General features: G+C 37.6%; 1 protein-coding gene across 2 annotated transcripts; it reads right to left on the bottom strand.

Annotated features, from left to right (window-relative positions):
- Positions 1–42,007: 42,007 nt before the first annotated feature.
- On the bottom strand, positions 42,008–53,425 carry BET1 (Bet1 golgi vesicular membrane trafficking protein). Of its 2 annotated transcripts, XM_036429405.2 has the most exons (4): positions 53,240–53,418; positions 45,575–45,699; positions 43,307–43,363; positions 42,008–42,168 (listed from the first exon to the last, which is right to left on the bottom strand). In XM_036429405.2, exons 1-4 carry the CDS (start codon positions 53,256–53,258, stop codon positions 42,013–42,015), a joined length of 357 nt encoding a protein of 118 aa, XP_036285298.1. In that variant the 5' UTR covers positions 53,259–53,418; the 3' UTR covers positions 42,008–42,012. The 2 variants fall into 2 exon arrangements, with proteins under 2 accessions (XP_036285298.1, XP_036285299.1); XM_036429406.2 differs by lacking the exon at positions 43,307–43,363 and having other exon boundaries at positions 53,240–53,425.
- Between the last annotated feature and the right edge of the window lie 18,664 nt (positions 53,426–72,089).

Genomic DNA, 72,089 nt, shown 5'->3' with positions numbered 1-72,089 from the left:
GGCCAGCCCAGATTCAAATGGAGGGAAACTATGCTCCCTCTTGAGTGAGGGAACTGTCAAGTCACATGGCAACAGGCGTAGATACAAAGAAGGGTGGAAAGGTCGGGACATTTTACAATCTTTCCATACCATTGGATGAGGATTTTGGTTTCAACCTTAGGCAGTGGAAGCCAATAGGAATAAGCTAGGGATAGGTGAGAAAAGAAGCTTCCTTAGGATGAACCAGAAGACTCTAATGCTACCCACAAACTGCGGGGATGGTCAGGACACATACAATAGTTCACAAAGGTGGGAGGGGCGCATTAGAATCTGTTGTGGGAAGAAAAGCATCAAGATGAATGTGAGAGTTCCATGACTGAAAAACTGCTCACAATTAATATGGCAAAGCTGAGTTGCACCTGAGAGAGAAGGCGCAGCCCCTTGAAATTAACTTGACTAACTCAAGTTTATTGACACCTCAAGTTCTGGAAAGCAGAAGACCGCAGGTGCGAACCACACCCTTTTCACATGTTGTAGAGTAGAACAGATTCCTGCAGCAGGATCACCTCTTCACGTAGAATTCGTTTTCAAGAGAGCCAGGCTCTGTGAAATCACAAGCTTTTATTTCTGTCCCCAACACTGATCAGCCAGTCTGGTGAGGGTAAAGGCTACAATAAGCCAATCCTGCCAATATTTCAGAAACTGATCCTATTGTACCACTCTTAGCTCACTTCCTGGGGAAGTCTGCATTATTTTTTTTTTTCTAGTCTTTTTCTAGCATTCTACCTTCGATGGCTGAGATGAGGGAGATGTCCAGAGAATTTGGGTTTGCTATTTAATTTATTCCTCACCTCCCAAACTTGCTTGTGTTTTGATTGCTTTGAACATTCTGCCTGAACATGGTCTTTAGAGAGAGTCCTATTGATATTTCTTTGGGTGTATGTCTGTGTTGGAACTTCTATTCTTGGTGCATTACTCTTTGAGAGTAATCCTAACCAGTATTTCTGAGGTTTCTGATTTATTTTACAATGCCAAAAGTTTCTCACATAATTCCTCATCCTTTGCTGTAGCTGAGGGGGGTGTAGGTTATCTAGAAAGGAAGGAGTTAGAGAATACTCTATGATTAATGAGTAACACAATCCCAAATCTTCGGGCACACATAGCATGAGCTTCAAGTGTGACACAGCCTCGGTGCATCCATTGACTTGGTAGCTGACCCTGGAAATATGATTCTTTTATCCATTTTAGAAGGACATTTCCCAAGTCATTAGCATGTATTTGTATAAACTGGGGGGGAAAAGATGGGTGTGTAAGGTTATGCATTTGTCATAAATTGGAAGGAATATAGGTGATTTTATAAATTTATTTTCTTTGGGGTCATAAATCACAATGATACACTAGATCAGGGGTTGTCGAATTTTTTCTGTAAAGAACCAAATAGTAAGTATTTGAGCCTCTGCAGGCCTGTGCTATCTCTGGAACAACTACTCCAATATGAAAGCAGCCAAAGACTATAAAATACATAAATGAATGGCTCCAGTTGTGTCCCAGTAAAACCATTTTTATAAAAAAACAAGCAGCAGGCTAGATTTGGCTCACAGGGCCCTGCTCAACACCAATGCTTTCAAACTGAGTGTTAATACCCATTAATGGCCAATTTCATGGAATGTTACCAATATTTTAAATACAATATCAGCATATATTCCATATAGTATAGAGTATTTGTCTTATAAATATGTGTTCAAGTCAACATATAGAATTAATGTTTTGTTGGTTGCAGTCAGTAACAGCTGATGTAGAGTGTTAGATCTGGAAGTTCAACAGGTGATAGCATATAGTAAAGACATTAACCTCGTCCAAAGAGCAGTCTGGTCTTCCCCTGCCTCCTCTGGAAGGTCCTCTCTAGGCCCTGTGTCCTGTTTGAGTGTCTTTTTGCCTGAGGACTTGGGCCAGGATCAATAGTAGTACCCTGTGATTTACGGTGAGCCTTTGAGGCATGTGGTGATCGGCTTGACCTGTGCAGAAGCTGAAGACTGAAGCCAGCCACCATGGAGTCCCAGTAAAGAGTTTGGACACCAAGGCTTGAGTGAATTTCCCTGTTTGGCAGTACTCCATGCATATTGTAACACATTGTTTCCCAGAGAGCGGTGTTGTCCATGACACCCCTGGGGGAAGGCAACTGATAACTCTGTCCTTGGAACTTTCCTGGACTCTGCCCTGTGCATCCCTTCCCGTGGCTGATTTTCATGTCTTAGCTATAGTGAACTGTCATGCAATCAAAATGGCTTTCAGGGAGCTCTGCGCAATTAGTGACTCTCAGGGTGGTCCTGAGGACCCCTGGGCTTATTGCCGGTAGCAGAGGTGAAGGGGATTTGGGGAACTGTGTCCTTCTAACCTCTACAATGAGGAAACTGCGGGCCTGTGGCATTTATAAAGGTTGTGCTGCAAATTCGTGGCCAAGTCACAAGGAGAGTAGCCGGTGTGCAGTCTCCTTACTTAGAAACTTCTTCTTACTCCTGTACCTATTCCTGCTTCTGGCTAACATGTGTTGAGTTTATCTGACTTTGTACATAATGATTCTTTGATTTTTCACAAGGACCCTATAAAAGTTAGACTAGAATCACCACCATTTTACTGCAACAAAACAGATGTGGATAGTTAGGTATATTTCCCAGGTTCATGCTGGCTTTAAATGATAAAACCAGGATTTGAAGGTGAGAGTCTGATTCCACTTGAACCTCATTTTCTTTTTGCTTAATATCGTTTTTCTTAGATGTTATACGTTCCATTCTCTAGTGAAGCTAATTTTAATTCCTTTCATGCAAATCCATCAGGTTATCTGGCATATACGTGTATACTAAAATTCACTGTATAGATCTTTTGCATTCCCTTCAGTAACATGGCATAGTTAACCTTTAGTAAGTAGAGGTTGATAATGGATGAGAATAAAAGAAATAGGACACTGGGTTAGAATCCCATGCACCTTCTTGACTTCCCTCGTTGTTGACATATTTGTTTTCTTCTGCATCTTTTTCTCCTCTTTTTCCTCTCCCTTCTTTTTTCTCCTTTTCTTCCCTCTTCTTCCTCTTTTTCTTCTCCCCTCCTCCTCTTTTACCTCCTCCTCTTCCTTCTTCTTCTCAAAACCTGAATAGACTAATCTCAATTCCTTTAACTCTTAAAAACTGAGTAAAGCCAAAATTGCAGTTGATGTAGTATTTGGTTGGACTTTGTTTGAATAGATTTTTGCTACAATCCTTCCCTAACAGGGTTTTACTGCTGTTTACTGCATGATGGAATCCACATTTATCTTTTTTATCCCGACACTTAAGAGTCAGCATATCTAGAAAATGAAGTCTGAGATTAAAAAGCAATGAAAAATCAGGCTCTGTATAATTCCTATCAGTATCATTTATCATGTGCCTACAACTGAAATCAAAAGACTCTTCTAAGTATGTATTTCATAATTCAGGCCACTTAAAGTTTTTAAATAAAAATATCCCTTTTGAATTGTATTTTCTCCTTTTCAAAATGCTTTTATTTTTTTTCAAACCCTGATTTCAGATTACTGATGAGGAGACTGACCAGTGAGAGTAAGAAAGATGTTTTCCTATTCCTCATGTGTTCAATATTCTAGGAAAAGCTGGATTCGGGGGAGGAGTGTGTGTGTCAATAAACCATAATTGATAAGCATAACACTTTTGGGGTGGTAAACACACAGTACAATATACAGATGATGTACTGTAGAAATTGTATACCTGAAACATATATAATTTCATTGATCAATGTCACCACAATAAGTTCTACTAAAAAACACTGATAGTGACTTCTAATTGTGTGGTTCTTTGATGTTTTCTGTGCCCCATCACATTACTTCATTGGATCCTGAGAGGTAGGCAATATGAGTATTCAACTTCATGTGATGTTGTGATTTATATTAAGGAATATCTATGTGGTCTTTGTGCCTGCCCATTGTTGGCCTAGGGCTCTTCAAACCTTTGGAAATTTCCTGAGCGAGGAGAGCCTCAAAGTGGAGGCAGTCACCTGCTAACTTTGCTTCCTCCTTGATGATATCAGAGACCTGGGCTCCACCCCTCCCTTTACTCTCCTGCCAACTTCTAAAATAATGAGATGATTCTGCACACGTCAACCTCAGGGTTCTCAAACTCTTAACGCAGGTCATTACAATAGCAGTTGTGCTCATCCAGCCATTGCACTGTGCCGTGCTACTTTACGCTGTGCCATTTAAAGTGTTAAAATACCAGTGTTTTTGTTACTATGTGGGCAATTTGGGGTATTAATAATTTCTATTTTGAGCTATTCCCAAAGAGTATTAAAATCTGTGTACAAAATGATAGTAAACTTTTTTAATGCAAAAGGAATCTATGGTGTTAGAGGTCAAGACTGTGGTTGCTCTGGGGTGTGTGTGTGTGACAAAAGGGAATAGGAAAGGGTTTCTGGGATGCTGGTAAGGTTTTGGTGTTGTGTGAGGTCCTTAAATATACAATGGTGCCTGCTTTGTGAAAATTCTTTGTGCTGTCTAATCTTATGATAGATACACTTTTACTACCACATGGAAGATATTCTGATTCCCCACCCCCACCCCCACTCCATGAAGCTGCCTATGATATTTTTCTGTTTTAATTCTAATCCCCCAGGTTACTGATGAGCTGAGCCTATTATATTTTAGTCACTTGTAGTTCCCCCCCCCCCCCCCCCGCCCCCAATCCTCCAAGGCCAGTTTGTCTTGCACTTTCTGAGGTTCATGATAGAATCTTAAAAAGTGTGTGTATGTGTGTATGGGGGTTGGGGAGACAATGGAGAATAGGGAGTGTGTGGTAGGGGGCTGTGGGAGTAGAAGACAGTAATGAAAGGTTGGAGGTCAGTACCTCTTCCAATTCCCAGATCATCTCTGCAGGCTGATTACTGATGCACTTCACTTTCCTTCGTTTCTTATGCTAAGCCTGACAAATTGTCAGGGACCTGACCCCTGCTGCTCTTAGATGATTTATTTAAACAAGGACTCTCTTTCTGGATCATCTGAGCCACAAGGTCAAAAGCACTTCAGGCCTGGACCCTGACCCTTTTTCAGGGGGCAGCACCCTGGGGCAGACTGTAGAATATAATGACACCCACGTCTTGCTTTGTGATAAATTACCAACTTCAATATCAAACGATCAGTGTTGTCCATTTGCTTTGATATTGCAGTTCCGATGGTGTTTCATTATCTTCTCTTTCTCTTAACGTCTGTCAGTGCTGTTTTATCTTAAAATTCTTTCATCTTCAATCACAAACTTGTGAATTGACTAAGCCTCCATCTCTCCCCCTCCCTTGTATAAATCCTGAGGTTTGTCCACATCTGCCTTCATAATCCCTCCACTTTACCGAAACCCCACCCCCCACCCCCATCCCATTCTGGTTTTCTTTGCCTCTATCCAGCCTGGATCAGGTATTCAGCATTTTAACATCATACTAGGATCACTTCGATGTCAGATCATTTCACACTATCCTTGAAGAGTTTGACAAAAATCACTCCACTCTCCGGTTACATCCTGTGGGAAGCAGAGGCCTGTGTGTGAATTCCTGAGACTTACTTTCTCCAAAAAGTCACCTCTGGTTTTGAATCTACCCAGCTCATCCCTCCAGCGGCTAGCCCACTCACATTTCACCTCCTGCCACTGTTCTCTGCTCTGAGCCTTCATTTCCCCAGAGTTCTTCTCATAGGGCACTTCTGTATGTAGTTGATATTACTCACTCAGTGAACTGGAGTTTACAAGTAAAAGAGGAAAGGACCTCGAGTTGGGCATGTTGTCTCTGGTACTGTCATTCCAGCATCCTTCTGTCCAAGCCTTGCTCTCCAATCCTCCTTCAACATTTCTCCATGCCCTTCCTCTATTTTCTTTCTATTTCACCTCCAAATTCTAGTTAATTTTTAGTGAAAATTAGCCATGGGAGTCTGGAGTTTATTTGCTCCCAGGATGTTGAGTAGGTATGGAGAAAACCTCCCTAACCTTGTCTAGGCCCTTTGCTGCATGGGGATTGTTTTCCTGGTCACTGTTACCTATCTTTTCTCTCTCGAGCTCTCCACTGCATCAGTTAACCATGTTTCTCTTTTCTATTCAGCAGTTCAGTGTTCTTTAGCCTGCCCTTTTGCTGATAAATGTCCTACCCTTTTACTCAGTGCAAACGTTTGAAATATCAGATGTGTACTCTCTCCCTTTTTCTCCTTCCACATGAGAAAGAGTCCAATGCTTAGTACCTTTTCTTTCTTGGTCTCTTTTTTTATTTTATTATTTTTTAATAATTACTTGATTAAGGTATCACATATTTGTCCTCATCCCGTCCATTCCCATCCCAAACCCCTCCTCACGCATGCCCCCGCCCTCTTGGTCTCTTTTCTGATGAAGAAACAAATATTTTCTTTTTTTTTTCTTTCTTAAAATTCTTTTTGTTTTTATTATTTTGCTAAGCCTCCCTTGCTCTTGTACTCGTGGATCTCCTGGGATATAAGTCTACACGTTATGCTATATTCCTTAGGTTTTCTAATTTCCACCCTTGATTGGTTTCCTCTTTTCTGTCTAAAAATGTGACTTGCACTTTCCACCCAAATCAATAACAACAACAACAATTATAACAATAAAGCCAAAGGAGAAAGTTCCCCTTGTTCCTGCCCCCTGCGGGAGCAAGGCTGCCCATGCTTTCATTCACGTCTGTTTCCACTTCATAGAGCGCTGCCTGCATCCTTTGCCTGACTCCATTCCTCGCTAATTACTCATTCTTTGAAATCTCTCAATCTCACTCCCTTCCCTTCTCACTAACTTTCTCCACATGGCTTTCCAACTGTCAAATCTAGTGCATTTAAAGTCTCCTTCACTTGTGACCTTCTCTCTCATTGGAAGCTGCTTTCCACTCAAAGCGCCTTAGTCCCTTGACTTTGAAACCTCGCCCACCACGTTCCTCTGCCTGCCTCACTCCCTTGGAGCTTTTCCAATGTGTTTGGCAGCAACTCCTTCCAAGCTCTTGTACACAGACGTGCCATGATCCCGCCCTTCAGACCCTTCCCACGAGGAATCTCACTATTGATCTAATCATACATGTCCTCTTTCAGAAAACTTCAATGGCCTTATTTTGCCTGTTTACAGATAAAAGTATAGACTACTCAGGATGGCTTCAAGGTTCTACACTACACATTTTTAATCTACCATGTTAGATTTGTCTCCCATTATTCTTCTGTATATGCCCGCCCACGCGATTGCTGGCTGATAGCCAAGTAAGCCTTAAGTTTTTTAGTCGCCCATCATGGTATTGTATATGCCATTTACTCTGTCTGAAACTCTGTCTTCCCTCCCCACATTCTTGTCCAGATGGCCCCAAGGTAAGAGTACACATTGAACAAGGGCTTTCCAACTACTTCTGGGTTATTCAAATAAGAAACTTACTTAACAATGAGGCTTTCTTAAAATGTTATGCTTTTATACGTATCCTTGGTGAGAAAGGTAGTTCTAAGTGTGAACACCAATGCAAAGATTGGTAAGAAAGATGAATAAGTTGGCTAAAGAAAATAACTATTTGTAACAATAAAACCATTAACATCAATATATTCCTTAAGTTTATTTTCCCTCTAATCTCTTAAATTCTCCATTTTCAAAAGAGAAGACATGCTGTTCTATTTATGGAAGTGTCACATACTATTAGAAAGCAAGTCTGTTCAAATTAAGAGTTTGAACATGACTATTACATATTTTTTAGTAAGAAAGGTAAAATGTTAGAATATTGTTCCTCGATTTTGGTTTTATTTTGTATGTTTTTTTTCTAATTACTTAAATAGCACATGTTTCTGTGTGCTAAAGCCTAGGGTTCTGTCTTAGTGGGAGGCTTAGAAGGTAGACTCTTCATGACTGTCAGTGAAAGCATGAGCAGAAGGTTGCCTGGTTTGGCTTAGACAGTAGGAAACATCTGGCAGTTTCCTGATAGTTATCAAGACAGAACTGTGTTTCCTTTAAAAACAGCTTCACATGAACAATGAACTACATAATAGCAGAGGAATTTTATAGTATAGGAAATAACAATGCAACTATGAAACTCAGAAATTAGTTTCAAGAGTGTCGATCAAAAAGTTAGACTCAAGAAATAGATTAATCCCTAACTGGTTTAGCTCAGTGGAGATAGTGTCAGCCCCAGGTTTGATTCCGGTCAAGGGCATGTACCTTGGTTGGGGGCACATACCCAATAGGGAGTGTGCAGGAGGCAGTTGATCGATATTTCTCTCTCTTGGATGTTTCTAGTTCTCTCTCCCTTTCCCTTCCTCTCTGTAAAAAAATCAATAAAAATATATATTTGAAAAAAGAAATAGATTAATATTTCTATTCTTTATCAAGTATCTTAATAAAATGATGGACTGCCTGACCAGTTTGGCTCAGTGGATAGAGCGTCGGCCTATGGACTGAAAGGTCCCGGGTTCAATTCCGGGCAAGGGCATGCACCAGTAGGGGGTGTGCAGGAGGCAGCTGATCAATGATTCTCTCTCATCGATGTTTCTAACTCTCTATCCCTCTCTCTTCATCTCTGTGAAAAATCAATAAAATATATATTTTTAAAAATAAAATGATGGACTTTTGCTTTGCTTTTCTATAGCTAATGTCTATCTCCAGTTTATATTGAGGCATTGAAGCAAATGAAGAGGACTGCTGCTCCAACCACACCTGCCTTCTTCTCACTGACCAACATTTGCATCATTGATAGGGGCCCACCATGCAGCAAGTGTATTGCCACCACAATCCCACCTCTCCTGCCACATCTGCAGAGACTTCTCTACAGATGGAGATATCATTACTCTCCTATCTTCCTACCATCTTCGATCACTTTATCCACTTGAAAGAGTACATTTTGAAAACTTTTTCGTCCAGAAAAGTTTTTCTTTCCTCTGGGGGGAAAAAAACAAAAACCTTTGATATGTAGATTTAAAGCCTCAGTATTCACCTTAAAATAGAGGTTTAAAATAGTCACTGCTAAGTAATGTGTCTATTGCCTAATATGAAAAATAATAATATTAGAATGCCAAAAAAGAATAGAAGTAAGGTGGATTTATTTTCAAGACCAAAGAGTTCAAAATATTGGGATATAGATACATTTAGAATGTGACCAAGGGTATTATTGAAGTACTGGATAATAGAATAGATCCATTCCAATTAAGAGAAAAGTGGAGGGAAACAGAAGCCTTGTGTATTTTTTAAAATTTTGTTTTTATTTCAGAGAGAGGGATGGAGAGGGAGAGAGAGAAAGGAACATTAGTGATGAGAGAGAATCATTAATCGGCTGTCTCCTACACAACCCAATCTGGGGATCGAGCCCACAACCTGGACATGTGCCCTGACTGGAAATCAAACCATGACTCAATGCTCAGCCAGTCAGAAAGGTCTTTGATGACTTACCTGATGACCCTAGCCAGAAATTCTCTTCATCTCACTTCACTTATCACAATGATTTGAACTCAGCTTATCATTCTTTTTAATATTATCCACCATATTTCAATGTAGTGTCCTAGCCTTCTAAAGTGGGCTGGTAACATTGCCACATGCTTCTCCTTGTTCATGCTCAAAAAATATTTGTTGAATGAATGAATAGGTGAAGCGAGGGAGGAAAAAAGGAGTAAAATTAAGGATGTTCTACTTTCCTTTGTTGTCAACACATGTCTTCCTGATACCACTTCCTTCTTTTGCTCCTTGAAGAGTTAGTAGTAGAAATCTTTTATTGATCAAAAGATTGAAGCATTAGGCCTCTCAAACCAGCAAAACAAATGTCTTATTTGTTCATTAAACATACAGTTTCACTTTTTTTTTATTATTATTGACAACATGAGGCAGAAATTGCGAAATTTTCCAGGAATTACAATTTTATCCAGAGGGCAAGTCTGGGAATGAGTCACTGGCTTGTCTGGACAGCAGCAGACAATTATTTACATGGACATACCCTGTGGCCAGGCCTGTCGCTGCTCCTGAGTCATAGCAATGGCTGCTTTCCCAATTCCTTTTTAGTTTTCTGTACAGCAGGATAGAACTACACAGAGCATCACTGTTAAGGTAATGGCTTTCTGACTTTGATGCTGGTGACCTGAATGCTGTCCCTATTAGACTAATAACTAGCCACCTGCCAAACTATTTCCATTTTTACTTTTGAATCTGTGAAGAATATCAGTAAATCTATCCTTTATTAGTATTGTATTGATATCTTTGAGTCTAAGTTACATTTATTGTACCCTTTTCCTATTTAAGGATATTTCATAGTGTAAAGGATATAGTTAAAAAGTGAAAAGATTTTAAATAAACAAGTAGCTTTTGTAGTGTTGTTTAAATGACAGTACTAAATCTGATGCTTTATTTATGAATTGAGGAAATTTTTTCGCTTGCCCAGATAATGTCTGTTCATTACTGAACATCTCAAGTTTTCATACACGATTCCTAATGGGTTAGCTGAAGTAAACAATATTATGTCCTAAAAGTATAACTTCCGTCCACTTTTTTTTTTTATACTAAGACTAATCATTCTTCTCGTAATCATGCTCATCATCAGATACCTCAAGGCCACTGCCATTGCCAACTGGTGACATTGCTTCTTTCATAAAGGCCTCATATCAAAGGTGACTTAATAATGATCTCTCAAAAGAACAAATTCTCCCCATTACTTTTTTGCTATCTAGTAATCTTTTGGAGATTTCAAACTATCTAAAGATGAGTTAGTGTGCTGTGCTATAAGAGGAATGAGGAAAAGATTTGGAATCAGAGTGGTCCAGGTTTAAATTTTGGATATCCTGACTGTTTGTTTGATTCTGAGTGGATTATTTTGGATTCTTCAATCTCTGTTTTCTCATATGTAAATCAAGGATAAGAATAACTAATGGTTTATTCATATGGTTCATTCATTCAGCATCTTAGATCTCTACTGTGTGCTGGATCAATAGTTGGTGGCTTTGTGAAACCTACGGTTTAATGAAAACATCAAAAAACAATTTTAGTCTGAGTGGCACTCTCTAAGAGCTGGAAATCTGCAGCCAGTCTACCCAGGTTCAAAACTTAGTTCTGCCACTTATCAGCTAAATCACTTTAAATTGCCTAGTCTCACTTTGACTCAGTCACCTTAACTATAAAATGGGGGTAATATTAGTATATCCCTAATATCATATCACTGTAGTAAGGATGTGAATTATTATAGATAAAGGTGGGTTGTTGTTTTTTTTTTTTCTTTCTGATTAAAAGGACTAAAGCTAGCCAAAACCTGTTTGGCTCAATGGATTCCAGTCAAGGGCATGTACCTAGGTTGTGGGCACATCCCCAGCACGGGGTGTGCAGGAGGCGGCTGATCGATGTTACTCTCTCATCAATGTTTCTAACTTTCTATCTCTCTTCCTTCCTCTCTGTAAAAAATCAATTTTATATATATATATATATATATATATATATATATATATATATATATATATATATTATTTTTTTTTAATGACTAAAGCTTAGAGAGTTTGAAATAAGGCATTAGGGGCAGTTCCTGACCCTTAAAGCAGCCTTTTAAGGAAGAAAACTTTTTATCTTTCAGACACCTATAGAGAAATACTACACTTTTCTAAATGGGTTTTTGATTTTTAAAGTCTGTATTGGGAAACATTAGTGGGATATTTAGGTCTAATTGGAACCACTGAGTCACCACGTAAGTATGTGCTTTAGTGATACCTGATGCTGTAATTAACTCCAAGCCTCATTTAGACAGACATGCAAAGCAGGAGAAAATATATAAGGACTTCAATATGCAGAAAAGATTAAATACATCACACACCCTCATCTCTCTCAGAAACACATATAGTCACACCATCAGAAAACCTATAGTTTTTCTGCGAAGATTGTCAATCTATGAAAAAAAGTAAGATATTATCCATTCTTCCAGGAAAAAGAAGAAAATAGTAAAAGCATTAAAAATAACTTTATAACTTAAAATCTCTCTTCCTGTACTAAAGTATTCAGAAAATCATTAAAGTTCAAAATCAGATATAGAGGAAATTGCTAAAAGAAAGTAATACTCAAAAAACAAAAACAGAACATCTATTAAATATCTCATTTTTGTCAGGATAAAAGTTATTATATTATAAATTTTATAGCATGTAGTTACTTGTAGCATTTCTGACAAGACCAATTAAAAACTTGCATAATTACTTTATTGAAAACCGTTTTTGCAGTACTTACTTTGTACCAGGCACTTTTCTAAGAGCTTTATGCATAATGTTATACAATTAAGTGCGAAGTTAACTGTTGGTTTTTTGTAGATGCCTTTGAAAAAATTTAGAATTTTCTATTCCACTCCTACTTTGATGGGAATTCTTAATGTTAATGAGTGCTGAGTTTTGTCAAAGGCTTTGTCTGAATCAATTAAACTGATCTTATAATTTTTTTTCATTTTGTCAATATTATGAATTACATGGCTGAATATCTACTATCAGTCCAACTTGGTATTCCTGGGATAGATCTCATTGGCCATGATGTATTGTCCTTTTACATATAAGATTAGATTATTCAATATTGTGTTAAAAATCTTAAGATATGAGTTTGTGAGGGATACTGGCCTGTAGTGTTCTTTTTCTGTATTATCTTTATCAGATTGGTATCCAGGTTGCTGGTCTCCTGAAATGAGTTTAAAAGAGTTCCATTTTACTTTTGTTTTCTGAAAATGCTTGTGTTGCATTGCTGTTATTTCATCCAAAATGTTTAATGGAATCCATGAATGGAGAAATCTGGGCCTTGTGTTCTTATCATTTTTTTATGGCAGTGAATTCAATTTCCGTAGTATAGTGGTCCTTAGGTTTTAGTATGCTTTACAATCCCCTGGCAGCCTCCTTCCAAGATTCTGTAGGTATAAGTGAGACCCCAAAATTTGTATTTCCAATGAGTTCCCTGAGACACTGCTGTTAGTGGTGTTTTTTAAAGCAAATTCAGAACTACTGCTTGATAGAGACCTATTGATGTGATGCTGTCCCTACTGGTCGATAGTAATAGTTATTTTAAAGTTCAAATCTGATCATTTTTACAGCTATTACATACCTGAATTTTTATCTATTGACTATTTATTCTTGATTATGTATTTTCTTGCTTTTTTATATGTATTATTATTTTTTATCAAATGCTGGTCGTTGTGTGTAAAAAAAATTAAGTAGCCCCTCTTATCCTTACAGGGTATGTTCTAAGACCCCTAGTAGATTCCTGAAACCTCAGATAGTACTGAATCCTATATGTATTATGTCTTTTCCTATATATGCATACCTATGATAAAATCCATTTATAACTTAGGCATAGTAAAAGATTAACAGTAATAATTAATAATAAAATAGACCAATTATAACAATATTCTGTGATGAAAGTTCAGTGGATAGAGCATCGGCCTGCAGACTCAATGGTCCCAGGTTCAATTCCAGTCAAGGGCATGTACCATGGTTGTGGGCACATACCCAGTAGGGTGGTGTTTATGAGGCAGCTGATTGATGTTTCTCTCTCATCGATGTTTCTAACTCTCTATCCCTCTCCCTTCCTCTCTGTAAAAAAAAAAAAAAAAAAAAAATCAAAATATATTTTAAAAAAAGTTATGTGAATCTCCTCAAAATATCCTATTGAACTGTACTCACCTTTTCATTTAAAGCAGCACTTTTCAACCAGTGTGCCACAAGAATTTTTAAAATATGAAATACCTGACTAGTTAGTGACACTGACCTCTTTTCTCTTAGGCTGTCTAATAGAAAGTGACAATAGCCACAACAATAGCCAGCCAGTGTGAGTCAAAAATTATACTTATTTTTGTCCGATTAGCAAACAATATATGTTTTAGTGCATCACAGAATTTTAGTAATTAGTGTATGTGTGCCATGAAATTTTTTTTTTTAAAGGCTGAATGGACATCACTGACTTAGAGGAGCGTTTTCTGGCTTCTCTTTGGCATATCCTAATTGCCAGTATCACTGCTCTTGCACTTGGAGGCCATTCTTAAGTAAAATAAGAGTTACTTGAACACAAGCCCTGTGATGCCCTGAGACAGAATTGATATGAAAACCAAGATGGCTGTAAGTGACTAAGGAGGTAGTGGTGTGTTTAGCCAGGAGACACTGGACAAAGGGATGACTCATGTCCTGGGTGTAGGTGGGGGTCGGGGTCGGGGGGTGTCATAATGGGACAGCACGAGATCTCCCAACACTACTCAGAAGGGCACAGCATTTAAGACTTATGGATTGTTTATTTGTGGCATTTTCTATTTAATATTTTTGAACTGCTGCTGGTAACTGAAACCACGGGAAGCGAAGCCACGGATAAGGGGGGCTGACCATATTTACTGTAGGGTAAGGAGTGCAGGAGGATTTTTGTCATTTTTCTTCCACCCTCAGACACAAAAGGACTTAATTTTCACGCACCTTATGGTGGGCCCCTCCCAACACTCCTGCCCTTCCCTCTGGGGCAGACCATCACTGCCCTGAGGTTGACACAGACCAAAACCTAAGGACATTATTTCTTGCTTCTCCTGCTATTCTTTCAGCCCCAGTGGTGAAGGCAGGGCTACGGCTCTCAGCAGCCCTTCCTCATGTCTTGTACAATGAGGCTTTGCACCGGCCCTGGTTTGTGTGGAGACCAATGTACTGAGCTTGGTTCACAGCCAGGACCTGAGGCAATCTGAAGGAGTGAACATCTGCATAGGACTAGTTGTCAATACTTAGGATATAATAGTCCTGGGAAAGTGTGCTTCCTGGTGTTTGATCAGAACTCCCCCACCCCCACCCCCGTAGGAAGGCTAGGAGAGGGAAAGAGGTTTTCAGTTGTGCATGGAACTGGAACTTAAACAGGGAGGGACAGTCTTTGGAGGACTATGCAGAGTCTGAGATCAGTGCTATTCAAAGGAAATACAGAGACATGAAGTCCCCCACCACCACCACCACCACCACCACCCCTGGGAGAGAAATTGAAAATTAGATGGAAAGAGGGAAGGACAAGATCATAGGGGAGAGCATATCTTTATTTTTTTATTTTTTATTTTAAAAAAATATATCTTATTGTATGTTTTTGTTTTTGTTTTTTTTTTGTTTGTTTTTGTTTTGTTTTACAGAGAGGAAGAGAGAGGGATAGAGAGTTAGAAACATCGATCAGCTGCCTCCTGCACACCCCCTACTGGGGATGTGCCTGCAACCAAGGTACATGCCTTTGACCAGAATCGAACCTGAGACCTTTCAGTTGACGCTCTATCCACTGAGCCAAACCAGTTTCAGTGAGAGCATATCTTTTAAAGGAACAGGACTGTTAGATCAGGCCAAAGTGTGTGTGTGTGTGTGTGTGTGTGTGTGTGTGTGTGTGTGTGTGTTATTACATGTGGGTCATGGCCAGAGTCTCAGGCACAGAGCAGCACTTACTGGGGAGGTCACAGGTAGTACTATGATTTCATCTGCTTTTGAGATTTGAGCTTACCGGAGAGCTCCGCCACCCTGGAGGGCAGTGCCAGCTGTAGCAGGTAGCATGGCATTGCTCATCAGAACTGTCTCTGCAGGTGAAAAAGTGCCTTATGTGTCATCACAGGAGTTGACAGAAAAGTTAGCATCCGTAACTTTAATATTTATCGCAGCTTTGTAAAGTAAGAGTTACTAATCACATGTTACACATTAAAACACAAATGGAGGGTCCACCATATCCAAGCACACATACCCCATCTACGGCAGCCAGAGGCTTTAAGTCGAGATGAGTTGCATACCTCTCGTTTTCCCTTCTTTCTTGTCACCGGTTCTTTCTTGCAGTCTTTAGGTATCGCAGATTGCACACTTGCACTTTATAATGTATTTTCCGTTTCTGCATGTCCTTTGCTTATTTTCCTGTTGTTTATGAGAATAGTTCCTTCTGGGGAAATATCCCGGCTTGTCTGTGCTGAGGAGCAAGGGACAGGGAGCAGGGCATTTATGGAGTTGTCCTTGGGAGAATGGGTGGAGCCAAGAGACTGCTCTTACCTACCCTACCCAGGGAAATGCTCTTACAAAAGTGCAGGAGAAAATGGTTTAAAAAAAAAAAAAAAAGGACAAAGTACTATGTAAGTGTGCCAGATATTACATTTTTAGTGCAGTTGACTGTGGGGAGCCTCTGTCTAAAAGAGCATGATGGTGGTTTATACCCCGCTCAGAGTCCCTTAACAACAAAATAAAATTGGAACTCTAGCAGAGAAAACCTAAACATTGTGTATTTAATGTAGTGTAGGCCCCGTATGATGCATTTTTAGGCTCCCAGCAAGTGGAAATAATTTCATTTTTATAGTTCTCTAGGAGAAAAAGAAGTAGAAAATTCTATTCTGTTTCAAGTACATGTATATATATATATATATATATATATATATATATTCCTAAAAGGCCACATGACTCATAAACCTTGAAGTACACTTTTAACCCTTTGTAGTTACAGATTTTAGTAAAAAAACAAAACAACAAACACAAAATCCAATCTACCTCTCGAAAGACTGTTAGCATTCATCTCAATTTTACTGATTGCTTGACACCTTATAATTTCCTTGAGACTTACATTTTGGGTTCTTAATTCAAATGAGTTTTGCCACTGCTCTCAGCTTACTGATAAGATGATTATGTATTCTGCATCTTAGTGTGCTTTCTGGTGATAAATTATATTATAATTATCCCCGCCAGAGCTGCTTCAGTTAAGTGCCTGGTAGCATTTTGATTATACAAGTCATTTTTCTCCCCGAGGGTTTGTAACTTTACCCTTTTAAAATATGTTTCTTGTTATTCTGTTTCTAATAGAATATGCACATTGGAGAAGGGCAAAACCAGATATCTGTAATAAGTAGACCTGCTCTCAAGGGAGTGCTTCTTTCATTAGAACTTTCATAATGGAAAGGAAGGCGCCATCCCCTTCCTCGTTCAAGTGACATCGGTGGAGGTTGAGTGGGTTATGCCTGTGGCGGGTTTGGAAAAAACATGGGGAAGGACAGAGTTTATTCTACGCCTCAGTGTTCTCTCCCTCCTACACCCGTACAGACGTGTAACCAGGGACAGGCTATTGGCTGCCTTCACAATGGCTCATCAGAATTACATGAAGGATACAGAGAAGAGGCCCGATGCGAAAAGATGAGCTGCGCATCAGAACAGGTTATTTTATGGGCTGTCAGCAGGGCACAATGAGCAGATGACACAACTTTTGTTGAAGACAAAATTGAGTGCACCCAACGGGGCGCAGAGAGGAGATGGAGTGGCTGGCAGGATAGGAGGCCAGATAGGAGACGGCAGTGGGAAATCACAGGTATATATACACTTTGAGGCACTTCTGTGTATTTTATGGAACACCTTATCACAAATACTGAAAATGAGTTGCAGGTAGAAAATTTCACAGAGAGGTACATGTTTTAATACCTTAACAGATTAAAAATTCTCTTACCAAACCATTTGGTCTAGATAAATGGCAACATAACTTGGCATGTACACATTTAAATTTGTATACATGTGTGTATATATGGGGGGGGGGAGAAAGGTTTACAGTTGTGAGTATGTGAAACACGGAGTTTATTCTTGTATTCTTGTTTATTAATTATTGTAATCTCCATGCAAATGATTGTAAACCTGCTTTGTCCTACCTCTGTATTGGATAGCCATTATAAATGGCCTGAAAATTAATTTCTCCTTCCTTCCTCCCACTCTCTCTTCCTCTCTCCCTTCTTTTCTTCTTACTTAACTCTCCCATTTTATCTATCTAATCTATTTCTTGGTTTAGATTAGATTTATCCAATTATAGCACTTATGGATGAAGTTACTTCTATTCTCCAAATAAGTAAATCATTTCTCTTTAAAAATTTAGACTTTAGGAGCCTATTTAAAAAGCAGCTTGAGATTTTTAAAGTGACAATACCTACACATATACATCTATACATACACAAATACATATAAGCAAGTGTGCGAAAATTTATCCCTTCAAATTTTTATGGCTGTTTACTCGTGTTATGTAATTATTCTTTGGTGATATCAGTATTATCCTTATAAAATACTAAGCTATATTAGAACAATTGTAGAATCTAGAATTAGACAAACTCAGGTTTCAATCCTTATTTCCTACATAAAACCACAGGATTTCTTCTATCCTTGGAGTTTTAACTTGGACTTTTAGTTTTTTTTATCCAGAAAGTGAGTGGGATAACATCTACCTTGCAGGGTTGCTATGTCAAATAAAGTACCTAAGCCACTTACACTTCTATGTAGGGCACTATTTAGGCGAAGGGGAGAGAGAACTGAAAGAAGAAAAAAAAAAGTGACCAAAAAGCAAGTTACCATCCCATAGCAAAGCGGAGGCCGTGGATTCAGTGCACAGAGAGGCATGATCCTGGAAAGGGCACAAGACAAGTCTCCTCCAAGCTCACAGGGAAGAAAGAAAATATGAATGACAACGGTGAAGAAAATTGAGGCAAAAGAAGTGGTATTGTGAGAGTTTTTATCATAACGGTTCTGCTCACAAGGAATGGGAAGCGAGCAGTCTTCAACCAGCTGGACAGCTTTTAGAAACACCAATGCTGGATTACCCTTCCAGAGCTCCTGATATGTGTGGTCTGATGTGGGGCCCAGGCACCAGTGCTTTTAAATATTTCCCAAGTGGTTCTACTGCTCACTCAGGGTTGAGCTAGAGCGGAAGACTGGAGTGCCCATGTTACAGGAGGCAGAGAAGGTTTGCATAGCTTCTGAGATTAAAGAGCCATGTAGGAATAACATCTTTTGACTGAAAAGTGAGGAAAATCTGGGCCCGGAAAAGGAAATAACAATGAAAATGCAATTTTATTATCTCTCTGGAAGATGCAGTCTTTTGCATCATTCTCTTCTTATTTATTTCACTCCCTTCCTTGTGACCTCCACCCGTTTTCCTCTATTTCTGACCAAGCCCACCGTTTCTGGCTGCGCTGGCATTACTGCATTTTTGCCATTTGCTTTCCTTATAATGTTCATACTTCACACTTTTCAACTTTTCCTAATTTGCTGCCCATTAGTTCCTTTCCACATTCCTCCAGCGAAAACAGCAAAAATACCTTGGGCCCGGCCAGGAGCAGCGAACCAGACAGCTGTGATGCACAGCCCCTGTGAGGAGGCAGACGCATGAGGCAAAGGGCCAAGGCCTCGCTTTGTTCATTCATCTTCCGAAGCTGAGTCTCAGGCTCCTGGGGAAAACCCAGTTCGTGTACCAGTCTTAGAGTATGAGCAAAACACTGGCAATCAGGCCCTGCTCTCTGTTCCGGTGGGAATGACTGGGTGGTGATATTAGTTTGGACTGTTTTAATTATAAGTGACAGAATGGAACTTGAAATAGCTGGAGCTAAAAAAGAAAATCATTAAACAGAAATGCCCTAAGGATGCCAAACACAGATAAGGACACAAACCAAGAACTGAATTGTTCTCCAGACTGTTGCTCTGTTATTCCTCCCCTTTCTGCAGTTTGTTTGTTTGTTTGTTTTTTGTGGGATTTTTGTTGTTGTTGTTGTTTGTGTGTGTGTGTGTGTGTGTGTAGTTTGTTTTGTTATATTGTTGTTTTTCCACTCCCTCTTGCATGCCAGTGTTCTCTACTGCTTCTCCATCTACATGGAAGAAACTGTTCATGGAAAACTACTCCAGCCAGAGAATGTGCATGTGCATGTGCAAGAGAGAGAGAGAGATGCAGAGAGAGAGGCCTAATTTTAGCCCACCGGAGAAATAACCCAATTGCCTTCAGTGCTGGTCGTCTATAGCTAAAACATTCAGCTCCTCGGTACCCACAGGGGGCCAGGTCCGCACCCCTCTGAACGAAGGGGGTGAAAGTGAAGAAACTGAGCCACCCAAAAACAGTTGCTTCAGACATTGCCTTGGAATCTTGTTTGGTCACTGATGTTCCTTCCCTCCAAAGTTCTGAGATAGATAATAAGGCTAAATATATCTGAACATCCCATTGGTAGCTTAATATATAACATTTCTTTATTTTGAAACAATATAATGTATTTCATAAATCAATTCAGGATTCACCCTTGAAAAATGCTGTGTTTTGAAATGTCAAGAAAGCTCTATGTGAAAAATTACAAATGTGGTAAATTTATACCATACCAAATTTCATTTCTTCTCTCTGAGCGTGAAGCAAAAGTTGAGGTAGGGCTTCCAGAAGTGTGTTGCACCCTCACCTCATACAAAAGGGTAAAGAGCTATTTAGGGGACAGCCATGTATTTGAGGACAGGAGCACAAGTTTACGCCTAATGTTTTTTCTTCCCATTCCATCTCCTATCAACTTTAAACCATGTGGCTTCATTGACATTTATGAGATGTGCATGTGCAAAAGTGTAGGTAATAGTACTAGTAGCAATAATGACAGCAGAAGAAAAGTTTTTCTTTTTTTTAAATTTTTAAATAGCTATAATTCTACCATTTATATTATTGTTTAATCCTCAAATATTAATATGGCTACTGAGCTAATAATGGGAAATAAATGAAAGCAAACTAAACAGGAAAGTTATTGTCACATCTTGAAATCACAATACAAAAAAAGGAGGTTGAAAATATATCTACTGAAAAAAATCATTATTATAAGAATTTCTAACATATTTTAATAAGCAGATTTTCTTTTTTTCCGCTTTATTTTTTAAATGTCCTTATTGATTAAGGTATTATATATGTGTCCTTATCTCACCATTGCCCCAACCCCCCCCCTCCCATTCCCTCACCCCCCTGTTGTCTGTGTCCATGGGTTAGGCTTATATGCATACATACAAGTCCTTTATTTGATCTCCTCTCCCTTATCCCCACCCTCCTCTACCTTCCCTCTGACGTTTGACAGTATGATCAGTGCTTCCCTATCTCTGGGTCTGTTTTTGTTCATCACTTTATGTTCGTTATATTCCATAAATGAGCGATATCATGTGATATTTATCTTTCTCTGACTGGCTTATTTCACTTAACATAATGCTCCCCAGTTCCATCCATGCTGTTGCAAATGGTAAGAATTCCTTCTTTTTTACAGCAGCATAGTATTCCATTGTGTAGATGTAACACAGTTTTTTAATCCACTCATCTGCTGATGGGCACTTAGGCTGTTTCCAAATCTTATGAACTGCTGTGAACATAGGGGTGGATATATCCTTTCTGATTGGTGTTTTCTAGTCTCTTGAGATATATTCCTAGAAGTGGGATTACTGGATCAAATGGGAGTTCCATTTTTAGTTTTCTGAGGAAACTCCATACTATTCTCCACAGTGGCTAGACCAGTTTGTGTTTCCCCCAGCAGGTACGAGGGTTTCTTTTTCTACACATCCTCGCCAGCATTTGTTGTTTGTTGATTTGTTGATGATAGCCATTCTGACACACGTGTGAGATGGTACCACATTGTCTTTTTTATTTGCATCTCTCGGATGATTAGTGACTTTGAGCATGTTTTCATATGTCTTTTGGCCTTCCTTCTGTCTTTTTTTCAAAAAATCTATTTAGGTTCCATTGTCCATTTTTTGATTGGGTTATTTATCTTCATTTTGTTAATTTATCTGTAAATGTTGGAGATTAAACCCTTAACAGTGATATCATTGGCAAATTTGCAGTGGGCTTTCTTGTTGTTTTGTTGATGGTTTATTTTGCTGTGCAAAAGCTTTTTATTTTGATGTAGTCCCATTTGTTTATTTTCTTTTTAGTTTTCATTGCCCTAGGAGCAGTATCAGTGAAGAATTTGCTTCGACATATGTCTGAGATTTTGCTGCCTGTGGATGCCTCTAGTATTTTTATGGTTTCCCATCTTATTTTTAAGTCCTTTATCCTTTTTGAGTTTATTTTTGTGTATGGTGTAAGTTGGTGGTCTAGTTTTATTTTTTTTTTTGCATGTATCTGTCCAATTTTCCCAACATCATTTATTAAAGAGACCGTCTTGACTCCATTATATGTTCATGCCTTCTTTGTTGAATATTAACTGAGCATAGTGATTTGGGTTGATTTCTGGGTTCTCTTTTCTATTCCATTGATCTACATGTCTGTTCTTGTGCCAGTTCCAGGCTGTTTTGAGAATAGTGGCTTTGTAATAAAGCTTGAAATCTGGTATTGAGATCCCACCAGAAAAGTTTTTCTTGTTCATATGTTTTAAGATTTGAGTTTTGTGTCACTGGTTGAGGATAAAAAAGTTACCAAATTAGAAAATATGGAATGTCACTTTATGTATATTATCCCTAAAATGACTGTTAGATTAGAGAGGAAATACAAACTAAAAATACAGAATATCTATAACAATAGTAAAACCAGTATATGTCAGAATTAGTGACATACTACTAAATCATTGTTTAGAGATAAATACATTTAATATTTATAGCCACTTAATATAAAAAATAAAATAATAAGTTATACATCCCAATAAAGAAGCTGGAATGTAGACAAAATAAGCAGAAATGAGGCATTGGTAGAATGAAAATGGAATTGAGTTGGCAAACATCTAAATTTTTTTCTTTTTATAAAACTAGTAAAAAAGATAGATAAAGAGCTAGCTCACTAAAGCAAGAGAAAAGTGACTGGAAGCCACATGCTGAAGCCAGCAAACCCTCGGTGAGACTGGGTGCATGAGTGACTTTATGGAAGCAAGCTGCTTCAACAACCCATTCTCCTGCCCAGAGCTCTTATTAAGGAAAAAGTACCCTTTTATTGTGTTTGGTTAGTCATAACTAGCAGTTATCCCATTTTCACTGTATTTGTTCTGAATCACTTTCCTAACAAATTACTCCAAAATGCAGGCACTTAAGACAACATAGAATTATCTGTTTCTGAGGACCCAGCATTCAAGAGAACTCAGTTGGGTAGTTCTGACTCAGGGTCTGGCTTGCGGTTATGATCACGATCTTGCAGAGGCTGCATCATCTGTAGCCATGACTTTACGGATGAAACCATTTCTAAAAAGGTTCAGTTACATGGTTATTGGCTAGTGTCTTATTTGCTGGAAACCTCATTTTTCACCATCTAGACCTCTCCACTGGGCTGCCCGAGTGTCCCAAGACATGGGAGGTTGCTTCTCTTGAAGTAAGTGGAAAGTAGGTAGGCAGATAGATAGATAGATAGATAGATAAATAGGTGCCATCGTGTCTTTTAATAATCTAATCATGAAAATGACTTAACGTCACTTCTGTGAAATTCTCATTGACTCAGATTATCCCTGGCACCAGGCAAAAAAGGGAAGGGCTTATTTCCTGGGCTTGTAATTTGTGTAGCTAAGGATGCCCAATGCTCAGAGGACATCACATTTGATTTACTCCATCTTGAAAATATTTATATTTGAATTTATGTTTTGTAGGTGAAATCTGATGGGACCATTTACAATCTGTTCAGACCTCAGACAGGAGAAATACGTGATTATTTGGTAACAAGGGTCTCCAACAGTGAACAGCTTTAGGAAGGATCTGACTTTCCTGGAAAAAAAAGTGCTTGCTCCCCCAAGGAATACCCCTCCGTTGTAAATTATTGTAACTTGGCCATCTCTTTCCAGCTACTTTTAAAATAAGTAAGCCCTTGAGTTTGTTTACTGTGGATATGATGACCAGGAAGGAGACCTGGATTTTGGACCACTTTTTTCCCTTGGATGGAAAGACTTGTTTTTTGACCTGCTTTCATCTGGAAAGCAAAATATCCGAGTCATAAAAGTTAAGACAGTCCCTTTAAGGTATACTAACTTTGTGTGGTTAATTTTCTACTTCCTTTAATTTATAACACTTACTGAAATCTCATGCAACATAACTTTTTATATTTTATTTTTGTGGTTACTTTAATGATTTATGTTTGTTTTTCATATTACTTATCTTGATTCCCCATCATTTTGAAAATGACAGTTTGTTCTTTTCCCATTTGGTTTATGATTTTAAATGCCTTAGTCAGCCTCACTGAGTTCAGCTGTGAATTTTAACCTTGACCTGCAGGAAATGTAACATTATTTTAAATCAACCTTGGAAAAAGTCATAGTACCCAAATATATATTAATTTGATGAATACCTACAAGTTGTTTTTCTTTTGTTTTTGCAGGAAGTATATAAATCACTCTCAGTCAATGGTTTTTGTAAATAAAATATCTACATTCATAATTTCTTATTCAAAATTAGTGTTATACAAGAGCATTTGCATTAAAGATAGTATACTCTGAGATAAAAATTTTGTACAATCCAGTATTTGTGAAGGAGGTAAATAGGTGGGTTTTGCAGAGACCTTTGTTTCATAGAGGGGGAAAATAAATCATTAAATATTAGTGGAAAATTGGGTTTCCCCTCTGGGAAATGCTCTCATGCCTGACATCCCTCTGAACAGCCAGTAAGTACCTCCTCTTGTCGGGCAGAGTGGCAGTGCATGAAGGAGCTAATGAATGCATAGCCAAATTAAATCTCTCTGCTTGGCAGATTTGCCTCCATTTCTATTAGCCATCGAGAGAAAAACACTTCTTTTGACCTTTTAAATAGCTAGACTTCAAAATAACATTAGCATTTGCATATTTTGCACAATTTTTTTTTCTGAACCCCAAGTACCTATACACAGATATAATCATAATCCGTACCCTGTTACTTCATTCTAAATAACAAAAATGGTGTCGTGAGCACCCTGAGACAGGGCACTCACCTTATTCACTTGGGTATGCTCACAATGATGATAAGGGCCAACACATAGAAAAAAGTTCAAAAATACTACTTGGATTATAAAATAAATGCATCACATGAAGAAGTAGAGAAAAATGAATCGACAAATAACAGCTGGGGATAGATGTGTTAAATATTACAAAGTATCTGGCTTTTGACAAATAAAAACTTAATTGGGTTTTTAAAATTCAACCATTCTTGTTAAAAATTTTATTTTAGTGTCTCCTGTTGAATACTAGCTGGAAGAGATAGCTGAGTGGTGAATTTTCAAAGTGAACATAGGAAGCTTTTAAATGACAGGACATAAAACAATAGGCCTTGTCTGATTCCTGCAAAGGAGAGATGCCATTATCAAAACATTTAAAATAGCTGTTCCTCATGATAACCATCAATGAGGACATTTCTGTAATGTTATTAAGCAAATAACTTGACAGAAAGAATATTGCACCATATTAAGACAAAACTCCCACTACACCTAATTGATAAATCGAATAGACTCAAATGTATATTGCATATACTGTAAGTAATATTTGAACAGAAATAGCTATAAAATGTAACATATATTTAGACGCTCCTGTTTCCCTTCACACTTTACCTGCAAATCCAGATTTGTATAAGCCCAGATTTGTGTTTAATAACATATCCTCAGACCTGCTGAAAGCAACATGTCCCTTTGGAGGGGAGAGGGCTACCATATGATGAGGTTCAAATCTAATAATCACAAAATCGCATCCTGTTTCAAATGCCTTAGCAAACAATAGATCCAAGTCCAGGCCATTGATATAGGAAATTTATTCCTGCTTTGAAATTTGGTGACAATAGAGAACTTTTCGTAGAATAACAGTTAATGCTAAAAATAAAATCTTCCAATTCAGGGAAGAAAAGAATCAGCATATGCTTCTGCTTATCTAAGCCTCCCTTCCTTCTGCAGTTCCCTTGTGCCTCAGACCTCTTAGATTTCAGGCATCAGGCTAGTCAACCTTTTTGGAAAAGTTAGAGCGACCCTCTGTCCAGGTATTTCTAAGACCATCCCTGAATATGCTTTATGGTCCCAGCATAACTCACTAATGAAGCCCACTTTCACTCCCCAAATTCTCTCGGTCTGGGCAATAAACGATATAGTTACCCCTATTTTTGGTTAAGGCAACAAATAGGAAATTTTATTAATGATATGGGTTTGTTTCCAATGAGATTGTAACTAAGAAAGTTTTAATAATACAGCAGTTTTCCATGAAGTAAGCTGAGTTTTAAAGGGGCAGAAAAATGCTTTATCAAAATAAAATTCCTTTTGATATTTTGCAGTTCCTTGCAGCAGCTGAAATTCTTTAAGTCAAATTTGTGGGGCAGGGGAGAGCAATTGAGAAAACTCCTCTAAGAAACTTTGTTTTTTTAAAAAATCAGGGTTTTTTTATTATTTATTTTTTTAAGCATCGAGCTCTGGTTGTTATTTTTTCCCACCTGGGAAGGAAGGAACAAGTGTTTGGCCATAATTCTGCTATAGACACTAGTGTATTATTTTGTTCATATGTGGTTGAGTATGCAGTGTGAGCGCTAGAATGAGAGTTTCCATCCTTCCGAGACAAAGTTTATTTCCCCTGTGTTAATGTCCATGACAGTGCCAAAGTAGCTGGGCAACAAAACCAATATACTTGAATGCTATCCCTAGAGTTGGCTTCAAGGCAAAATATGTTGAACCACATATAACCACAGTTATTTTCTCATTCAATGCCAGGCATTTCAACACAAAACTTTTATTTGATCCCAATAAGAACCTGTGAGGCATGTATTACTTTACAGATGAGAAAATAGAAAGTCAAAGAGATTAAGTGTATTAGCTGGTAATTGATAAAAGGTTGATTCAAATTACTCCCTCCCCTACCCTGCTTATGTCTCTACCTCCTCCAGTCTTTGACATCTGGCTGAGAAGAGAGTTTTCAGATGGTAGAAAACTATTTATTAATAAAAATCCCTCTATGGAGGTAAAATGGAATATTCCTATTTTACTTGAAAAAAAAAAAAATCTTCAGTGCTTGCCTGAGAAAAAAAGTGGGCTGACAGCATCATCCTTATCTTTTTTTTTTTCCCATCTGCCCTTACCAATTTTATGAAAGTTATTGTACATTTCAGACTCTCTTTTATTGTAGCCTCAAGACAGCCTTATCTTCTCCATTTTATTCACTTTTTTTTTTTTGAAGCTATAAACTGGAGTTCTTCAGTCTTTTTAACTTCAAAATGAAAAGTGGACTCCAAAAGTAAAAGTATCAGGAATCCAAAGAAGAGGGGGAAATTTTTCAGATTCTTTTCATTTTGTTTTTAAGAATCAATGAGTCATTTGGTTATAGAGCTATTTGAACTATAATTAACAGACATCAAAAAAGTCCTGGGCTTCTTGCAATCATGGCTGTGACAGATGTCAAAACTTCTTCACATGTGGGATGAAAGATTGCCCTTACTTTGTAAAAACAGAGTCCAGGGCCCGTTCAAGACTCTCTGAAAGCCTGCCATTTCAGAAAGCCTCTCACGCTGGTCAACAGGCTTGGGTTGTCCTTGGACCACATCCACTGATGTCCCTGCTGTGCTGCCTGATGACTAAAACTCAGGGACTCGGTTGCCTCTAGGGAGGTTTTTGGGAGCTTCAGTTCCCCCTAGCTCTTTGACCTACGGAGAAGCAGGTCATTCCCAACCAGCTCTGGGCAAACAAACACTGGATTAAACATTTTAACAAAATATATTCTCAGGGTTGATTACTGGAACTGACCTAGGAGGGAACATGAGTGGGGGAGGGGTGGTGTTGAGTGGGGATGGGAATGATTCATATGCATGTACACCCTTACATTGTAAAGAGCTGGTGACTATTGGTCAGAAAGAGATGAGGCAGATCTTCAGGCTTCCTGCACACATCCCTCATCATGGGCTTCGGAGTCCTGTGATGAGCACATAAAAAACAAGAGACCAGGGAGGAGTATCCTTTTTTAAGCAAGACTGCTCTGGGGACTGGGGTTGAAAATATATTGTGCTGTATTTCGACTGTGGTGGTAGACATAAGCCTATGCATTTGTCAAAATTCATAGAGTTCTACAGCACGAAGAATAAATTATATAGTATGTAAAAAGTGTCTTTTAAATCCACCAGGATGTGAACAAACTCCAAATGGAACAGAAACTGTAGCAAGTGAATGTCTAACTGTATTACAAATGGGTAAAATAACACTGAAGAAGATAAAAAAAAAAAAAAGAAAGAACTAACCTAACTTACTTTCCAGATGATAATTTTGAGTGAATGATGTAAACTTAAAGATAAAAAAAAAGAGCCAAACACTAATGTTCTTAGTAAATTTGTTTCTCACATGGGCATGGATTCATAATTCAGAAGCTATTTCTGTGTATACTGGAGTTAGACAAACAAAAACATATATTGTAGACAATGAGAACCAGTTTCCTCACTGTCAAATACTAGAAAGAAGTGAAATATAAGGATAGGAGAAGACTAGAATAAGTCTATATACAATGTATTGGAACTGTAGGCATCCGTATGACCATAGGGTGTTAATATCTATACAAGTATTAGATAGAGAAATAAATTTGGATCTGTGTATTCACATGGGTTAGTAGACATACATTTATTCTCAAGCTCTGTCAATGGAAAGGGACTAGGAGTGACACCCCAGGAACAATGGTGCACATGCTACCACATGGACCTGGGTCTTTAACACCATGACCTCATAAAAGGAAACAGGGCTTTCGTGGGGACTTGGTTGGTTGCAGGCCTGGCACAGAAAACGTGCCACGTGAGTCGCTCACCTCCTGCAGTGGCAGAATGAGAGGCAGTGCTCTAAAAGAGAGTGTGCGGCAGGTTGAAAGGCTACTGGAGCCAAACTGAAAAGATTCCCCATGGTCGAAGCCAGAACAATTTACAAAAGGAAAAAACAAAACAAAACAGAATTGGAGTATAACCCGTAAAATTCAATAAATATCCAAAGACAATATGATAGCGATAAGCATTTGAGTAAATATATAAATGAAGGAGAAGAGACAGCTCTTCCTGAGAGAAGGATCCCAGCTAATAGATAAAAAAAATAAAAAATAAAATAAAAAAAGTAGTGAAGGAAAGAGGAAATCACCATTAGAACACCACAGCAAATTACTGCAGGGAAGCTCCAGCGATGGGTCCTAAACGTCAAGGTGAAAGTTTGAGGAGAAGCACAGTATTTGCATTGGAAAGCACCTCTTCTGAAATATGTGCTAATTGTAAAGGAGAAAACTTTAATTCTAGAATGAAGAAACCTGGCAGACACCAGTTTCACAAGGTGATCAAGGTGAACGTAATCCACCACAGGCTGACATTGTGTGCTCCTTACTAAGATATACTGAGAGGAAACCATCACATCCATCCTGTTCTTGCCCAAAATACATAACCTCAATCTCGTCATGAGAAAGCATCACACAAAGCCAAACTAGTGACCATTCTGCAATGGAACTGACCAGTACTCTTCAGGAGTATCAATTTCATCACATATCACAGGTCAGAGCAGACCATAGAGACATGACAACTACATGCAAGATGAGATCCTGAAGAGAATCCTGGAACAGGAAAAGGACATGAAGAAATATAAATGAAGTCTGTGGTTTAGTGAATAGTCTTGGACTAAGGCTTATTTCTTTCTTTGAATAGTTGTACTATGGTTATGCAAGATATTATCCTTAAGGGGAGTGGCATGGAGGATATAAGTTTACCTTTTGTGCTGTTTTTGCAACTTTTCTACAAGTTTTTAAAACTGGAACAAAATGTGCCAGAATAATAAGAGTCAACATCTTTGAAAAATGAAAATATAGATGATTTTTGTTTCCTCTCTCATACTTTCTGTTTTCTAAAATCTCTATAATGAGCATGTGTATTTAGGACAAAATAGGCTATTCTGTTTACTTTGGGTCAGGAATTTTCTTATGTGTGGTTTTATGAAAAAAGAACAAATTGGTTTTTATTTAATAAGATAATGCAAAATTCTTCTGTCACATGCTAGAAAGAATCTGAAAGCTTTCACAGCAAAGAAAATTCAGCTTTTGATAGAAATATCAGCCCAGTTAATACTATTTTTGTATAGATACTTCAATTGCCATTGAGACATCCTTTATGATCTAATTATAAGCAGATAGCTACCATTTTTGAAGGCTGAAATGATCCCAGATATAATGAGCATATGTGGAAAATGCTGCTTTCTCTTGAATAGTTGAAGACTGTCATGATACTGTCTTTTAATATTATGCTCAACCATAACACCATGTATTGATTTTCCATTTTCAAAAGTAGTATGAGTCTACAAAATGTACTTGTAAAAGAAAAAACTTCCTTCTTTCTTAGAGTTTTGGAAGACACTGTAGGATGTCACAGTACCGCGGAGTCATTATTTTGACATGTTATTATATAATTCTGTGCCGGTGACAGATGGCACTGAGAAGAGCCTGTTTCCTGTTAGGCGTTTGGACAAATGCCAAGAAGAACCGAAATTAGCAGACCCAGACTTCCAGTGTTGTCATTACTTGGAACCTGAAGGATCCACTGTGGGGGGAAAACACACACACACACACACACACACACACAGACACCTACATCTAATTTCTAAGTAATTTGAAAATTTTGGTTAAAGATGAAATAAATATAATCTCAGGAGAGTTGCAGAAAAGCTGAGCAGGTAATCAGTGGACATAATGGAGGCTTATGTGACAGAAAACCCAAATTGTTTTTTTGTTTTGTTTTGTTTTTAGCCTTGTTCTTTCTTATCCCTCTTATTTCCAGAATGATTTATCACATTGTGAGGGAAAGATAAACTTGTACTTTTAAAAGTAGAGCAAAGATGACAAAGATTATTTTGAGAACTTACCTAAATAGGATATATGTGAATGTTCACTTATGGTAAGCATACATATATACATATACATATACATATACATATACATATACGTATATATAATATTCACATTAAGTGGTGTGATGGCAATTTAAATAATTTAAAATAAGAATGTGTTGGTGTTGTCAGCTTTATCTACTAGTCAAGCAGAATGCAGGCAGGAGGTTTGTTCAATGGTTTTCTGTGTTACTGTAAAAGGAAAAAAATTCAGTTTTATTGCAATTTTAAAAATTGAAATTAGCTTAGCTTTAAGTGCTTTTTTGTCTAACATTTTTTAGTTCATCTTGATCATTTGTGGTTAATAGATGAACACTTGGATACAGTCTGGTCTCCTGTAGATCATTTTTCTCCAAGGATGGGAACATGGAATACACATGTGTTCACTGTTCACAGAACTTTCCGCTCAACAGTGATAGAGCAATTCCCTTTTACAGTGATTGTAACATGTTACAAAATCTGCTATAACATGTAAAGAAGGATCAGACTGGGGGTATTTCCTATCTTTAATACAGGAATGTCTTCATAAGTCTGAATTTTATGGAAGTTGAATGAAGAGGCTGTTAAAGAACAACATTCATTAAGGAAATTTGAAGATTTAATTACCTTTTATTATGTAATTCGTGGATCAGGCAGCAAGCATCCCCTCTAGCACCCAGAAGGGCACTCCAAAGTAGACGGATTTTATAGGAAGAAGGGTGAGGCGAGAGAACTATTAACAAAAGAAAAGAAGGAATTATTTTTAGATCATGACAGCCTATTTGTAGGGGGAAGGGAATGGCAAGGGTTTTTATTGTGCACATGCCTCCTTGGTTTTGACCAGAAAATTCCAGATTGGCTGATTAAGATTATGTTTCTGAGAGAGGCTGAAACAGTAATTAGGTCAAGTATTACATCCAGGTCTAATATTCTGAGCTTCAGCCCACGCGGTGCCCTTTTGGGCCCAGGCTTTCCTCTTTAACAGGACGAGTGCCCGGTGCTTGACAGGAGTACTTGATCAAAGTACTCCCATGGAGCTTAGTGGTCCAGTTTAGTTGTTGCATCATTTAAAGACGATTTTATTTGGATGGTCTGTGGTCTCCTGTTTTTCCCAGAGCCATTTTTCAGTCAAGTTAACAAGACACATAAAATATACACACCCCTCCGGGGACATCAAGAGGAAAACTTTCATAAGGTTTTTGCTCAGCTCGGCCTGGATAATTTAGCAACTTTTGCCTCCACTCTGAGATCAAGGAACTGAACTTGGGTATTACTTTACTATGTTGTTAAATTACTTATTGTGGTGAAAAGTTAATATAGTGCAGACAGTTAACTATTAATTAAGTTGTAGGAAGGCAACCAGCAGGCTCATTTTTATTGGAGTGTTTTAGAATTGATGACCTATTCCAAGATTTCACATTCCTAGCTAATTGTATTCAACGTGGCTTTTTCCCCCTTCCTTTTTGAAACTGTCTCAGGCAATTAGGCTTAAATGATTACATTACCACTAATAATGAATTTCCCTGAATGCCTTTATTGGTTGCTATTTTACTCACTGGACTGTATGCCACAGAAACTCACCACAACTGTTGTCACATGTGCAGTGAAGGGTCTGCAAAGCAGGATGACCACCTAAGTGTGAGTAGGTGGGAGTGGGTAGAGTGGTGAGGGAGAAGCTAGATGTTCTGGAGGTGTGATTATTTTTTTTAATCCTCATCTGAGGTACATTTTATTGATTTTAGGGGGGGTAAGAAAAAAGAAACATCATATGAAAGAAAAATATCGATTGGTTGCCTCCCATAAGGCCCCCAACCAGGGTCTAGAAATAGAACTCACAACCTCGGTATGTGTCCTAACAGGGAATTGAACCTGCAACTTTTCAGTGTACAGGCCAATGCTCTAACCCAGCCACTCCAACAGGGCTGGAGTTTTTTTGTTTTTTGTTTTTTTGTTTTGTTTACGTGTCATCTCATTGAGTCAGCTTCTATACAATTGCACTTGGCTGTTTCTTCTGCCCAACTGACCTTTCCCCCCAAGCTCTTTGCTTGGCTGGCTCATCTCCATTCTCACAATCTCAGCTCCTCAGAGAGGTCTTTTCTGACCATTCTTCCCATGAACTCTTACTCTGATTATCCAACTTATTTACTTTTTAAAATCAAAATATGCTTCTTTTGTTTATCTATGAATTTGCTTCTCTATTGCCTGCTTTCTGTTTCATTGTATTCTGAATGCCTGAGTAAAGTGCATGGCATATGGAGCGGCTAATTAAATATTTTGTTTACTGAATGAATGAATGATCCCCTCACCAGCACTATCATATAAATAAAAGTACCCCCAGTTCAGAGAAAAGGAAGCAGGGCCAGAGAGATGACATGACTTGCCACACTGATAAAATGGAAAAGCTAAAATGTAAACCTGTGTGTTTCTGACTTTAAACTTTGCCTGCCCTACCAAAACTTCAGTTAGTTGGCTATTAAGACTTTTGGGTAAATTACATTCTTGAAATTGTCGTAATACCTTTAATCCTGTGCAGGTTATTGTTCTTAGGCAATTCAGTTTATATGATGATCTCTCAGTTGTGTATCATTTTTGAAGTGGTGGCTGGAATCACATTGCCCCTAATGTCTCATAACCTTTGACTTTAAAAAATATTTTTTTACTGTTTCTTGTGATAATAGAAGCAGATAAGTGTTTGAAATAATTTAAAATTAACTATTTTATTTCTTGTGGAATAGAAACCTATTGTGGCTTTAATTTTTCTTAATGATACATCTTTTCTGCAGTTTAGTGGGTTTAGACTTAAGAATTTTTAAATGTTGGTATAGTTAGTAAGTCTCTTTATTATATGAGTTAAGACTTTTATATCAATTTATCATATATTTATAGTTTTTAACTTTTTAAAAATATATATTTTATTGATTTTTTACAGAGAGGAAAGGAGAGAGATAGAGAGCTAGAAACGTCAATGAGAGAGAAACATCGACCAGCTGCCTCTTGCACACCCCCTACCTGGAATGTGCCCACAACCAATGTACATGCCCTTGACTGGAATCGAACCCGGGACCTTTCAGTCCGCAGACCGACGCTCTACCGCCAAACCGGTTTCGGCAGTTTTTAACTTTTAAGAAATACTTTTTCCAGATAATGAACTCTACTGGATACTATTGAACTTGAAAACATTTTTACCTAGCCATTTAAAACATTTTAATAAAAACTATATTTCCCCTCTTTCCTAAACAGATCTTTACTAGTTACTCTGGGTGCCAAGTATTATTTATTTAAATTGTGATTATAAAATAGCTACACCTACATAACATAAAATAGTTCCAAATAATTAGATGTGGATAGTTGCATGGAGAGGGATTGTGTACAAGTTCAGTAACTGCTGAATGGTGATTAGGGTTAAGTCACAGGAATAGAACCCATTTTTTCTTCAATTTGAGTACTGGAGCCAATGAACAATTCATCCTTCCTTAAAAAGAAAATAACATGTTTCCTTCTCTGTTAGTGCCCAGAATCATAAATTCACAAAGATGGACTGAGAATCCAATAAGAATTAAGCATTTTTTTCTTAAAAAACAAAAACAAAAAATCAACAGCATAAACACATAGCAGTAAAGTCATTGTTTTATAATATCCAGGCATGGAGCATCCTCTCTAATAAAAGAGAAACATGCAAATTGACCATATATTCCCTACATCCACAAGCCACACCCACCAGCCAGTCAGGGTGAATATGCAAATTAACCCAACCAAGATGGCAGTTAATTTGCATATCCAGGCCAGAGCAAAGACTGAAGAAGTCATAGAAAGAAGCCAAGCATTGCAGAAGGGGGCGAAGCTTCTGAGAAGCAAGCAAGCAGGGTGGGAGAGGAGGCAGGGAAACAGGCAGGGTGGGCAGAAGGGAGAGAACCTAGCAGGGCTGCAGAGAAGGAAGGGAAGCAGGCTGGGAGGGGGAGAAGGGAGAGAAGCCAGCAGGGTAGGGGGAGGCCACAGCAGGAAGCCCTATTGCAGGAATCTTCCTGCAAGGGGCATCTAGTGTTTTATAATATCCAAGCACCTTCCTGTGTCTCTTCCCTTCAAATAAAATAAACCATTGGACCTAATACTTTGTGGGATAAAAAGTCTTCTATGTGACAAAAATCCTATTGGTCAGTATGTTTACTAATACATTTGGGCCCTTTGGAAAACAAACATTTATTTTATTACATCTTCCTTTCATTTAAGATCGGGAATGTTTTTATTCTCTTTTCATTATTTAAAGTTTAAATTTCTATTGACATAAAGATGTCAACAGACTTAGTGAATGAAAGGAAATTTAAGCACAGCTATAGGTATAGGTTGAATCAGAGGATTCTATGTGATAGAATATATACATTATGTAATTCTTATTTCTTTTCCCCCCTCTCCTACAGCAACCAGAGATCATTGGGAATAGCATCCAATTTTTTTCTAGAACTATGATGATGTGATGAAGCCTTTTGGATTACAGTAGCATATACAAGTTAGTCTGTTTTATGTTTATGTATGACCCAGAGGATGTTCAAACGATGAATTAGCATTGGTATGTTCCTAACCAGCTAAGGAAAAGTAAAGTAACAACACTGTAGAGACTAAACACATCAACATCACACTCCCAAGAGTAAGTTACATAGTTAAATATGAAACAGCCTTTGTAATAAGGATATATTATCTAAAAGACAAAGTGGACAATTCAGCACCATCAGATGTTGATCTGGACAGACTGCTGCTGTTACTATCTTCATCGGTGGTGATGCAGCAACAAGACTGATTGGAAATACTTCTTAACAAATTGATTAATTCACCCCACAATTCAAGGAACTTTTTCTTCTCCAAGTTAAAGTGGAAAATATATAAGGTAAGACAGATGTGTCTATTTTGTGTAAATATATAAGGTAAGACAGATGTGTCTATTTTGTGTGTTTTCTCTTAGGAAAATTAAAATGAATATTTGAACTTGTATCACGAAAGTCAGATGGTAAGAACACAGTTTTGGATCACTTGAAGAGGAAATTAATCTGTTTGGGTGTTGTCAGCATAATCCTTCTGGAAGCTGGAGGGTCAGGAACAGAAAATGGATCTGAACAGGAGGCACAGCAGTTGTAACTCGTGAGCACTCTGCATTGGTTGCCAGTAGCACTGCTACGAGTGGACACCAAGGCTGCTGTTGTGTTGTCTTTGCCAGATGACTCAGCTCAGGATACTTAAGGCTGCTGCTGCTGGACTACACATCTATGTTTGTTGAACAATTGATGCTATGGCTCCTGCCACTGGTAGTTTTTGAGCTACCTGCATCATTGGAAGTCCTGGTTGGAAGTACCCAATTGGTTAAGCCTAGATTCTGAGCCTATAGCCAGGCTATCAGGAGGGTAGGAAGAGTGTGTCTCTAGCCCCTTTGGATTCTGGGGTAGGAAGCAACACTCACACTGTCAGAGTATGCCCCATACCAGGCCGAGTTGACCCCCTCCACCCTGCGCCCCTGGCCCAGGCTTCCATGTACTATTGTCTGTGTCCATGGGTTATGAATGTAAGTCCTCTGCTTTCATTCCTTCCTATCCGCCCAGGACCCAAGTCATCTTAGTGGCTGGTTGTGCATTTGGCAGTGAACCCTAGCGGTTTTCCTGTGATATGATTTAAATGTTTCTTTTTCTGTTCCCCCAAACACCAGTTTTCTTTCCTTACCAATTCTGCTATTTCCTCAGCTATAAAGGTGATGGCTAGAAAATTGGTAATGAGAAATGGAGGTAGCCAGGCCAGAAAGACAAATGTGTTTGACTTTGTTACTTCAACTATGTGTACCCTCTTGACTTAACAAATCCTCAGTTATCTCTCAGTTTTACCTGTGAGGGTATGCAGACCAGAACCTTGTATTTTAAAAACATGTTAGGATTAGATAGTGTCTCATTTCCAATTCAAAATTCTATAATCCTGTGAACAGACCAGAAATATTTGGCTCTGAAAACACCATGGTAGACATAAAGAGGTGAGTTTCTAAGTTGCTATTATTTATCAGGTGCCTTTCATGAATGAGAATGGAATGCCTGTTCTGACAGATACAAAATAAAACATCTATACTTATATAGTATCTACTAGAGGCCCAGGGCACAAAATTTGTGCATGGCAGGGTCCCTAGCGGCTAGCTGGCCACTGGCCTGGGCCTTCCTTCTTTCTGTGCCTCCCCCTGGTAGTCAATGCACATCATAGCAAGTGATCAAACTCCAGGTCAGTCAAACTCCTGTGGGGACACTTTGTATATTAGGGTTTTATATATATATAGATAACTATATGCCATCTATTTTACAATGACAATGGCAGCAAAATGTAGACAACCCAGGAGTGCTAGAATGATTAGATATGCCTAGGTAACTACACCAGTATTGTGATACCCCACCCTCTGACCCAAATAAGTCCTTAATCTGTGTCAGTAAAGCCCCCACTTACATTGCTAAGTGAGTTCCACATCTTGAATGAAATGCAGACTCCTTGGCTAAGGACAGGAGTCAAGTCTAATTACTTAGAAATACAAACAGAAACAAAATTCCTAAAAAGCAAAACTCTAGGTTTTCTGGAATGGAATTGCCCTACTTACCTGGTCAACTTAGGTCAGAGATGCTGATAAACCTGTTAGGTTTTGAAATTTGGTGATGGAAGAGGACTATTAAACAGCTTTACCCAAACTTTCTGCCACCTGAGTCTAAGTGGCATCCATTCTTGACCCTGTAGGCAGAGCATTCAATTTTTTTCTGATTTTATTTTAATTGTCTAAAGTTTTACATATGTCTTCCTTTTCTCCCAATTGACCCTCCTGCCCCCAGCCATTCCCATCCCAGGCAAGCCCCCCACTGCCCCAGTGTCTGTATCCATTGGTTATGCTAGTATGCATGCAAGTCCTTGGTTGCTCTATAACCCCAGAGCATTCCATTTTAACCCATTTTCCCTGAGCTTTATAAAAGAAAAAACCGTAAGAATTTTAAATTAGCAACAATTTTTGTCCCCTAACCTAGCAGATATATATTGTGCTTCTAATATTCAAAGAAGCTCAGCTAGCAACTGAACTTGGTATGCTATTAATCAAACCATACATTTTATATATATATATATATATATATATATTTATTTACAGAGAGGAAGGGAGAGGGATAGTTAGAAACATCGATGAGAGAGAAACATCAGTCAGCTGCCTCTTGCACACTCCCTACTAAGGATGTGCCAGCAACCCAGGTACATGCCCTTGACCGGAATCGAACCTGGGACTCTTCAGTCTGTAGGTCGATACTCTTTCCACTGAACCAAACCAGTTAGGGCAAACTACATGATTTTATTAAGGGAATTCTATATTCTCTGCACTGAAAATTTTAATGATAGTTAATAAAAAAAGATATTCTCTAGGAGGAACCATTAATTTATTCACCAATCACTTCTTGGGATTTACTATTGTGCCAAGTGCTCTAGAAAGAGCACAGGTACTTAACATAAAGTCTCCTATTGGTAGACACCAAATATACCCTTCCTGAATGAGTTAAACAAATTTATTTTCGATAGCTAATGTTTTATTTTCTATGAATAATTTTCATGTTCTTTTATTATTAGGAATTTATAGCTCTAAAAATATAGAAAAACTGAGTATATGGGATATGTGGTCATCAGACACTGTACAGATATCTTTTGAAGATGTACAGTTTCTAAAACTCCGCTCATTGGTTAGGAAGAAATGAGTCTTAAATACCCGAAGGTACAACTGCAAGAGAAATATATTTACAACGATTCTAGGTAAGTACTAGAACAAAAATTTGAGTCATGAGAAAATACTCATGGTTATATGAAAATACAATCCATTTTGAGTTAACTTGGCATAGATTAGTACCAGTAGGAATTGTTCAATTAGAAATTAAGTTTTCTGGAAAATACACATCATTCCATTCTAGTAACAAAAGCAAAAGTATATGTTGAATAAACCAACACTTACTTGAACACTTAATTAAAAGGCAAACTACTTTACATAAAATTTTTATACTGCCTGTCTTTGGAATGCCATCTTTCAAAATAGTTTAATATAATTTAGATTGAAGACTATAAATACAAAGGTGACTGAAGTTTTCTCTTTCTTTCTCTCCAGTATTTTATATATGAATATATATACAAATATATATATGAGAATATTCTTTTTTTCTTTTCACTTCCTTACATACATATTTTATATTAAACTTTATTGCATTAGAACTTCCTGGTGATTTACTCTAGGTCATATGAAGGTACAAAAAATTAAAGCAAGCATATTAAAATCATAGTAAATTAAATATTAAGATGCTGTTGTTTTATGAATTTTTGTAGTTTACATTTTGAAGAATAAATTAAAATTTGAAAAGTTTGAAAAGAGAACTTTGAGCAACTACCCTGAAGGCAGTACCATTGAGTACTAGGAACCCTTCTAAATTCCTTACAAGTACAATAATATTATCACAATAACCCTCTGATTGTGTATCACTGCTTTATATTCAATTGTTATTCCTCTTTTACAAATAGAATAACCAGAGTGGCAAGGTTATCAACCCCAAATAATCATGAGTAATGGAGCCAGGATTTATGCTCAGGTAGTGTGACTTCATAGCTTTCAGTCTTAGCTATGATGCTAATTTGCTTCCCAATAAATATTTAGTCAGTTAATTCATCACTGTGGCCTGATGAAGTTATTTACTAACTAAATGAACCCAAATTATCAAGCACTTTTTCCACAAGGAAGCAAATTCAATACATTTAATTTGAAATTTAAGAGCATAGAATAATTAGGAAAACTAATTCATTTCAGAGAAGCAAAAGCTTTTTATGGGTGCAGGTGCCAGGGTTTTTTGCTCTAGAATTCAAATACTTAAAATATTGCTTATTTGTTTTAGATTTCGCAAGTAATCTCTATTCAAGTAGTATCTAAGAATTAATGTGCATGCTAATTTAAATGCTAGCGATCATTTGTACAATTGTCCTTCCCTCGTTGTGGAGACCTATGCCTCCTATCTGTATGGGATGGTGCAGAGAAGTTAGGCCTTTTTATTATTTCCAAATGTGTTGGCACACTTCCAAGGACCAGCTCTTAGTGAAACGGGATATTTTGCAGAGCATTTCAGTCATTTGGGATTTGTTTAGGTTTTTATGAATTGTTTTCTGAGTCTGCTTTACCGTTTAAAATACGGGACTTTTATAGTGTGTCCCTACCACCCAAACATCTGCAAGTCTTGCATGGTTTGCATAAAAACTATAACGTGAATGTTTTATTTATGAGAATCAACTTCCCAGATACATCTAGCAATAATTTTCTTTTTGGAGTTAGCAGTGAGCTTGTAAAGGATTATAAAGGATTAGAACTTTTCCGTATTTGACGTTTCCCCGCCCCAAGTTTTCTGGGAGCATTTTTTTCCTAGTGGCTCCCCAAACATAAGGAAGGAAAGGGTGCTCGCAGTTGGACCCCTGATGGGACGGAGGTAGGTCCTTTCTGGAGCTGTCAGGAATCTCAGTCAACACAGTGATGAGAGGGGGGTTATACAAAATACTGGTTAGGGCCTTGATTTTAGGCACTTCTTAAAAAGAATTCTGAAGTAAGAAATGTTGAAGAAGGTAGTGATAACAATTACATTTACCTTACCCCAAAACCCTTAGCATTGCCTCCTTCATGATAATTCTACTCAACTTTTAAACAGTGTTTTAATATAGCTTACAAAGTTACTTTCCTCTAATAGCTCATACTTAATCTTGAATTCCATCCTTGTCTTGCTATCATTGGTTTTCCTAGGGCTTTGATCTTGTCTACCTCTTATTGATTCCCTTCTGTTTCCATCTTCCAGTTATTTTTCCTTGGCCTTTTGTTCTTTTCTTTTTGCAATTTTAATTATTGCAATAATTTCAGAGTCTTCCCTGAGCTCTGGCTGTCACATAATTGACACAGGGCACATAAATAATTCTTGAAAAAAAAAATCAATCTCTAATTGTTAGAAATTCCCACTTAGAGGTCCTGTCATCATCACAGCCTGAAACCAACTTATCATCTTACTCTTAAAATAATTCCCTTTTCTGATGTGTCGATAATAATAGGGAGAACTAACATTTATTAACTATCATGAGTAAGGTGCTTTCCAATATATTATATGTCTCTCACAATGACCCCATGAAATGGGTGATTTAATGAAGAAATAGGTCCCCAAACACTGATAGGTCCCCAAACACTGAGCAAGTGAAGGGTATTTGAACCAGTGTGTCACAGCACACCTCAGGTTTGTCAGGTTACTTAACCCCTCTAAGCTTTTGTGTTTTAACTGTCAAGCAGAGGCCCAAATGATAACAAATCCAACCAGAACATAGGTATTTAGAGAAAAAGTACATTTGTTTAAATGAAGTTCCGAAATAATACACAAATGTTAGCTTTTCTTGATTTTGCTTGGAACCTGAGTTTTCAGGACCATTTCTCAGGTTCTATGTAAAAATGTAAGAGACTTGAATAAAGAAGCAACCAAGTTCAGCTTATTTCATTAAAAATTTATTTTTAGAGTTCAGAAATGAGTAAATTCCAAAATAGCAATACAGTGTATTTAAGAACATTTAATATTTCTTTCTATTCGATATTTGTTTTGCTTTATATAAACAAACATACTGGATTAAAACAAAATTCTCTTACCCCTAAGTTCAATGCTGAGTACTTTCAATTATCTATTTTGAGCACATAATAATGCAGAGACAATTAATTTTCTTGAACATGTTATTTCCAGTCAGAGCTTAGCAATTACTTTAGCTTCACATTATTCTGTCACAAATGATAACCAAATGGCCTAAGTAGCTAAAATCATAAAGCTATTTTAAGCCAAGTCAATGGTATATATAAAGTTAATATAAAATAACAATTATACTGGTTCACATTTGTTTGACACCTACTAGAATATGCCAAAATAAGGTTTATTAAAGAATGAGGTCCTTGGGCAAAGGGGAAAGAGGAGACATATAATCAAAAATTATTAGAAAAACATCGTAGGTAAGAAGAAATCTGCCTACAATTTAACCAAATCAAGGAGGAAAGGGGAGTACATCATTAGGGTTTATGTCATTCAGGAAAATATGTTTTTCATTCCACCACAAACCTGTTCACCACTGCAAGAGCTCAGCATCAGGCTCTCCATTCTCTTCTCCAAGTTTCTTTACATGGAACATAAACCTACGTCTATGATAGCAACAGAACACTTTACTGCTATTTAATCTGACAGCAAACAATAGAAAAACAATGGTTAGGGCTGGACTGACTTTTGGCTATCTCAATACCCCTGAAAATAGGGGCAAAATGAGTCATTAAACAGTATTCAAAGAGCACTGTATTATGTAATGTGATTTATAAAATAGGTAAAATCCTGTAACTGTCAATGGAAAAAGCCATATTTGAAAATGAGGAATGCTTTGATGCTGATTTTTTGCCAAAGTGGTATCCCAAGCCACTGAAGTTGGTACAAATTCACACTTACTTGCATCACCTCAGTTTAATAATCCAATAAATGACAAAAAAGACAAACAGTGAGAACAGCATCATATAGCACATCAGCTTTGTTTGGCTCCCTCTGGATAAAATCTTCAGTTTTTCCATAGTTTTACCTAGAAATCCAGTTGTAGAATCGAATTGTGAATCCTATGAGGAGAAAAAAAAACCCGAATATAATGCTTAGATTCTAATACTCTATATATGCAGACTTAATTGGATATACTGTTATTAGAACACATTCTTAATGACATTTTTAGTGTTTAATCAATTCAGAAACCTGTTTATAACTTGGATGATCAGCCCTATTATTCCATGCAAAACTGAATAATTCTCTCAATGAATAAAAAGCTCTTTTATTATCAAATAAATATTTTTCAGCCACGGAATACTTCACAATCCTAAACTATTTAGGGTGCAGAAAGCACCCCACAATTCTAATGCACAGCTTTCATAGGAATATTGCTTTCAATGCCACATTCATTTTGAATAGTAATAGTTTTAAAAGCATGTGGAGAACCTGGGAAAGGTCTGGAGCTTAACATCCAAAATAAATATTTAAAAATGGAAAGTGGCTTGAAGAAGAAAAGGTATATATTGCTGATATTATTTACAGATAAAAGGTTCTAGATGTTACTATGTTCAAATCCTATTGATTTGTTCAGAAGTGATCCTTAGAAAATCAAGCAAAAGAAACAGGCTTATATTTAGTACAAGACATTCGGCTAATTGGATGAAAAGTGCTTTTAGAATTACTTGGCAGTCTACATGCATTAAGATCTCTAAGAACACTCCTAAGAACACTCTAGTCATTTATCCCAAGGTACAGTCTTTCTAAACACAGGATTTAAAGATACTTAGTTTCTACTTTTTCCTCATACTTATGTGTTAGGCAACATGAAAAATGTAAGAATATGGCAAAGACAAACTTTGTAGTTATTCAAAACTAATTAGATGTAAATGGATTAAAATACAGGACATATGATCCCTAGATCTATTCCAAAATGGATAAAAATTAAAATGAAGCTGGTTTGGCTCAGTGGTAGAGCGTTGGTCTGCGGACTGAAGGGTCCTAGGTTCCATTCTGGTCAAGGGCATGTACATTGGTTGGGGGTGTGCAAGAGGCAGCTGGTCGATGTTTCTCTCTCATCGACATTTCTAGCTCTCTATCTCTTTCCCTTCCTCTCTGTAAAAAGTTAATAAAATATATTAAAAAATGATATTTCTGATTGACATACTAACTTTAAGAATATTAGAGCTCGGTCTTAAAAGTTAAAATCTTACTTACCATTTCAGCTAATAATTTATTTTGAGTTTTAACTTCATGGCCTATCTCAATGGAAAGCTATAAAGAAAGCATACACATTACTACTCATATAAAAGTATTTTAAGTGTTATAAAGCAAATATAATGCCATTTTAAATATACATTTTCTCAGAAACAATTGTATGCCAGAAATAGAAAATATACTCTCTTCTTCTGATACATTTTCAAATCAGAAGAAGATACATTTAATATTAATGGAAAATTTAGAACTTTTACTCCTTCTCAATAAGGACATTGCTCCCCTGCTCTTCACTTGGATTTCATTTAATATTCAATTCCAGCTTTGAATTTTGGTACGTACTTCTGATTCACATATCTTTGCATGTTTTTTCTTTTTATATAATTATTCATACAACAGCATTTATCTGTATATTTCCTTCTTTGTTTTTTAAAGAGGTACATAACTACCTGTATTATCAATTCAAACTCAGATACAAATATTTAATATTTTCCTACTGAAATTGACATTACTTTGAATATATGCTTAAATTGATTATTTCTTTTTAAATATAACAAATTGAAAAAAAATTACAAGTTGTCATCCACATTCTAAAGCTATGCAGAAAAGAGGCTGAGCCAAAAGAAATCTGCGTGTTTATGGCTGCTATTCAAACCAAAACCTGTTTAATACTTTATATGACAAATTCATCAAAGCTTTCATTTCCAAGATATTTGAATAAATATAATCACAACTACAAAAAAATCCTTGGCAAACCATTGCAAATATTGTTCTCAGCTTATTTTGTGTGAACACAGTACGGGAGTATTTCTGACACTACCATACCAGAATTCTACAGATCAGAATAGGAGATAATAAACTATATATAAAGCCCGAAAGCTTTCTTCTAACAAGGAGCCTAAATATTCAACATTGTTGTTTTTAAATCGTCTAATTCTTAATTTCCTCTCAATGTTGTATTTGCTAAAGTATTAACATTATACAATATTGCTAGGTTCACAGATCAACTCCTTTTGATTTGGTATGACTTTGAAAACAATACTCATTTCAGAATGTAATAGTCTCCAGGCTAAATACAATTCTATTTTCCAAAACTAGTGAAATGCCAATTAAGTTTTGGCAATATGAGCTTCTACTTAATGTTCTGTTAGTGTACAGAATGTTTATTGTAATGCAAAATATATCTCACTTTTAAAACCATCTTTTTCATTCCTCTATTTAATACATTTAATTCATACAACTGATGAGGAATTACACTAGGTGCTGTGTAGAATATAAAAATAAGTACAACAGAAAACCCTGCATTTAGTCAATTTCTTTTACATACAAATAAATCCAATGCAGATCACCATACAATTAAGGGTGACAGAAATGGCACAAATGGTCGTATTTTCATAAAGAAAAATGTTACTTGTGACGTCATAATCAGGTAAAGTGTGGAGGAAGGAAGGGGCGCAGTGGAGTGGAGCCTCTCGGACCGGCAAAAGCGTGGCCACTGTAAGGAGAGGAGCACACCTACGGCGGAGGGAGAGCACGATGAAGGACACGGAGTGGGTAATGTCTGAGTGGGGCAGAAAGTACACACACGTTCTGAAAACGCGGGCGGTAAGGTCTGAGACGTAATGGACAATCTTTAAAGAACCTATCTGACCAACCTACAGAGTGAACTTTCTTCCATCATGGGAGGACAGGGGAAGTCCTCCGAGTTCAGGACACAATTTTAAAAACACACTCAGATGACTGGTGACAGTATGTAGCTCAAACCAAAACATGTTAAAAAAAAAAAAAAAAAAAGAGGAAAAGATAGGTTAGAGGCTTTTCCAATAAAGAACCAGGGGATAGTATTAGAAATGGAAAAGCAGAAATAGAAAGAAGCCTTAGAAAGAAAAAACGCATAAGACTTGATGATTGCTGTGAAGCAAAAGGTAGAAACATGAAGGCTAAGATTTGTATTGTAGCTTAGGAGATAGGAGAAAAGGTCAGAGATGCCTGGTTGTGGAGGATGGACTGCTCAGAGACATTACTACAGACATCACACAGTTGTTTAGATTTAACCACAAAAAACATCGCTGACGTTTTGAAAGGATAAATGTACCATATGTGTTCAGTAGCCACATTTTTAAACCTACTCAAATCTTGTCTAAACTTTGAGCATACCTCACTGAACCACACTATTTGGGTAAGTGAATTCCTTAGTATGATGCCAATAAAAGTATAACATATGCATGTAAATGTACAAATTTAAAAGTACCTAATATGTTATATACTTACAGATTTTATAGCCGTTACTTTGTGTCTCAGACTTTCAGTGAGCCTGTCATTCTCTTCTTCGCAGGCGCTATACCCACTATTAGCATAGCCATAGTTCCCATAGCTGCCAGGAGGGCCACCTTCACCTGCAAGGATCAGTCACAAGTCTAGTTGTAGCAAAAATAAGCCACTTCTAAAACTGATAGAAAAGAACCGAGAAAGACCCCTGGAGGGCGTTGCAGACCACGTATGTCAATAAATAGCCACATTTCACATGAGTTTTTAAAATAACAAAATAGATCAAATTCCTTCAATGCCCTCTCTTAAGCAAAGGAGATTCAATTCATTTCAATACATATTTATTGGCTGCGTATTGATTGCCCACAACACACTCAAAGAAGTACCGATATACGATATATATACAAGGATATTCAGGACACACTTCCTGTTCCATAGAACTATACATTTTTAAAAAGGTCTAAAAGTAATGACATCAACTCCCCATGGAAGAAACCTGGCTCTGAAGAACAAGGGAGAAAGAAGATATGACAGCAGGAGGGAGCTCACGGCAGAGGGAGCCCATGGCAGAGGGAGGGTCTCCTTTATTGGCATCCCAAACAGAGAGAGCTGGAATAACTTATAGAGAATATAGTTGAGAGCCGAGAGAGGGGATCGTTCATTCTTCAACAAATATTTGAGAAACTATGGTCTGTTCTTTCTGGTGCTACTTTTTGGAGCTCATCTTCTAGTTCAGCAATCTTCTAGTTTGGCAAACTCATTAGTCAACAGAGCCAAATGTTTGCCAGGGTTCTAGGAAACAGCAGTGAGATACAGGAATGCAATCCCTACCACTGCCTAATACAGTACTTGACATTCATCAGGCAATCAAACAGGCAGAGTGAGCCTTGAGCAGTGAATACAATGAGAAAGGAAAAGAGGTCGCCAACCAGGTATTTGTGGACCACTGGTGGTCCGTGAGATCCAAAAGGTTGGTGACCATTGGTTTAGGGTGCTATTTTACCACACTAAAAAAAATAAATAATACCACCAATATTCTCAGTTTAAAAAAAAAAAAAAAAAAAAGGCCATTTCTGAAGAATGAAGATCAGTTAGGAAAACCAGTAAAGAGAAAGGAAGAATACACAGGGCTACTAGAGCTGTGTATACTTAACTAAGCTTTGCACTAGTTAAGTATACAATTTTACCTATATGTTCCCAAAATTCTAGTTTAGCACTTCTTAGTTGGGATTCTGTATTTTAACAACTCCACCAGGTGATTCTCATCATGAGAGAAGTTTGGGAAACACTGTACTAGGGGAATAAAACAAGCCTGGCTGAGGATAGTTGGGCTGCTCAAGAGTTGGAGGTTTATAATATTGGGCTGCAGGACAGAACACCAAGAGGTTGAGATTGCTCGCCAAAATAATGGTTAAAGATATGACTTATGGGGTCTAGATATGACAGGGATTGAAGTAATTTCAATAGATTTTGAGAATATGGGGTAATGGGATGCTATAGAAACCAGATGTCTAGTAAAATCAAAAAGTAGATGGAAGAACAGGAAGTAGTGGTCAGTGCTGGTAGCTGAAAGATTTTGAGGCATGCATAGAAAGTTCTTTCAAAGCACAGCACAAATCTCATTTTCTCTAAAAATCAAAACTTTCTCACTCTGAATTCTTAAAGCTCTGACTGTACAAAACGCTAATATAACACAGTAGAGCACACTCCAAGGGCACAAACTAAATTTCTTTCATTCCTGGCTATATATCCCCCACAGACATATGCATACACATAGGAAAGCACATTCAATACAACTTGTAAATGAATTAATGAATGCAATCTGAAGTCACTGTTATTCAATTTTGTGCCTGCCTCTGTCAAGAATCTATTGTATATATATAAAAGGCTAGTATGCTAAGTGTCCCTCTGACCATCGGACCAGTCGCTATGATGCACACTAACCATCAGGGGGCAGATGCTCAATGCAGGAGCTGCCGTGATGTGCACTGGCCAAAGAAATAGGACTATAGACTTAGCACTGACAAAGCAACTCGGCTTCCCCCAAGTGGGAAACAGGCCCCACCACCACCCTGGAATAAAGCCCACCAAATCGCAGCCAACTCTGCCAAGACCCACAAAATGCAGCCCACAGCCCAGCCCGGAAATGGTCGCTGTGGGGACTAGGTTTATGATGTCATGTAGCAAAGCCCAGCTTCCACTCCCTAGCGACTACCCACCATGGAGTTCCTTCAGCCTAGGAACACGACTTGCTTTATAGCCAAGTGCAAACATTTTATACTTTAACCAAATGTTTGTGAAGTGTTTTCACATGCCTCATCTCATTTGATCCTCACAGAAGTGGGTAGATAGGAGACTTGGTAGAATCCTATTTTCATTAGCCGGAAAATGGAGTCTTAAGAAGTTTAGAAACTTGACTTGACTAAAAAGAAGAAATGGTGGACCTTGAAAATGATTTCACGTTTTTCTCACTGTGCAGAATATAGTCAAACACTGTTGCAGTTAAATATTTTACCCTTTGTTCTCCCTGCATGATTTATAATAATAATCTATCTGCTTTGTGTTGATTTTTCTGCTGTGTTGCTAACAATTACTGGAAGAGAAGTTGGGGTGCTTCACTGGGCTGGAAAAAGTTTAGCTAAATCAGAAAGCAGGTCTAATTAAGCAAGAGAGTAATATGCAAATTGGCCATACCTCCACTACACCCACAAGCCATGCCCATTAGTCAATCAGGAGCAAGTATTCAAATTAACCTAATCAAGATGGCTGTGGCCATGGAGAGAGCAGGAGGCTTGGGTTTCCCCAGCAGTGGAGGAAGCCAAGCTGGCCTGCCTTGGCCTCCACTTAAGGCTACAAAGTTTCAATTATATTGATACAAGATAAATAAATCCCAAATGCCAGGGAGCATGGCCAGCCTGAAAACCACCACAGGCCCCTCACCCAGGCCACCCCATGCCCCAAGGGAACCCCCACCCTGATCTGGGACATCCTTCAGGGCAAACCAGCTGGCCCACACCCACACCAGGCCTCTATCCTATCTAATAAAATAATTATATGCAAATTGACTGTCACTCTAACACACAAGATTGCTGCCCCATGTGGTCAAAGATGACTGCCCCTATGTGGACACAAGATGGCCAGCAAGGGAGAGCAGTTGAAAGGAACCAGGTCAAGGGAGTGAAGATGTGGACGATCAGGCCAGCAGGGGAGGGCAGTTGGGAGGGATCAGGCCTGCAAGGGAGGGCAGTTGGGGGGGACCCAGGCCTGCAGAGGAAAGCAGTTGGCAGGAGGACCAGGCCTGCAGGGGAGAGCAGTTAGGGGTGACCAGGCCTGCAGGGAAGGGAAATTAGGGGGAAACAGGCTGCCAGGGGAGCAGTTAGGAATCAATCAGGCTGTCAGGGAGTGGTTAAGGGATGATTAGGATGGCAGGCAGAAGCAGTTAGGGGCAATCAGGAAGGAAGGCAGGCAGGCGAGAAATTGGGAGCCAGCAGTCCTGGATTGTGAGAGGGATGTGCAACTGCCCACTTAGGCCGGATCATAGTCGGGATCCCAGATTGGAAAGGGTGCAGGTTGGGCTGAGGGACACACAACCCGTGCACAAATTTCGTGCACCAGGCCTCTAGAATATCTATAAAATGCCGGAAACAAGTCAGTTTCACTAAAAGAGAGATGTTGACAGGAAGCCAGAAAGGCTGGTCAACAACCTTAATTGCTCTAACCACTCACCCTTTAGTGGAGACATTGTTAGCTGAAGCAGCCTCCACCTTGTTTGTCCCATCTAAGTTTCTGTTATTTCCTGCCTAAGGGCTACATGTAAATTTCTGTTTATCTTGCCTAAGATGTTTTCCCCAAAGTCTCAATAAAAGGGATGGCAGGGCCAGAGCAGGGAGTAGTTCTCCTACTAGAGTTGGGCTACTGCCTGGCCCCCATATTGCCAAATTGCATTTCTTCAAGTCTTTTCATTTGTGTGTGGCCCTTCTCCAGAACTTGAACCCTGAATTGGAACCCTTTCCACGCGGGACATGAGATTCCTACAATAAAAGGCTAAGTTGACTCGCACATGCATGATACATACAAAGCTCTGGCTGGCTCCAGCTGCACGTGTGTCTTAATCTATCATTGTAGATCGTGAATTTGGTTGACACTTATAAAGGGTGAACAGCAATATTAAAATATTTATTCTAATTCCCTTTCAATGTGCATGAATCTGTACACCCAGACACTAGTAGAATCATAAGCTTCTTGGAGGGCAGAAACAGTATCTCATAATTCTATATCCCCTATAATGAATACGTTATATGCAGCACACACACAATCTCTACCACCACATACACACACAAAAACACAACAAAATGTCAACAAGTATATTCCAGAAGAAAAAGAGTTGCATTCCCCAAATATTCCCTCAAATACTGACATATTACCCATAAAGCTCTCTTAATGTGCTATTATAAAAGAACTCAAGTGACTAAGCATAGTATTTCCCCTACTGAGTTAAAAAATCGTTTAAACATGCATTCTCATTCCATCATTTAATGATATGCTGTACATACTCTACTTTAATGAGGACCAAAATCCTTAAAGAAAAGGTATATGTCTTCTTATGACTAAGGTTCTAAATGTAGAACATTTGCCCAATAAATAATTAATGACTGTTTGAATTTAATCACTTGACAACTTTACCAAGGAATTCATTTCTAAATTAATGGTTATTTGCTTTATTTTCTTTGTTTACCTTAATTTTAATTTTATAGTACTTCTATATCATTCCATTTATTGAAAGCAAAATTCTCATCACCCAGCAACCTTTCAATACACATTTCTTCTGTTAACGAATTTCAAACGTTCCACATACTATCACCTCCCACCCCCTACTATAAAAACTAAAAATGTTAAATAAAATTCTAGGAGTTGCTATTCCAAAGTTAGCCACTTCCTTTTGTGTGGATCACTGCTATTAAAGTTGTAGGAAAGCTACTGAGTGCCAGCCTTCCATCACCAACCTTTGTCCATTTAGACCAGTGGTCAGCAAACTCATTAGTCAACAGAGCCAAATATCAACAGTACAACAACTGAAATTTCTTTTGAGAGCCAAATTTTCTAAACTTAAATTTCTTCTAATGCCACTTCTTCAAAATAGACTCGCCTAGGCCATGATATTTTGTGGAAGAGCCACACTCAAGGGGCCAAAGAGCTGCAGTTTGTCGACCACTGATTTAGACAAATGCTACTTCTTTTGGGTAGTTCCCATCAGTAGCAGAGCCAAATCACTTAAAGAGATTCATGTGAAGTGTGGCAGCTTCTCCATGTGATTATCTATCACACGTGTGTCAAACACAAGGCCTGCGGGCCAAATCCGTCCCGCCAGGCCTTGCAATGTGGCCCGCACCGCGCTGTCATCACTGCACTCCGCTGCGTTTCCATCACAATGACATGTTATGACTGTTCAGTAAACCATTCGGCACTCGATTTAGGCTGGATTTTAGATTCTGGCCCCTTCTCTGATTGAGTTCGACACCCCTAATCTATCAGGTTCACTCTTTCTTTATCCCAAATTTAAAATTCCAAGTCAATACACATTGATACTTAAAAAAAAACCAAAAACCACACACACACACACACACACACACAAAACATCCCACCTCCTATACCAATGTAAATGATAGCAATGGACAGGCACCTAAGTCATATTTCCTCTCAACTACAAGGGAGCTTGAAAGAACAAAGGTTCTATCCTAGAGATTCTAACTTAATTAGTCTCAGCTGGGGGACGAGGGGGTGTCCAGGTAGCTGATAGCTCTCCAGGTGATTAGTGATTCTAATGTATATTCAGGGCTGAGAATCACCAGCTGTCAAATCCTTTTCCTGCAATTTATCACAGCACACTGCTCAACAAAATATTCAAGGGATTAATAGGCTTATTGATAAGATCCAAACTCCTTGACCTGGCACTCAAAGATCTCCACAAGCTGGTAGTTCTGGTTCCATGTCTCCTACTTCAATCAAACTGACTTGACCATAACCCCTTCAAGGCATCATTCGTAATTCCAGTCCTACAACTCTTCCTGGGGGAGTGGTGTCATCCTTCCAGCTGGAACTTACCTCTCCCACCCTGTATCTTCAAGCTCTAGGTCAAGTTCCTATGTCTCCACAAAATACACAGCACTGGCTCTCTCTCTCTGACATGCCTAAACATTCACTTATCTGGCATTTGGATCTCTCACGACCACCTTGTACTAGAATTAACCTCTGAATGTGTTCCTACCCCCCAACTAGACTGGAAGCTTTGGGGAGGATAAATGGGGCAACAAATAACTGTATACCTAGAGCTTACTCAAGTACACAATAAATAAATTGTTGTTCTCAGTAATGATACAAAGGAAAAACATTTAGGCATATAAACCTAAGCATCCTCAACATTAGTTTTTTCTCTCTCTACGATTTCGCTGGTCAACTTCCTATGATGTAAGTATTCAGAAAAACTTTATTTTTCCAAGGTGGTTTCTTGTACGACAATATATTAAGCAATGTACAAGTCTAGAGTTACTGTCAACTTTCACTGACTTTAAATACCAGACACTCCCCGAAACCGGTTTGGCTCAGTGGATAGAGCGTTGGCCTGTGGACTAAAGAGTCCTGGGTTCGATTCCGGTCCGGAGCATGTACCTTGGTTGTGGGCACATCCCCAGTAGGGTGTATGCAAGAGGCAGCTGATCGATGATTCTCTCTCATGGATGTGTCTAGCTATCACTCTCTCTTCCTTTCTATAAAAATCAATAAGATATATTTTAAAAATAAATAAATAAATAAATATCACTTTTGAAAAGTTTTTTTTTTTTCATCTTATAACAATTAAAAAATGTAACATCTTTTTTTTTTTTTTTTTCAAACATTTCATACATTTCCCCCCCTTCCCCCCAGGTTACTACTGCACGATGATTTAGCAGGGTTCTTTTTTTCTTTTTTAAGTTGGCTCTTAATAGAGAACTTCAGAACCAGGAAATGCTGTGTTAACAGCTGTGCATTATATTGGCCCAGTTAAGAGTCCTCGTGCCTCACTTATTCCTGCTGGCTGGTCAACAAAAGGTCAAAAACAAACGCCAAGCAGGGCCACATTTTACTGCCTTCACAGTGGCACGAGGCTCAGATAAGACAGGTTCTGGGTAGAATGGCCTCTGACCCCGAAGTCAGTCTCGGACTTGAACAGTAATGACACGTAGCATTTACCTTTGTCACTCACTGTTAACAGACCAACATTATCCTTATTCTTAAGTGTGCTTCGCATGCAACACTCTGTCAAACTTGGCTTCTGAGGACACTTCACCTCCAGGGCCAGCAGGGAAGAAGCCGAAGCCAGCCTTTGGGGTGGTCGTCGGTCACGAACTCTAGAGGACTTCGCTGCTGAGCTGGCACCTGTAGCCACTCCACCCCCACGTCCTCCACTCGGCTCTCCAAACCTACCATTCAAACTTGGGGCTGGCCCGAACTTAAGGAAACCCCTAAGGACCTGAGACAAATGGCCTGTTTCCTCTTGGCACCGCCTCCAAAGACCTCCCCATTCACCCTGCTCTCTGGCCCGGATTCCAGGGACATAAGAGGGTCCCACCTCCTTCCGCGCCCCCGCGCCCGGCACCAGGGCTGAACTTCGGACCCCAGCCCTCTCCTTACCCAGGCCTGCGCGCCTCATCCTGGCAGGAGACTGACGGGAAAGGCGGGCGGAGGGGAGGCAGGAAGGAGCCGGGGGTCACCGGACCTCGCCTTAGGGACCCGGGCCCCTCAAATCACCAACTTCTTCCCCTGGAGCGCCACGACATCAGTGGAGTCTAAACATCGCGCGGGTGGATGGCGTCATCAAGCGCTCCTCGGCGCCCGGCGAGGCGGCGTCGAATGGCATTCTGGGAAATGTAGTTCCGCCCAGATGCGGGGCGTAGGGCGGGGCGTGGTGTGAACCCGGCCCCCGGCTTCCAGAAATACTTGGATCTTCGCTGCTGGATCCAAGGCTTGTCAGCCCCGAGTTTAACCTAACAGATCGGCCCTTCAAAACCCATGAGAGGACGGTTGACTTACTTTTCTGATTCTGCCTCTCTCTTCCTCTCACCCCCAAAATTAGTTCAAGGAAAGGCGGAAAGGCAAAGAAACTTTCCCCAAGTTTCTGATCACCCAAGTGAGAAATCAGAGGCCCCAGAAGGGATAGGGAGAGGGTTAGCGATTTGGGCCTGGTTGCCCAGTCAAGTTCCAGGCTGCCTGCCTTTGTAGAAAGAACCATGGTATTCCTTGTTCAGGGACCTAAGGACCCCTAAACTCTTTGGGCCTTTTTAATTTACACAGAGGATACGGAAATACAATTGAAGTGAGAGTTTAAAAGCTTGTTGGTGGTGGGTAGGGGTGGTCCTGAAAGCGAGGCTCGTCCCAAATTTCATTTTATCTCAGGGTTTTCATGAGGATTAAGGAAGTAACGTGTGTGTGTGTGTGTGTGTGTGTGTGTGTGTGTGTGTACCTGAAATACAGTAAATGCTAAAAAACAACAAACTTGGTTTTTCCTTTGTTTGTTTTTGCTGCTATATGACAGTGGAATAACTTCCTTGCTAGAGGTTTCTGGAAATGCAGGCTCTGATCATTTCCCTCATAGTTTCCCAATGGGAGCATTGACTAAAGCAGTGGCAGGTAAATCTCTGCCTTCAGGTTGTTTTTGTAAAATCCACACAAAAGCAGTTTTTTAATATGAGCTATTAACTTGGGAAATAAGCTTAATCCAATAGAGTTTTGAGAGAAAACCGTCTTCATAAAAAAATAAAACAAACCACTCTACTCTAAAAACAATGGAATTAAATGAAGACTGCATCAGACACAATTTTTGCAAATAAACACCTAACCCTAACCCTAACCAAATTTCATGGTTAATTCAAGGGAAAATAGCACACAAAGCTCTCAAAACATTAACAAATTTTCTAATCATGAAGCAAATAAGAGAAATGATGCCAAAGCTTTTTTTTTTTTTCTTTACAATCTGTTACAGGCTCTTCTCTTGCAAAAAGTACACATGTTCTATAATCAAAACATGTCAGAAAAATCGTTTTATTTAAAGAAGGCTCTTTTCATATAAATATAATTTTTTAAAGTCGAATGTTAAATTTACCAAAACAGACTATTTAAATTACATGTGTACTCATCCTCCTTATCAACTACGTTCTTTACCTGGTAGGGAGATATAAGGATAAAATACAGTTAAAGAAAAAGAAAATAAAGTCTATCAAGAATATAACTCAAGACAGGCTAAGCTGGTTTATATTGAGCTTGGAACCTAAAAATTCAAATAGTTGTTTATTGCTACTGTTGCTATTCAGTCTCATTAGGATGAAGTTATAGAAGATTGTGAATTGAAAAGATGAGGCAGATATGATGAATTTAAATATACAGAAGATTAATTAATAAACACTAGAGGCACAAAATTCATGCACAGATAAGGTCCGTAGGTCTGACCATCAATCAGGGCTGATCAGGTTCCTCTCTTCCTCCTTCTTCTCTCACCACCTGCTTCCCTACCTCCCTGCCTCCTCCTTCCCTTGCTCCCTCAGGGCCCTCCTGTCACCTGTCATGTTTCTCACCACCCCCTGGTGGTCAGAGCACATCATAGTGAGCAATCGAACTCCCAGTCTCCCAGTCAAACTCCTGAGGAGACACTTTGCATATTAGACATATATATATATATATATATATATATATATATATATATATATATATGTGATCAGAGTAGACATAGAGACTAGAGGGAATTCTTTTCTATTTTTCTTTGCCTTTTAAAATGAAAATTCCTAACTCTTTTTGCTGATGGAAGAAGACCAATAAAATTCTTAGAGATTAATAGCATTTAGAACATTTTCTTTACTCTCATAGGAAAATTTCATAGAAAATATCTCAACTTTAGGAAATTAATGACTAACCATGACTTAAGTATTTCTTGTAGTAATTACAGAAGCAAGAATATGAGTAGGCATTATCTGAAGCTTGGTACAAAATATTAAACTTTCTTTTCCCCATTTGCCTGTTTGCTGACCATTTGTCCTGCTTCTTCCTGACCAAATTTCATGGCTAATTCAAGGGAAAATAGCATACAACACTCTCCAAACTAGCTAAATAAACATTAATAATTTTTTTAGTCCTGAAGCAAATTCAGTGTATCAAGCATCATATTTAAACTGTAAGAAAATGCAAACTAAAATCAGGTCTTGACTTACAAATAGACTATGAAACAAAAGTTAATCTATAAGTCAGTTATTTTTGTACTTAGAACACATTTAAACTGTTTGACATTGAAATGGGGACTCAGAACTGTTGGACATTGAAATTGGGACTCAAACATTTTTTTTTATATGTTTATTTCTAGTCTGCAGAGGCAAAATTTTTTAAAGGAAAGAAATGGGTAAAAAATTGATACAGAGGCAAAGAAGCATTGAACAGACTGTCAAACTACAGCGAGAAGGCAGGGGAGGTTGCGGGGAGGGGGGGGACCAGGGGGGAAGTGGGCTGTAAGAGATCAACCAAAAGGACTTGTATGCATACATATAAGCATAACCAATGAGTACAAGACACTGGGGTGGGGGCGGGGCAGGTGAGTAAGGGTAGGCCGGGAGGGGAGGGGCGGGGGGGGGGAGGTCAATGGGGGGAAAAAAGAAGACATATGCACTACTATTTGTAATGCTAAAAAACAAACAAACAAAAAAAACAACAACACATTTATGCTAGAGAATAAAATGGTGGTAAGGTTCTCAACCCAGCCAGAAAACACAGGGTTATGGTGGTTCCTCTGTTGACCAAAGACTATGCAACTTATGGTACAGGTGAAATGCTATATATTTTCGTGGGAAAGCAGTAGGGAAAATAATTTTTAATTCTAAAATAATGCAGTATCATTAAAGAAGAAATAAACTTCAATAAATATTTTTATCATTCTTGTTAGAGAATTACTTTTGCTTAAAAGTTCTTGAGAACTCAAAAAACTTTTCCAGGAGTTTTTAAAGAGCTACCAATTTGATCTTCCCTTTCCATAATTCAGAAATAATACAGCACTGATGTAATGCTTCTTAGCCTTAACTGGTAAAAGTGAGGCACACAGTTCCAACTGAAAAGCCTTCAGCAGAACCAATTACATGATTGTGGGTCCCAGTGCAAAATGAAAACTTGGTATCTCTCATTCCAAAGCAAGAGGAAAGCTCTGTTAAGGGCACTAAAAAACAAAGGTTTGTTTTTTTGTTTTTTTGTTTTCTCTCTCTCTCTCTCTCTCTCTCTCTCTCTCTCTCTCTCTCTCTCTCTCTCTCTCTCTCTCTCTCTCTGTGTGTGTGTGTTTGTGTGTGTTGTTTTGTTTTGTTTTTTGTCACAATTTATACTCCGCCCCCCCCCCACCAACTTGGCATGGTGTTTTGTTTTTTAAGTCCTTCTAAGTAAAGAAAAATAAATGACTTAGTTTTAAACGAAAACATAAGAGCTTTTAACTCATCTGTGAATTCACCAAAATCACTCAATTTATATCTCAGGGCTCATATGTGAATATGTGTTTTGTAGAAACATGGCACAAAACTAACTTGACTGTCTTTATTCCACATCCTGATATGCACTTTATCTTGATACTCGGCAAACACGTTACCTTCAGCTTACTGATGAGTTAGGAGGGACTGAAAAGAAAAGGAATTATGGGCTTTCCTTTTATGTCATTTTCAACATAACTGGCTAATACAAGGAAGTTAGATGAGGGAGAAAGAATATGATAAGATGCACTCTTCTTTCCGCAGAACAAGTTCTGGTTCAAGAAGAACATGTAGCCTTTTGGGGTTGTCAGTGCCCACACTTCCCTGTACACTCCCTTTGAGTTTTGCTAAATTTCCATGCATCTTGAATCCACTGGAATTCTGTGCTAATGGGTTATTGCAAATATTACATGTGAATGGGGTAGCAAGGAATAATAAACATGCGTATTGTACGTGTCTCCTCTGCTTACAGGCATGGTCCATTATTCCATTAGACTTCACTTACAAAACACAGGTTCAAGATAAAATTAAGAATCTCAAGACAGTGACCATGAAGCATTACCCTAAGCATGAAGCTCTTATAGCAAGGGGTCAAGGTTGCACACCCATGAACCTGGCCTTGGTTTTCAGAGAGAAATCTTCCAAGGTGATAGGGCCATAATTGGTAGAGAAAAAGAAATGGAGTGAGTGAATATGGAAAACAGACATAGCCACAGGGAGAGATTGATCAAGGTGAGCTAACCGAGTGGTCACGTTTACAGGGAAGCAAGAAAATGGAGTTTTATGTATTATGCTCCCATTGAAATGTAAGGGAACAAAGAGATTGTTATTTGCACAGTTCTCCAAGCTACCCACCAGATTGGTTTCTGCCACCAGGAAGTGGTTAATGGGCTACTGATGAGTAAAACTGTTGTGTCTTGGTGTGCTCAGGCAGCAGAAAAATGCCCTTGGGATGGCCATGATCCTAGAAAACCTGAGTGATGGGGTGTGATTGCAGGCATGTGGCTTTTTCTTGTGTTTCACTCCAAAATGTTTCATCTTCCGGAAATGTTGATGTGTTACTAAGACCTCATTCTGGGAAATGATTCTTTCCTTAATGTCAGTTAATCAGTAACTTTGATTCCCGCCCCCCCCCACCCCCTCCCCCACCCCCCGCCAAATATCTGGGCTCACAATAGAGCAAATTTCAAAATGGGCACTTTGCATAGACTTCCCTTTTAATATTTCAGTTTTAGAGACATCTTAGACATTTCTAAAACATTTTAGATTAAAGATGATAGGTTTAATTTCCATTGTCCAGGAAATTTTGGTGTTTTAAGTTTCTTCATTACCTATCATTCAAGACTAATTTAGTCAAGTTGATAGTCATTTTTCATAGCATTTGTTATTCAAGAAGTACAATATATTGGATTTTAATATCGATATGTTCAAAGCACAAGAGAAAAAATGAAGTACACAACTTTGTTTTATTTGCACTGCACCGTTAGACACTTTGACAGACATGTCATTTTATTACCCCATTCACTGAATGCTTTTTTTTCCCATTAGTGCAGATTAGATGTATATATGAGATGCGTATATGAGAGGCACACCATTTCAAAAAGTTGTTCAGGGGTTGAGATATGCCATCAGTTTTTATGTAGGACACATTCCCCTACTTTTTCTGTTTTATTGCACACAATGATCTCATTACCCTTGATTTCTAGAATTGGGCCAAGACTGTGTCACAGCACAAGTTGTTTCAACTCAGCCTTAGTCTATTGAAACAGAAGTACTCTGTACCCAGAGCCCAAACAATCCAGTTTGTCACCTTTTCTATTCTTAACTATAATCCTAGAGTCAGCTGAGATGATCAGATTTGTATATCTTCAATATTTATTTTTTAAAATGTTTACAGATTGGATTTAACAGCTTCAAAGCATGAGAGAGCATTAAAAATGATTTAATCCTTGTACCAAGAATTATTGTTGTTTGCTACCATATTCCAGGAGGATCAAGTCTGGTATTTGCTTTAAAATTTACTTGTTCTTTCAGTATTTGTCCCCCTTGTAACTGATTTCCACTGAGTTTCTCTTCTTGATTTGCTTTGTGGTGCAGCTATATCAACAGAGCTCAATTTTGTAAAATGTATATTGTCACTTGACTTATGCAAAGGTGATACTGTAGTACAATGGAGCAAAGGTAATCTTTCCAGTAAATGGCATCAATGAACTATATATCCACATACTAAAAAAAAAAAAAAAAAAAAAAAAAATAGTTACCTTTACATCCTCTTTCTACAAAATTAATTTGAGATACATTATAGATCTAAAATGAAAGGTAAAATAAAACTTTAAGCAAAAAAAAGATATGTTTGTTTGGGATAGAAAGAATTTCTTAAACAGAACACAAAAATCATTAATCAAAAAGGGGATATTTGATAAATTTTGCTACATTAAAAATAAGAACTCCTGTTCCTTAAACAACATCATTAAGAAAGTAAAGTCACTAAATGAAATACAATGTTTGGAATAAGTATCTGGTGAAGGATTTATATGAAGAATACATAAAGAACTTCTGCAATTCAATTCAACTCAAAGACAGTCAATTCAATAAAAAAAAGGCAAATAACTTGAAAAACTCTTCACAAAAGAGGATATCCAAATGGCAATATATATTTGAAATGTTGCTCAACATAACCAGACATCATTAAAATGCAAATATAACCCATTGATAATACTATACTTCCTCCAAAATGACTATATGTAAATATAATATAATTAATATAATATAATATAATATAATATAATATAATATATAACATGGCCAAATGTTGATAGAGATGTGGATGTGGAATATTAAATTTCTGAAAAGTAACCAAGATGTGCACTAATAATTTGTGTACATTTTGAATGCATGCTATACAACAATGAAAAGTTTACTGAAAAGAAACCCAGAATTGAACTTACGTCCATGTGGAATACATAATGAACAGTGCAAAAGTCTAAGAAAAAAGGAGAAGAAAGTTAGCAAGGCTTGAGTCTGACCTCAGACCTTTGAAATCAGACGAGGAACAAAACGTTATCATCACTCTTGAAGAAGTTTTAGCAGATGTCACTTCAGGCCCAGCATTGTTCATGTTTATCAGTAGCATGGTCCTTGAAACCTTCAGGAAAGTTTTCAGACTATCATAGGTCCTACAATCTTATTTTGGGATATGTCATCCACCCAAAACTCCAATATTAATTCCAATATTAAAGGGCAAAAGAAGAATTAAATAAAAATGTTACATGCATAAAAGTTTTAAAGGGTTTTTGTCATTTAACATGAGTTACTCAGGCTAGTAGTAATTCATATAATTGACTATGATGAATGAATAATCATTCACGCTCAGAAATAGTTTGGAAAGCAGAGAATCTAACTTACAATTGGCTTTAAAAAGTAATTGTTAAATGAACTAGAGTTAGCAATGAGTAAATTGTCATCATGTAATTTTTTTTTTCAGGACATTTTAGTTTTTTGAATTTTGGAGAAGTCAAATAGGTATAGATAGCTAGAGAGGGGTGGGGAAAGAGAGAGAAAGAGTGAGGGGGGGCGGGGAAAGAAGGGAGGAAGAAAGGAATGGAGGAAGGGAGAGAGAGTTCCAAGGAGGAAATTATGGAACTCAACTGCATAAAACTTAAACCTGGCTTCTTTGTGGAAAGACCTAATGCAGCTAATTTTGTCCCTCTAAATAAAATTAGTTCCTCATGTCTCCTGTCACTTATTTCATTTTTCTCTATAAAGACCAGATTCCTATTACTGTTCCCAAATGAAAGCCATAGCCCCATGTGTTTCTGACACTCCGGTTTGACTGCTGTAGCAATGACCTGGAAGAGAAAATCAGATTAGTCAAATGTGAGTGAGGTGTCTGTCCTTAGTCACTCCAATCAGTTGATGCTGAGTGATAGGGGTTCTAAAATTATGGGCCAAGCAGTTTCTCTAAGAAGTGTTTGCAGGGGTAAGGAGGAATATTTATTAGTACATTTAAGCATGTATACAGTTTGAGCACTTGCATTAAAAAAATTCATGGAATAGCTTAGAAAAGTAAAGGCTATGGTGCTCCCTCACATTAATTGGGGCCTTTATGGCTAGCCATAAAAGTGAGGGTTTGTTAAGGACAACAATTTGTATTTTTAACTAAGGTGTGCTTGGCCTTATACTTTCACTCCTGTTTATTTTATTTAATTGAATTTCCTTTACTGGGGTTCAAAGACCATCTTCTCCTGGGAGCCAAGGATAAAGATGACCTTCTCTTGAAGTGGAGAGTGAAACCAAAGCTGTGACTTTCAGAGTCCACTCTCCTCCGGATCTCTTTAGCAGCCCATTGGTTATCAACAGGCATTCTGACATCAACTCAAACCCCAACATTTTAATGAAATGGAGCATTTTATTAATTTTAAATTCTTTTGTAGCAAGTTTTTTTTTCCTTTCCCATAGGAACACCATTTTTTTGCATAAATATGGACTCATAATTTATACTCTACAGTTATAAAATAAATGCCATCTTCGCTTCATTTTTTACTCATAAAAACTGTTTATTGCTAGATAGGAGATGCAACAAATTTTATTTCTTCTTTTGCCAAAGTATTCCCCATCCCCCTCTAAAATTCTCTTACATAGGGTCCCCAAGATCAAAAAAGTAGTTTGATCACTGATAATTATTAGCAAGGAGATATGTGAAACTAAGAATTCTCATAGAAAGAATTATACAATTGATTTCACAGGAGTGGGGGAGAAAGAACTTGTTACTGTAGCCCCAGCGCCCCAAGCTCTATAAAAGTGTTACCGGGCACTTCTGAGGACTTAGCATGGGTGCTTGGTTCTAGACTAGCATAAGCTTTTCTATCTCAATGAGAAAGCTTTGAAAAAACAAAGATGTTTTTAGAAGATAATGTGTTACATAAATGCTCATGTTTATGCATTATTCTGAAATCTAGATATCTATTCCATTAAAGAATAACTTTTTGTGTGTGCAATCATGTGCCATCTTTAGAGGGATGGTAGGTAATGACATTCACTACCAATAGCCATGCATTTTTAATATATATATATTTTGTTGATTTTTTTTTTTTTTTTTTTTTACAGAAAAGAAGAGAAAGGGATAGAGAGTTAGAAACATCAATGAGAAACATCAATCAGCTGCCTCCCACACACCCCTGACTGGGGATTTGCCCACAACCAAAGTACATGCCCTTGACTGGAATGGAACCTGGGACCTTTCAGTCCAAAGGCCGATGCTCTATCCACTGAGCCAAACAGGTTTCGGCTACCATGAATGTTTTTAACTAATAGTGCCTTATCCCTGTACTAGAGAGAACAGGAGAAGAAGAGTTACAAAGAGAATTTTCTTCCACAAGAGGTGACTGACTAGTGGCCTCCCTTAGCCCAGCTAAAGAAGTAGATTTTGATCCTCGCACCTTGTGAATATTCTTGGGGTAAGGGCTTACTTAAATGATGGAAGAAAGTACCTGACAGATTCTACTGCTTGTGACATAATGAAGTGACTTGCCAAATCTATTGAAACATTTCTTTAACTAGAAGATCTTAAGATAGGGTTAGTTCAAAATTTTTTCCATATGCTGTGTGACTTAAGAGTTACTCACAGGCAGCCCTCAGCAGACGTCCACCTCTGCCAACATCAGCACTTGTCCTTTCCCCTCCATTTCAAAACCATTCTAGTGATCTGCGTACGCAGATGACACCACAGATGTAACTCAACCAACGGATAGGAGAGAATTGGGACAGACAGTGAGTAGCCATGTGTCATTTATTTGCAGACACTGATGTCCTAATTATCACTGTAGTCTCGGCCCCTTTCTTTACTTCCAATGAGTTATTCTTTTGGGCATTTCTTTTTACATATGCCACAGCATTTCACACTCAGCAATTCTCTCACACAGCTTGCCTGCTGATTTTCTATCCTTGTTAATTATCTGATTAAGTCTCAAAGCCTCTGGGTCATTCTGACTTTTTTTCCACTTTGCCCCCAACATCAAACTAGCTATCAAGCTCTATTGACACATCGTACTGACTTGCCCTTCTCTCTCCATTCCCAAACTAACAATGTTGTTATAAGTTTCAAACACCTCAAACCTTTCTGGAGGCTTCTTTAACTTCCTTGCATTTAATTCCATTCTTCTCAAACATTCCAAAAATCTAATCTTCTTTGATCATGAGTTTAGTCCCATCATGATTTATTGAGGGAAATGGGTGAAGAGCTATGTTTTAGTTTCCCTAAAGTTATTTGGAGATAACCCAAGCTAGAGGCTGTATGATTTTCACTATTCACTTTTACGGCACAATAGTAGATATGTGAATCTTTGCAGCTCTGTAAATTAGTAGTGTCTTGTCATTTACATTTATGTTTATACTTTAGTGTATGTATATATGGGATAAAAATTAGGTTGCATTTTGTGTGTATGTGTGTGTGTGTGAATATCTAATTTTTCTATTTTTGTTAGTATTGCAAATGCTGTCCTTTCCTTCCTTTCTCCTAATCCCTCCTCATAAACCAAGGACTTCTATACCTATGGCCTTTTAATAAACTCTCTACTTATTCCACTAGTTCATTCTTATATCCTTACATCAGCAATGTGCTATCTTAATATAAACTTTATAATAATACTTAATATTCAGTAGAACAAGTCCTCTTACAATATTTTTCTTCTTCAATAATGTCTTAACCATGTCCCCTTTGCATTTCCATATAACTTTTCAAAAACAATTTGTCAAGTTTTGCTTTTAAAAAAAATCCTATTGGTATTTTGCCAGGAATTGCATTGCATTGTGGGAAAAATGATATTGTTATCATATGAAATTTTCCAATTCTTAAGCAATATGAGTTCTTCTAATTATGTTGGGTTTCCTCAAATTCTCAGAATAATATTTTACAGTTTCCTGTGTAGAGATCTTACAAAATTTTTCTAGATTTATCCCTATGTATTTATATTTTGATGTTATTTATAAGTGGTATCTTTCTTAGGAATTTATTTTTCTAACTGCTGCTGATATATAAAAATAAAAGTAAAGCAAATTCTTATATATTACCCACTTATTCAAAGAAATTTTCTATTAAAAGTAGTTAATTTTATGTCTTTATATATAATTCTTAGAACACATTTATTTTCCTTTTTTTTTCTTCTTTATTGTACTACTAGGACTTCCAGTACAATGTTGAACAATAAAACTTTCAATATTGTAGCATTAAATACAATGTTATCTTAGGTACATTTTATAAATACTTTGTCAGATTAATAAAATTTATGTTTTGAGTTTGCCAAGAGGATTTTTAAAAAATCATTAATGGATATAGAATTTTATCATATTGTTTTTCTGAATCTATTGAGATAATCAGCTTTAGAAATTGCTTTATAAAATGGTGAATTAAATTGATTTTCAAATGTTAAACCAGCTCTGCATTCCCAGAATAGACTCAACTTGATCACAAAATATATTACTTTTATTTGATATTTGTCAAATATTTATATATCTATATTCATAAGAGATTATTTGAGTATAATTTTCCTTTCTTGCACTGACTTTTATAATCAAGGTTGTACTGGCCTAATTTTTATGTATTTGGAAGAACTTGATGTCATTACCACCAAGTTCTGATGACTTTTTATCTAGGTTCTTGAAAACACTTATTATAGGTTATTAATGTGTGGTTTAAATATCTGAATCTCCTGTGGATCTATTTACATTATGTTTTTTCTCTTTGTTTTCAGTCATGAGGTTTGTTACCTCTTAATTGTAGATTATATGGAATGTCATTCCATAAAACTGAAAATGTTTGTTTTTGTTTTTAAAGGCAGACAGTCTCAGAAAGAACCTTTGATCCTCTCCCCTTTCCTGCCAAAGTGATTCAGACAGAGAAACCTGTTTCAGGAAGGAGTTCTGAGGATGTTGCCCTTGGCTTAGTGAATTACAATAAATATGGTAAACACGAGGGCATCAGGTCTGTTAGCTAGATACCCACTGTGTCCCGTTTTTTTCTGAGTCACCTAGCCATGTGTGTTCTGCTCTCTTGCTCTTCGCTCTACCTGTAAACCCCTCATTCTCACTTTGGAAATCTAATTCTCCCTTTTCTCCTTTCTCTAAAATGTCTTATATGTCCAACATCGCCTCACTGTCTTTGAAATCTGCATAGAATAATCATGGCTATGTGAATTCCCCATGTGCATGTATTAAACTTTGATTTTTCTCCTATAAAAAAAAGCATACAAATTCAGCATTTTCCATCTCAGTGTATACTATGTTACATTTTCTGGTTTATTCAATGCTTTTAAAACATAAAAGCTAGTCTTTAATATATGCATGGTCCTGAAGCATCAAAGATTTAGGTAAACAGATGAGTCACAGTTAAAATAAAATGAAACAAGTTAGTATGAAGATAATGCATATTTATTATACATTGGAAAAGTAAAATACCCATAAAGTTTAAATCTGTACGGGTAAAATGAAACCATTCTGGAACTGATCCACAAGTTTCAGAATTGGTTCTGTTACAAAAATAATGGAATGAAACTTAAAAACTATGTTTAGACTTAAAGTCTAAATATAACAGAAATCCAGAGCTTTTCTCCTCTATGATGATTCTAACAGTTATTTTATTAATAGGAACTAATTTTAAAATATTTCAAATAGCTACACAACAAAAAAACACTTCCACGAATATCCTTAAGGCAAAGTATAGATCAAAAATAGTTATTTTCTTCCCACATAAACCATAGGATTTAATCCACATTTATAGAACATATTTTATATTAATATAAATGCCCACCTATTTTAAGCTGTATTGACATATAGTTTCCATTTCAGTCCAAGGAAGTTATTTTGACGCCACTAATTAGCCTAAATTTTAAATTGGACCCTTACTTTCTGTACACATATCACACAGACACACAATTTAATTATAATATGCTGCATATAAGCTTAAATAGAATAGGATACAAATATAATGATAGAAAGTCTCTTTTGTTTTTTTTGGTGTTTTTTTTTTACTACACTCTTCATTTCCAGAATCTTTTAAAAATCTATTTAATTCAAGAAATAAGGTGTATTTACTAAGATATAATTAGAAATCCATTTCCTTTCTTCCTGCTTCCCCCCAAAAACAAACAAACAAAAAAAACCCCATACATTCTACAAGGTAGGCTTATTGTCTTCTTATTTTTGTCAGAAGCATAAAATATTTTAGTTTCTATGGCTCTTTTACTATTTAGCTCTTTTCTCTTAAAAAAATTTAAATGTAAGATATTTTCAGAAAATAGGTGAATTTCTTAAAATTAGTAATGTGGTTTCAACACAAGGAAATTGGCATATTTAGTGTTTATGACAGAGAGAAAGTATGTAGTGTGTATAGTTGAGAAGTAGAATATATTTTTGCCCCCAGTTGTACAGCCACATTAAATAAAGGAATGGGACTATATTTCATATTAAATACCTAAAGTAATTGCATGTTCTACCATTTGTTTTTAAATGACGATCATGCATTTTTCATTTTTAAAAATTCCAACTTGTAACCACAGCCAGGTCAGACACAAACCTCCAACTATTCCATAATTCCAGGATTTCCAAGGCTTCATAAGGTAAAAAAAAAAAGAAAAACGTTTTTCTAACATCCCACAGAGGCTGCGTAAGCCATGGCAGTACAAATAACTCATATCTGGAGGACAGCTGGATAAGTAAAAGCAGCCTACCAATGTAAGGCTGTTAGCCAGCATTCATTCAGTGTTCCGAGGAAAACCAACAGGTGAAGGGAGAAGGGAGAAACATTTCCAGTCATTTTTGGGTTTCTATAACTCATTTATCACTCTACTCGTATACAGATGCAGAGAGCTTTTTAGAGAACTTGCCAGACACGTGTGTGTGTGTGTGTGTGTGTGTGTGTGTGTGTGTGTGTGTGATTTAATTTCGTTATGGTTATATCCAGTTGAACTATTCTATTTTTGATCTGCCTTCAGGCTCTCATTCTTCCTGTGCCTGGGTCATTTCTCCTTGGTGAACTAAAAATTCTGTCTTCCAAGTACGATTTAATCATTGTGTCATCTGCTTAACAGTTTAGCCTTTTAGAAGCTGCATTCGTCATGGTTTCTCAGAGCCACACTTGAACTGGGTGAGGTCAGCAAGTGCACTGAGGGCAGATTATATATAGAAGTTGGGCTCACTTCTCTGCAGGTGCCTTCTTTATTTTATTTTATTTTTTTTCTGGAACCATGGTCCTTCACGGCCTGGTTGTCTTGGAGGCTCTGAACTCCCATTTCTGTTTCCCTGGCCCAATGAGATGACTGTTGCAAGTTCTAGGCTACCACTTCCTGCTCAGATTCCATGTTCCCAGGCTTGTAATCGGAAAATAATTTGCTAAGATAACTTAAAACCTCTGATTTCCAAATTAAATCAGAAATTGTATCTGTCTGCTAGATTTTGCTCATCCTTTCTATACTATCCGGTTGTAGATGGGAAGTAACAGCCTCGTCAGGGGCTACATTTCCCCATCCCATTTGCTACCAGGCGTAGTCAATGAAATATGAGCGAAGATCATTCATGTTCACTTCTGCACCAAGGTTTATGAAAGGCAAGTATGCTTCCTCCATGTTATCTTCCCTCCTGATGTATGCAATGATGAGGCAGGAGTAGACAGTGATGTCTTAAGATCAAAGGCTTCTGGGCCTGAAAACCACTTCATTAAATTGAGCCATTATAAATTTAGGGGTCTAATTGTTACAACAATTTAGTCTATGCTAGATAGTAAACATTAAACTGAAAATACTTATTTCCCAAATATGTTATTATAACCTCTAGTAAGTATTAAAATTCAAAAATAAAAGATAAATATTTCAATAACTATTAGGATAAAGGCAATTCTCTAAAGAAGATATTAAGTTAACAATAGTGTTCAAACTAATTACTGATGTTCAAACTACTGATGCTGCTATTATGGAGTAACAATAGGGAATGGTAGATAGCCTATGGGATGAGCAAAACAATTTAAATGAAAGTGTCTAGGCTTGATTGATTTGAGAAATATACTGTTGATGGAAATGTGAATCAATAAAACCTCCATGACAAATAGTTTGGCAGTATGTATCAAAATTTTAAATGATTATATACTTTGAGGCAAATGTATAGTGACAATTATCTACCACTATAGTATCATATAAATAGTTTCACTGCCCTAAAAGTCTTATGCTTCTAAAAATAAGATAATTCTTTGATAAAAGCCACAATCATCTTATCTCCCACCCCGCCCCCCCCCAAAAAAAATGGACATGGTAAATGGACCTATTTGGGTAAATTTGCAGGTAATGACAAGACTTTTAGGCTGCCTAACATAAGAGTTCCTGCTCTTGAACAAAAAATTGGATGAAGGCTCAGAGCAGCAGTGCCTTCTGGGGTCTTCCCAAGGGCAAAATAGAGTACTTATGTACAAACTATGTTCCTGGGTATCTCTCAGGACATTTTATATACCAGAAGAAAAAATATTCCTAAACTGAAATTTTCAAGTAATGTTTGCTGATAATGATAAATTATTATTTAAAAAGTATCATCATGGCAAATAGATAAAATCTAGTTTGCCTTGGTAAGAAAGATAACATGGAAACTTCTTTTTCCTACTAAAAGCTCTCCATCTATTATGTAGCTTTCAAGAACAGTGACCTGTCTTCTCTTGATATTTCTAGCAGAAATCTAGGAAACCTGAGTGAACTTAAGCATTTTCAGAAATACATGAATTACTATCACAAAGCAAAATGTTCACTTTGAAATTGAGGAGTGGATATGTTTGGACATTGCTTGGGTAAAGTTTTGGGGTATATTTGCTGTAAATTGAGTTTAGCATATTTCTGGTGATTTATTTTTGTTTATGTCTTTTGCAAAAATTATAGTATTAATTAGCTTGCAAATCTATGTCTTCGGAAGATCCTACTTCCCAATCACCATGCTCCACTTCTCCCCCCACTTTTTTACTCAGGTCACATTGACATTTATTCACACTTTTAAAAATAATGATTTGTTCTTCAAACACAGCTGACATGCAATATTATATTAGTTTCAGATAGCCAACATAATGATTAGAAATTTACATACCTTATAAATTTACATACCTTTTAAAACATCATGCTCCTGTCATTCCCTGGGCCTTCACATATGTTGTTTATGGAACCATGTATGTTTAGAATGTTCTTTCCCTAATTTTAGTTAGGTTAAATTCTTATCATCCGTAGAAAACAGAATGCTATTTGTGAAAAAGGTCAGTATCTTGATCCCTAGAACTTGTGAATGCATCCAAGCTAAGGGGTAATGAGTTGCAGATAGAATTACAGTTGCTAATCATCTGACCCCATTAGTCTGGATTACCCAGGTGTGCCCAATATAATTAGAAGGGTCCTTAAAAAAAAGAAAGTGAGAGGCAGAAGAGGAGAGTGGGTTAGGGCCATGATCCTCAAACTGCGGCTCGTGAGCCACATATGACTCTGGCCCCTTGAGTGTGGCTCTTCCACAAAATACCATGGCCTGGTCAAGTCTATTTTGAAGAAATGGTGTTAAAATAAGTTTAAGTTTAAAAAATTTGGCTCTCAAAAGAAATTTCAATCTTTGTACTGTTGATATTGGGCTCTGTTGACTAATGAGTTTGCTGACCACTGGATTAGAGGACTATGGTACTCTGAAGACAGACATAGAGAGTGCAGTTTTAGTGGCACTGATGATAGAAGAAGGGGAGAATGAGCCAAGGATGAGAGCAGCCTCTAGAAACTTGAAAGAGCAAAGAAACAGATTCTCTTTTATTGCATCCAGGAAGGAATAGGGCCCTGCTGATGCCTTGGTTTTATATCTGAGATCCCTTTCAGAATTCTGTCCTACAGATATGTAGGGAAAACATGCATTGTTTAAGCCACTACATTTGTGTAATTTGTTACAGCAGCAATAGAAAACTAATACGTCATCTCTCAGAGTGCAAGCTGAAAATCACTTCCTGATTTTCCAAGTCAGGTTCCCCACTTGAACTCTTTCTGTTTGTTTGTTTTTTTAGCATGGTAAAGCATGTAAAACAATCATAACTAAAATGTATTGTTTCATTATTGGTGGCTTATTGTTTTCCCTGCTGATATGTAAACTCTAGGGGTTTGTTCCTTGACTGTTTCATGCCTGCCACACAGCAAGTGTCAATAAACGTGTTCAGGGATCTTCCACACAGACAGATACATCTAAAGGAAATAAAATTCCCCCACACAAAATCACAGGACAAAGACAGTCACGTTACGTGTAGTAATGCATTTAATTCATATGGTTTTATCTTCCTGGGCCATTGGTTCTCAAATGTAAACCCCTGACCAGAAGCATCAGCATCACCTGGGAACTACTGAATTAGATCCCAACACTGGGTTATGAGGCACACTATCGTTTGGGAATTTCTGGTTTAGGACACATTCACATAATTTCTGACTTAGTAGATCTGAAATTGGCCCTAAGAATTCACATTCCTAATAAAACATCATTAAGTGATTCTGCTGTTGCTGCTGCTGGGACCCCACTTTGAGAATAACTGATCTAGCCAATAGGTAGGCCAGGGAAGTTTCGTCTGGTGAAATTTGACCATTTGAGATCTCACAGTTTAAAAGGTCTTTGTCACCTACTGGTCTGTGGTCTATGTGCCAACCTGTCATTGTCTTTGACCCTTTGTAAAATCCAGCTTAATTCTATATGAGAGTGGCAATTAGGTTGAACAGCCCAACTAAAACATTTAAGAGTATCTAATTTACAATTGTAATATTTAGGGTCACTTAATTGTTCTTAAACAGCAATAGGCCTTGCAAAAAGACGTGAATAGTGACTATAAAGTGTCTTGCATTGCTTTACAACTGACTGCATAATTACTTCCTAAAAAATGAATGTAAAATTCCCTAATGTCATTTTATTTCTAACAGAGTGACAGCAATTGCTTATAAAATATTTAATAATGTGCTTTAGCAACTGGGAAAAAACAACTTACTGAACATAGATTACATTTTAAGAAATGATTTTGTTTAATGCAATATTAATAATGTAGAGTGTACAGATTGTTCTGAAGTCAGCCTTCCCTTGAATGTTTCTCTAACTAAGAATGACCATGGCACTGGTCTTGTGGAGGGCGGGTCCTCGTGGCCTGCTAGGTGTTTGTCTTAAATCAACAACATGCCAATACTTGTGAAATTCATGAGACAGCACTCCAACACCCACAGTGACTCATGGGGAGCTCACAGGCTGATCTCATGGTGGAAATGGCATCTCTGTGTCCTTATTCACCTGCCTTCTGCAGGGAACAAGTCTTAACCATTCATAGTTGAGGGATTAACCCTCCAAGTGTCAATGACCTGGGACAGGTCAGTACCCTATTGCTTTTCCATCCTCTAATGACAGATTTCATTTGAAAGAGGATGAAGTGAGAGCCTAAGAGAAGAGCACACTTCCAAGGGAAGCCAGAGACAGAAAGTAAATGGAGGGAGGATAAAAACATAATGAGGCATGAAAATGCATGGAAAAAGGAGTGCCTAGCTGACAAATTTGAGCGTTTTGGAACAGCTAGTGATTGGTTTTGGCCAGGCATGCAAATTAAAATGAGGCAATCATGAACTCAAGAGAAAAATTAAAAAAATACAATTGTCTCAAATGGACAAGTTTTACAAAGTTACATTAATGTATGATGTGATTTTCTATAAATGAGATCATGATATAATTATGTTGACCAGAGAGAGAAAGGATAGTGGGAATGTTAATTGGGCTGTATCTATCCTAACACCAAGAGTGCAGTTAGCATCCAAAAGTTATTAATTCGAAACAATAGCATAAGCATATTATTTAGCAATAAGAAAATAAATGCAACATAACCAAGAGCAAATGCACAGCTGGAAGGGCTCAAATCGATTGCTCTGCAGAATAGAAATAGGGTGAAGATGGGTTAGGTGCTTTTATAATATCTCTTTTCAACTATGTTCATG

The sequence above is a fragment of the Pipistrellus kuhlii genome, unplaced genomic scaffold (genome assembly GCF_014108245.1).
Source record: "Pipistrellus kuhlii isolate mPipKuh1 unplaced genomic scaffold, mPipKuh1.p scaffold_m20_p_10, whole genome shotgun sequence".
NCBI lineage: Eukaryota > Metazoa > Chordata > Mammalia > Chiroptera > Vespertilionidae > Pipistrellus > Pipistrellus kuhlii.
Note: the sequence above shows the minus strand (reverse complement) of the source record. Positions and strands in the feature narration are given on the sequence as shown.

Excerpts from the sequence above, each read along its gene's own strand:
- BET1 (XM_036429405.2), bottom strand. Across the intron at positions 43,364-45,574 it reads AAGTAACGGCTATAAAATCT|CTTTCCATTGAGATAGGCCA; the intron begins GTAAGTATATAA and ends CTTTCTTTATAG. Across the intron at positions 42,169-43,306 it reads ATAAATTATTAGCTGAAATG|GATTCACAATTCGATTCTAC; the intron begins GTAAGTAAGATT and ends TTCTCCTCATAG.